Source organism: Melospiza georgiana, chromosome 6, assembly GCF_028018845.1.
Source record: "Melospiza georgiana isolate bMelGeo1 chromosome 6, bMelGeo1.pri, whole genome shotgun sequence".
Classification (NCBI taxonomy): Eukaryota; Metazoa; Chordata; class Aves; order Passeriformes; family Passerellidae; genus Melospiza; species Melospiza georgiana.
Window position 1 is genome coordinate 42208733 of NC_080435.1, and position 62788 is coordinate 42271520.

The window sequence follows — 62788 nt, forward strand, 5'->3', positions numbered from 1 at the left end:
TCCCTAAATACTGGCAATGAAACAAAGCTGATCTCTGTCGGGGTTGTTTTTAATCAGTTGTGCTTTCTGAGTGCCATGTATGGATGTATATGCATCCTCCCAGTACAGTCTCACATCTTACTAGGACAGTTTTGCTTTTGTCAGGATCTGGTTAAGCAGAGCGTTAGTTACACTTGATGCTATGAGGCCTTGGTTTAGTTTGTAACTGCCAAACTGGTCATTTGAACTTAAATTTTCTGTGCCTTTGCACCTCAGGCTGATACATTTTACAATGTCAGCACAGATATCTCTGTCTTTTCTGATTAATAACTTATAGACAATGATATTGTTTTGTCAATGCAAAAAAACCAATTACACTTATTTGCAGAAGGCTCAGTACCCTGACCCTTCAGAACTGCACACCAAAGTTTGACTCCATAATTTCTTTGATGTTTTCATCTTACTATTGAACAGACTAGCTGTTCAGATTATCACAGTAAATTTTCCAAAATCAAAACCTGGGTTCTTCTTCTGATAAAATAATGAAATATTTGAAATAACCCACTCTTTGAAATAACCCACTGTCTTCCAACAACAAAAAAAGGTACATATTGAAATAACTCATTTTATTTGCCTGACCCTCAAGGATTAGGTACTTTAGCTTTCTGTACTGTGCCAACAGAAAATTAAATGCCCCAATCAGAATCTCAAAAAGGGTTAGTGGTGAGCAGCACAACAATGCATAATGGGAGTGAAATGTGAAATGCTCTTGAACCCAGGGCTTGCATCTTAAAGGTGAGAACTCAGAGTACCAGGTTAGTGAGTCCTGCCCCTTCTTGTCTGCCATTTCCCTGGAACCATAAATCTTGTGCTCCTTTCAGCACAAAGGCTTAGGGCCAACAGGAAGAAAAGCACTGTTCCTACCTCAACCAGTTAGTTAACTGTTAGGGTAGGTTCTCAGGGAGGAAGAAGATGGCATAATTGAATTTTCTTAAGCAAACCACTGGCTTAGAGAGTAAGACAAGAGCTCTAGCACAAGGTAAAGTAACTACCATAAAAAAGGTGGTTACACCATACAATCTCATTTGAAGAAGAAATTAGTTATGATGCTTTTTGTAGTTTTCAGTCCTGAAACTGTTGTATAGTATAAACTGTTGTATAGGAGTATAGCTGCAATACTCCTACCCAGAAGTGGCAGTATTTTAACCATGAATAAGTAGCCACCTGGGATATATGTAACTGGAAAAAGGGGACAGGATCTGATTATTTATGAAATATTTTTCTATCACCAGAATGAATGACAACAGCCAAAGGTAGTATTTTTTTCCCATAGTTTCCTATGCAGCCTAAAAAAACCCAGGTAAATCATAATATTACCTTCCCATAACTTCTTTGTTCTTTCCCCTATGAGCAAATGCAGACATTTACAATGGGCTTAGCTTTGCTATATTGACAGAAAGCCATCTCCCCAACAAGAAAACACAAAAATTATCAAGAGTGGATTTTTACTTGGTGCTACAATGCTTTTCATATTAGAGTCATAAGCTCTCCCTTAGAAGGGTCCATAATAAACTCAACAGGTAATTTATGTCTGAAGTTTGGCTTCTTCCCTTGTGATCGCCATTAACAGACACTTGCTCTTAAATTAAGCAGAGGAATGACTGGCAGCTAATATAAAACCAGGTACATTCTCTTACTCGATATTACCAGATACTTTATACCATTTTTTAATATCTGAAAATGCAGTGATTTTTTTTCTTTCACTTTTTTTTGCCATTTCACTTGCATTCTCTTTTCTATGAGCCACAGTAATGAGAGGAGTGGATTGAGAGCTGTCGCATAGAGACAGCCTCCCTCAGTACCTGCCCTGCATACCAATGAAGTGCTTCCAGTCTGCAGCCTGGGACATGGATTCAGTCTTACAAGTCAGGCAAGGCTGAAAATGAAAATGAAAAGCTATAAACCTCACTCAGCAGAATGGGAAGCATAAGGTTGCTGGGATGTTGTATTGTGCAAGTTACATTCATGAATACAGTGAAAAGGACTAAAAGAATCTGCTGTGATAAAAAATGCAATGGATCAGGGAGATTTCTTAGGAGAGCTGGGTATGAATTCCAGATACTGATATGCTTTCATTTAATCTGCAGTATCTGCCATCTCATTGTTCACTCCCCCTTTTATAAGTAACTGTTCAATATATTACATGCAATAGCAGTAGTTAGTATCGTACCTTGTGGCTCCCCACTATTAACCTTTTGTCATGTGGAAAATCTAACAGTTCTGCATTTTAATCTGCATCTAATTCATAAAAGTATTACCTCATATCTGTGATTTTAATAGCCTTAATAACTTAGTCTGAAGCTTTGCCTGTGAGATTCATGATTAGTGAAGGTATAACTCCTGTGCTCTATAGTATCCCTTCCTACTCTAAACCAGCAGACATCCAATGGGAAGACTGGAAACATCAGGCAGCCAGTAGTTTCCCGTGCAATTTCTGTGCAAAGAAGCTCAGGCTAAGCAAAGTTAAAGCTGATTGTTGAGCTGAGTGGAGAACACCACCAGGGAGAGGTAAGGCACTGTTGTCAAATCCTGGTTCTTCTCATAGCTTGGTTATGGAAGACTGAGTTTGCTTCCTTGTTCAGAATCTTAGAAGGAGTGAGAGATTTTGGTTATTTACATTTTGTTTCAGTTGTGTCTGTCTCTTGAACCTGGAAAATAAGATTCTCTATTTTGCAAGCAGAAGCAGCTTGGGGTTCAAGTATTCTCTTGAAGTAAAAGAAGATGACATTTTCTCCTTCCAGCAATAAATGTGGAAGAGCTCTGCTAATGTGCATGTTTACCACACATCCAGATGACATAAATCTCATTTGATGAGCTGTTGGCAAACCAGAGCTATGGTAGAAACATCCTCCCACCTTTGCAGTGGAAAGATGCTGTGGATGTCACAATTTCTAGGGGCTCTTCTGGGCACCAATCTGGTAAGTGAACTGCCCTGGAATGAGAGATACGATCTGGATAAGCCTATTCTGATGATGTTTGATTCCTAAAGCTCAGGATTGGATGTCCTCAATTTTTTTTCCCTTAAAGAGAAAAGCTCTGTGAGAATGAACACATTTTACCATGAAACTTATGCTGTGAGATCTTTCTGGTGCACAAAGGAGCACGGTAGCCTGGCTGACAGAAATGGGAGCTGGTTAATGTAAATGGTAGGCCATAGAGTACTGATTGCAAAGTTTTCTCTACGTTGGCATTTTTCTCCTGAGAAACATGGAAGTTTAAAAACAGTTCATTACCCTTTAAAGTAGGGGAAGTAGGGAGAGCAATACCTTCCTTGGCTTATCTGAGAGCTTCTCGGTCTGTTCAAAACCAAAAGAGAAGCATATCAAGAGAAGGAAAATACCCATTGAGAACTACAAAAGCATTTCCAGCATGTGCAGAGGTGCTGTTAGAAAAGCAAAACATTAGCTCAAATTGAAATTGCCCAGAAATGTCAAAAAACACAAGACAGTGTTCTTCAGGTATGTAAACAACAAGCAGAAACAGATGGAAGATACTGGCCCATTGTTAAACAGGAGAGGTGAATCTGTCAGCAACAACACTGAAAAGGAAGAGGTTCCTCAATGCTTTATTCACATCTGTCTTTACCAGCACCATTGGGGTGCATGTCTTAGGAACAAAAATCCAGGTTGATGCAAACACAAACTTACCATGAGTAAAGAAAGAGTTGGCATGTCAGCTATCACAGGTGCTTGATCCCCACAAATTAATAGACCCTGCCAATAATCACCCCAGGGTAAGAGAGCTGGCTGATATCATTGCAAGGCTGTTCTCCAAATCTTTGAGAAGTCATGGAGACCATGGGACATGCCAGAAGACTGGAAGAAGTCTAATGTCACCCTCATCTACAGGAAGGGCTTAAAGGAGGATTCAGGAAGTTATAGGCCCATCAGTCTTACTTCAGTCCCTGGGAAAGTTATGAAAGAAATTATCATGGGGGATATCAGAAGTCAGATGAAACATGTGCTTGGGAAAAGCCAGCACGGATTCACCAAGGGCAAGTCATACTTGACAACCCTGATCACCTTCAATGACAAAGTAACCTGTTTGGCTGTTGTGGGGTGAGCAGTGGACATTGTCTACCTGGATATTTCTAAGGCTTCTGAAATGGTTTCCCACAGCCTCCTCGTAGAGAAACCGGTGTGATCCTGTGTGGCAGGTGGGGAACTGGCCAACAGGTGACACCCAGAGGCTGGTGGTGATTCTCAAACCAGCAACCTGTCACACGTGGGATCCCCTGGCATTGATATTAGACTAAACACTGTTTAATATCTCCATAAGGCATCTGAAAGATGGGATCAAGAGTACTCTGCCAAAGTTTGCCAATGATACCAAACTGATGGGGGAAGTGGAGAACCAACCCTGCAGGAAGATCTGGATGGGCTGGAAAAGTGGGTTAACAAGAACCTTAGAAAATTCAGCAAGGACAAGTGCAAGGTCTTGCACTTGGAAAACATAATCCAGGAGTGCAGCACAGGCTGGTATCTACTGGACTGGGGAACAGCTCTGTCAAAGGGGTCTGGGAGTCCTGGTGGACGAGAAGCTCAGTCTGAAAGAAGAGTGTGCTGCTACAGCAAAGAAAGCCAACAGGATGCTGGGTTGCATCAAAAAGGGCATCAGCAGCAGAGATAAAGAAGTCATTCATTATCCCACTCCACTCAGTGTTTGTCAGGACACACCTGGAACACTGGGTTTAGTTTTGGTCCCTGCTATTCAAAATAAAGATGTGGACAGGCTGGAGAAGGTCCAGAGAAGGGCTACAAAGTTGAACAAAGGGCTGGGAAGCCTTCTGTGTGAGGAAACTCTAAAAGAGCTGGGTTTGTTCAGCATGAGAAAAGAAGGCTGAGAGGAGAGTTTATCATCATGTGCCAGTATTTACAGGGCAAAGAAGGTGGAGACTCCTTTTTTTTTCAAGGGGTTCCATGGAAAAGATGAGGGTTAATGGGTACAAGTTAATCCTGGGGAGATTTCTGTACAATACAAGAGGAAAGTTTTCACAATTGAACAATCAACCATTGGAATAGTCTCCCCAGGGAAGTTGTGGATTTGCCAGTGTTGGACAGTTTAGGATTTAGCTAAACAGAGTGCTGGGCCATTTGTCTAGACCGTCCTTTTGGAAAAAAAGGTTGGGCCAGATGATCCTCAAGGTGCCCTTCCAACTTGGTGTTCTATGATTCTATTATTTAAGAGTTGCTTGGGTTTTTTTGATTGGAAACCAATCATGACTTTTGGAACAGGCTAAAAGAAGAACACATTCATCAAAGTATATTTGGTCAGTACTGGATCCAATCTTTGATGTATTGATGGAAAATGCATCAAGTCTAAACTTCAAATGCTTATTTTGTACTTCAAACTCTCTTTCTCTCATATAGATCATATCCAAAGGGCATATGATTCTTCAGTATAAAATTAACAAAATAATGTGACCTGTGTATTCTGTTGCAGACATAGCTTGATCTTCTGTCTACACTAAATTTTAGAAGCTGTCTAAGCACATGTAAACTAGAGCCCTTTTGAGACTCCAAGTGGCGTCTGTCAAAGAAAGAATCTGAAAGGGGGCAAAAGAAAGCCCCCTTTTTTGACAGAGATTCTGAAAGTAATGTTTCCCAGAAGGCATGAACTGCCCTACTGTAAAAATGATTTCTAATAAGCAAGTCCTCTAGATTTCTACCTGCAGACATTAACAACAAAGACAAGATAAAACCATTGCCAAGCATTTAATGATAGTCTAAGGAGTAATGAAGATCTGAAGGATTGCAACTCAAAAGGCAATGGTCACAGCCCACTGAGAACATGATGTACTTTCTCATCTTACTGAGAAATAGGTGGAGATGATTCAGAAGCCTAGAGACACAAATTCATGCTCAATATTGAAAGGATGCATTACTGTTCTCTAGTAAAGCATGCAGAATTTCCCTCTACTGAGGTATTTGTCCTAATTGCAGAAATTTAAACCCAGTGTGTGTATATATATATATATATTTATTTATTTATTTATTCATTTATTTATTTATTCATTTATTCATTTATTTATTTATTTATAGTGTGTGTGCAGGTTTAGGAAAAGAATACAGGAATTCTTGAAACTCTTTCTCCTGGCAATGTCTTCTATGATTGACATTTTCACAATGGTCGTGTCTAACTCTTCATGTTTTTTTTTTCACAGATAAAGGCATCATCACAGAATATTCTGAATTGGAAAGGATAAGGATAATTGAATGCAACTTTTACAGGAAAGGCCCATACAGGGCTCAAACCCACAACCCTGGCATTATTAGTACCATGTTCTAATCAACTGAGCTAATCTCACAGGTATCATGAAAAAGATACCAGAAGCAGAAGGGGACAAGACTTTAGTTCTGTTTCTAGTCAGAACCCTTACTCTTTTGAACCTTTCAAAACAAATGACTTAAAGAAAAGGCAAGAAAAAGAATCATTAGGAGAGAAATAAAACCATCTCCTCTCTGGCTTTAGATCTCTCACTCATAATCATAAATACAAATAATATCTAAATTCAACTTTGTCTTTAACTTTGGATATCAGGAGCAATTTTGATTTATTTTAGAAGGGGCAAGAAGAGAGAGAATGGCAAAAGGGGTTTGTATTTTGCATTCTCTCTTGATTTGGTCTGACAGATTCTTGCTGTCTTTGAAAGTAGCCAGTTTCTAAAAGAGGACTGCTAACTGCTGTTAATCCCAGAACTGGAAAGATTTCCTGCAACAGCCAAGTCTCATTCAAGCCCTGAAAACAGGCTGTGAACTCAATGGCTTTCAACTCTTCCTAAAAGTTGCCTGCCTTGGGCTGAAGAGATCTCAGTGAACCCAGTTTCTCACATGAACAGAAAAGGAATTCTCATTTCTCTATTTTAAGTTGTTATACTAGCCCAGTCTCTGAGATATGAGTCAGAAACGTCTTCTGAAAGAAACCATCATGTCTAAAGGCCATCAGCAGCACAAAATATCAAAGAAACATTGAGGAAATGTTTGGACACTTCCCTGGATTTCATTGAAAAATTCCAGATACTTCTGAACCCGAGAGCCAGCCATGAACCACAGTGAGTCTGTCTGGCCATAACTACTCAATAATTGGCAGCTACAAGTATGAGTGAGCCAAAGAATAAACCTTGCCTCCAAACATGTTCAATTGTTTGGACACTGTCTCTAGGGGCTGATGACACTTCACTCAGTTTTAGACTTGCAATCTTGCAGCCAAAACCACAACAAGACAGGATAGGATACAGGAAATAAATCAGATGCCACCCTTCTCTGGAAATTATTTTTCTGCAGCTATTTGGCAACATTTTTAGGTTTGTAGACCGGAAGGTTGTTAGACTGAACAACTCAGGAGACAGGGAAAGGAACAAATTTCATCACTGGAATTGCTATGCATTCCTGCCCATCTTCTCCCAACCAGTTTAATATCTATTATCTCTCCTTTAAGGCTTTTTAAAATTTGTCTTTGAAAAAGCTACACAAATGGTTGAGTGAAGAGACAGTACTGGATATCTGTGCCACCACAATTACATGAATCTTTTATGAACGAGATTTTCAATGATTCTTTGTTTAGAATATGAACTAAGATTCCTGTTAACATTTTCTTCCCCAAAGTAGTGTGCCTTGTTCTCTCACAAATTCTTTTCTGGTCTTTCCTATCTTCCTTATGTTTTGCTTTGTCTAAAGAAGGTTTGATGCAGGCAGCCACAACAATCCTCAATTTGCACAATGCTCCATGAACCCGTGACCAGAAAGTGGTGCCTTAAACAAATCAAAACTAGGAAAAGTCTGTCTAAGAAGAATGCTGAACCAGACACTTTCCAAAAATTACTCTGTGTGCTGTGACGCAAATGAAAGTCACACTCACCCGCTCTGCTATTTTTTTCCCACGGATCCACATTTTTTAAATTGATAAAGTAAACCAATGAACAAACCAAAACAAGGCATCTGATGCCAGCATGTCAATTCCACCTATATAATTCTTTCTACTTGTCCACTTTTTTGTTTTCTAAAGTGCAAACTTAATACCACCTTTTAAAGCTTTAAACAGAATGATTAAACTGAACAGTACACACCTGGTGGACAAAATAAAGACCTTGCTTTGGTTCTTTTTTTCCCCATGTCAAAACTCTTTCCCCCATTTTCTGCATCTAAGGAAAAATGAAAAGGTTTTAATTGATCACTTGCTGTGAAGTATACCTGACTATAAATATACTTGCAAGGATTTCTATGCACTGACAGGTATGCACTGACAAGGTTTCCTGCCAGAGGAATGGGTGATAGATGAGTAGAATCCTAGCCCCAATAGCCCATGCTGCAGAATGCCTGGAAGAAAATTGAAGTCAGAAAGTGAACTCCAGAGCTACCTGAATGATCCACAATGGCTTCAAAGGTTTTCTCTTGCTTAAACATGATTTTTATTAAGTGGAGTTTCAAAAGCTAGGCCCTCAACTCTGAGGGGTTTACAACAGCAAGATGGGATCTATCCATTTCAGAAACTTGGTGACCTAAAGTTGTCTTTGAACTTTGACTTCCCTTACACAAAGCAGTAATTTTCCTGGACTCTTATTTAGTCCAAAGAAAATGCTTCCTAGAGATGATAAGGTAGCAGTAACTGATTATTTGGCATTTCCTTCATCAGTACCTCAAAAGACACCAGCTGATGGTATCTTGGCCAGGCCAGGTTAAGTGGCACATTGCTATAGATGAATGATCCAGTCAGTCTAGATGCAAGAAGCTTTGTCCCTGAGATTGTTGACTAAACAGATCAACAGATCCAAAAGACTTGCAGCACCTTCTCTTCCTTTCTTTGCTCCTATTACAGGAGTTACTTTCCTTCATTTCTTCTGACAAAATCAAAACTTCTGCCACTGGAAACCCCTTAACAGTTCAGTGTCAGGGATAACACACATAAACCCCTTCCTGGTTCACTTTGCATTTAAATTCTCCCACTGTGTGAGAACAGGAAAGCAGCTCCTTCGTGCTGCTTGAACTAACAGCTGTGACTTGTTAGGCTACTAGAAAGAAGAGCTCTTTCTCTTCTTAGTAGGGGAGTCTATAAAATAGCAAATCGTGGGTAGAGGGCAGAAGGAGTCCATTCCTCTCAGGGAAGGGAGCAAGAAACTAAAAATTAAACCTATAAGCCAAGGAGGTGGCCATGGCCTCCCTATGGCTTATTCTAGTCTTACTTCATAAGAGAATTTCTCCTTTGAAAGATTCCATGAAAAACACTGTATTGGACACGCATCCTACCTTTTTTAGAATCCTATCTTTTTAGGTTTAAGTGGAGAGGCTTGAAAGATAAAGTTCTTAAGCTAAGAACTGCATCCCTGAATACAACATATTCTGGATCCCTTAGGGAAAGGTTTTCAACACCATATCCCATTAACAGTTTTTAATGGCATGAAGGCAATATCTGTGTCCTGGAACAACAAACACCAGGAATGCATCTGCCACCTGAGAAAGGTCAGAATGTCAAGAACCTACCCTCAAGAATTTTTTTAAAAATAACTTTTAATTTCACAAATTTCTTTCTTCCATAAGAAAGGTTTCTTCTGAATACCAATGTCTAGTGTGGCTATCTGAAAATAAAGTCTCTGATAAATAAATTGGTTTAATTGCATCTAGATTGCAAATTCTGTATCCTTCACAGCAGCATTTATAAATAGGTACAATATTTACCTCTATGCAAATGTTTGGAATATTGTGGTAACTTATTTCAGATTTTTAAAAATAGACTGAATATCATATTAGTAGCTCAGTTACTTCAAGAACTCTGTAAAATCTAGACAGTGGTAGAAGGTAATATTTTTGTCCCATTAGAATTGCTCATCTATCCTTTAAATTCTTCCTTACACCTGGTACTTGGGCTGCATTTTTCTTTTCTGGAGATAAAAATACTCTTCTGTCTTAAATTACCATGTGAACTACTTCACTTATTGTTTTCCTTTACTATTTGTCTGGTTTGGATTTTAATCATTACAACCCCTTCTAAGTCAGGATATGTTTTTATACGTGATAACATATTTAATAGTAAAGTCATAATAATTTAATAAAAATCTAAGATGATAAATGTTAATGTCTCATCACAATGTGTCTTAGAAACTGCTCTCTGCAAGACAGCATGATAAGGATTATAAATTTATCTGTCCCATAATTTAAATGCATCCAAACTCTCAAATGCAGAAAAGCATCCAGCAGTACCAAACAGCAGTTCAGGGAGTGATGAAGTATATCATGCCTAGTTCAAACTTTAGAGGGAATGCAGTCAGTCAGCTGGTAACTCATCAAAAAGCTGTAGTTAGAAATTCAATTCTTGAGAAAGATGTGACCAAACTGTAATAAAATCAAACAAGAACTTGGTTTTATACTTCATCAATAAAACAGTATTTTGAATCATATCAATATCATGTGTCAGTTCAATCCTGGAACACCAAATGGAGAAGTACACTACAGGCACAAGAATGGGCACAGTTTCCATCTTCCAGAAGTCACTTCTGAGGCCCCTATAATGACAGGAGTTTTGTTAGGTTGAACTCAAATGACACTAAAGTGAAACACTCTTCAGGAAAGGCACCCTCCACTCCATTCTGCTCTCTTAAGAAGATCCTTGCCAGCTTGACCACTAAAACAAATTTCATTCTGACTTGAAATCAGTGCAGCAAAACTAGAATCCAATCAAAGCTCATTTCATGGCCAATCTCATCAGAGAAAACTGGGAGAGGAAAAAATATTTCAAAAATGAAATTACACTACCAGAAAGAAGTGAAGAAAACAATACATTTTTCTCCTCTTCCTCAGGCAATGAGTGGAAACTCAGAAGCATGTGACACATTAATTAAATACAATAATTAAATACAATTACTACTGAAAGCTCACGATCCAGCAAGAGATAAAGAACCTTATCTATAAGTGGGTATGGGTGGGCTCAATCCTCTGTCCCTGCACATATGAGCCATAGAAGCCCTTGGAGCCCATACTGAAACCTGGGCTTGAACAGACAGTTGCTTTGCTTTCCTGGATATGCCTGATATCCACAGGACAGAAACCATGCCAGTACTTAGCTTTTCCTTTTGCCTCTGCCTTTGTATCTCATTGCCAGCTTTTCTGGCTTTATTCTCTTTTACTTAAAAATTTTACAGCAAAGCTTGTGGCACTAAACACTTCCTGACACAGCTGTACACAGAGAGCAAACCTTCCTTTAGTGCTCTCACAAGAATGACAGAAAACCAAATGCACAAAGCCTCATTTCATAAGCTTTGCTTTTGAACTTCATGACCATCTCTAGCCTGCTCTAAATTTACAAAGCTTCACCTTGTAAGCCATTAAGGCTCCTTGCACCCATTACTGTGTCCAGGAGACAGTTCCAGAAGTTCATTTTTCTGATGGCTTGAGAACTTCTTTCAACTTCCTATCTAAATGCATTATTGATTAATTCATATCCATCTGATCTTATATTTTAACTTTAATTGTTCTTCTCCCTACTTGCCATTTACCCCCAAATGTATTTCTAGAAAGTAATCATATCCTCTTTGAATCTTCCTCTTGGTCAGCCAAACCAAGCCATGTTCTTGTAATCTCCTCTCAACAGACTTTTTTACCATTCCATTAAAGGTCCTTAAAGACTTTTCCTGGGTTAGTTCCAGTTAAAATTCACTTTTTTTTCCAGTACAGAAAATCAGTCTGATACCAGTAATCCAGATGAGATGTAACAGTATTTTTTTCTTAATTGTATCACTATTTTCCAACATCCAAGGAGAAATCTAGGCTTGACATTTACAAGGCCTTCTTCATGGCTGAAGAATACTATCAGCATTTATCTTATTAAACACAGAGGTTTAACTTCTTGCATGCCTGCTGACCAATGAGCCTCCAGCTCACAGCAGAAGGTCCAAAATGCGTGACTTTGCAGTATTAACTTTTTTTCTCTCTGTGATGATTCCTGCTGACTGTCATCTCATTTTTCCTATCTCATAGGCAGATTCGCCTCAATATTATTAATACCTGCTAACTTCCCACTATCTGCAAATTTCATGAGCATAAACTGGGTTTTAAATTAGGATCATTAATTGAAATGAGTAAAGAGAATCAGCCGCAAGATGAATTTTGAAAAATACCATAAATCAATCCTCTGTATTTTTGCAACCTCTCTTTCAATAAACCTCACTGTAAATCTTCAGATAGATTTTTATTCGAAATTGTGTCCTCTTCTGCTTAAATAAAGATTTCCATTAACACAGTTTCAAGTGTTTTGCTTAAAGCCAAATATATTGTGTCCACTACATCCCAGTTTTTGAAGAAAACTCTTATCCTGTCAGAGGAAGATGAGGTTTGTCTGACATGATCTACTTTTGCTAAAACCACGTCATATTTTATCCCATTCTCTATTTACCTCTACTTCCATGATCTTGATTGCTCCTTCCTTTCAAACATTTTCTAAGACCTTGCACACCATGAAGGTTAAAATAACAATCTGTAGGTTTTTCCTCTCTTTTTAAAAACAAACAGATTTTGATATATGCCAATCCCATTGTACCACCCTAGAATTGAAAGATTAATTAAAAATCTGTGCCAGTGGAGTTGCAATTTCAAGTGCCAGTTCTTTCTGGCACATAATACAGGTTTCCTGCTTTCTCAGGTAAGAAGTCTAAATTTTCTATATTCTTACACACTGGCAATAGTAATTTCTATTACCCCATCATTATTCCCATTGAATATACTATCCTTATCCTCTGAATGTAATTACCTTTGTTCTCCATTTAATTCTCAAATCATGAAGACCACAATTGCACCTTATAAAACCTCTTTTCATATTTAAATACAGTAGGTCACCAAAACAACAGAAGTACATGTCTTATATTAGCACTATGGTTAATGTGATATAAGAAATGTATCAACATAGTATAAAAGAATATAAAGGAAACTCCATGAACCTAATTTGGCTCAGTGATATTACAAGAGTTTCACTGAAATCAGGAAAACATTCACAAGAAGATATAATTCCCACCACTGCTTCCTACTAGAGGCACCAAGATTTTGCAATTTTTTCATGTAGTGTGAATAAAAAGTTATTACATTGGTTTCATTTCTTATTTCATGAAAGGAGGATGAGGAGAAAGATGTTGCAAAGGGAAATGAACATCAAAGTTTTATGCCATGAAATCTTACCAAAACATGTATATCACATATAAAATGCAAGTTTATAGACTGTAAACAGAAGACCACATGAATTCACTGGTTTGTTACATTTGCTTCTTATTTTGTATCACTTTCTTTTTACTATCACTATTCTATGAGAAAAAACCATTTAAATTCTTCCTGAGGAATCATATGTCAGAATAAAGCCATCCCTATGCATCTAGATTATATGCATCTAAGAACAGGGAAAAAATCACTAAAATTAAGTTCTTATTCCCTTTTTATTCAGAGAGTTATGACATTTCTTCTATCTGCATTTTCAGCGTTCAAAAATAAAATGTAGAAATGTAGAACTCTCACAGCTCTTCAGTCACAGTTTTCCATCATCCTTGAGACTGGAGAACCATGTACAAAATTCAGAGAAATGGCATCTCTTTTCTTTCATTCCAGCATCTCCAGACTCCCATCAAGCTCTGCTCAGCCAACTTAGTATGCTTAGACAAACAAGGTAACCATCAATCTGACAATTAGTTAAACAAAATACCCTTTAAGATTTCTCCCAAGTTAATCTAAAAGAGAACAAATAAAAAGAGGAACTGGGTCTAAATAATTCTTTTGAATGCAGAAACAGACCCTAAAGGAGGGATTTTTCTTCCACAATACTTTTAAAGCACTCTCTAGCCATCTCAGAGAGACCTGCCTTCAGGATACTTTCTTCCTGTTTAACTGCCCTGGCCTCTTTCTCATTGCCTTCGATCTCACTGTTCCATTAAAGGGTCACAGATGTTACAGATACAAGCTTGTAAATAACAGCAGTAGTTTTGTTCATGTACATTCCTTAGAATAGGTTTATAATTGCATGACCACACAGTATTTCCACGGTTCTATTCCACTGCTCTATCCAGGCAGTGCCTTTTTACACATTATCAGTTTTCCACATGACTTTGAACATCTAAGAACATGTAATGGAACTATTTCATAACAGTTTGGAGAAAATTTGTTCAGGAAGCCTACATTCTGTTTTGCCTCTTCTGAATGCATGACTAAGAACTTTAAAATTCTTTTGACATATTTTTAGTTAGTAAAATGCTTTTTTTTCTCTAAAGTCATAGGTCAGAAAAGGCTTTTAAAATCCTTTAGTGAGATCTCTAGCATATCATAGTCTATTAAATTTTATCTCATACTAAGGCTACTCACTTATTTATCACAAACGCAAGAAAATAACCCCCAGTCCTGTTTTGATCTGAAGGTTGTTCATATTTTTTTAGAGAAACTTTCATGTCTTCGTCTTAGAGGTTGAAGAATCTCCATCTTCCTCTGTAGTTCAGTCCATCTCTGTTAAAAAATCTTTGAGTTTTCTTCCAAATGTGGATTTATTTGGATCCAGGTCCAAAACCAAAGAGTGCTACTGTACTATGCCTTTCTTCCCTGAAATGAATAGCTCTAGAATGTCAGATTTTCTCTACAGGCAAGTATTTATACATTGTAATCAAATCACTTCTGAACAATTTCTCTCTCCCTTCTCTTAAAAAAATGAAATAGGCAGACTGGGCTCTTCAGTTTTCAAACTACAAAGTAATTCTCCACAATTACTTCTGTGGCTGTCTATCTGCTCAAAATGCTCACCATTCTCTTTAAAATGCAAGTCTCATATTTAGTCAGGATTCCAGCACCAATTTCATATGCAAAATTTAAATGACTTCTCAAGTGGTTCATTTCCAATTCAATTCACCTATTTTTGCCAAATTGTTACAATGGGAACTCATGTTGACTCATTTGTCCACTGTGACCTTGAAATCTTTTTCAGAATCTCTTTTCTAGGAATCAACTCCTCTTCCTATAGATGAACAGACAGCATGTTTTCTGCTCATAAAGACATGATCTTGCTTTTGTCAGGGTTACAATGTAACTTCCTTTGAATGGCCATAACTTACTCAACCAGTCCAAGTGGTCCTGTAAGACTTCCCTGGCATCATTCACTATCCACTATTTCTCCTATTTTTATATTATCTGCAAATGTTAGTACCATTTATTTGTTAAAATAATGGGGAAAATAGGGATTATCATTAGCCATGCACCAACCTACTAATAACACGTGTCAATCCTTGTGCAAGGTAAACTCTGCTCATGATTAACATTAACAACTCTCAATTAACTTTAACAACTCTCAATTAACAACTGCTTTTTTGTCTTCCAAGTCCTTCAACCAGAGCTGCATGTGCTTTGTTAACACTGTATAAGGTTCATTCTTGAATTAGGTTTTTTGTTAGTCACAGTTCAGCTGCCTTATAAGAGTCTATATATATTTTCTTTTTAAATTAGTAAACATATAAATGTCAAACAGACTGACTAGACTGATATTCTGTACATCAACTTTGACTGGCATTCATTATATTTCTATTATTTAATTCTTTTTAAAAAAAAATTGTAATAACTTTCTATTGTATTGGCATCGATTGATGCCAGGGTAACAGATCTATAATTACTTGGGACAGTCTGCTTACCTCCTAGAATGCAAGCATAACCTTATTGCTCTCCCAGTGTCATGGAATAAATAATTAATTAGGGGGGAATGCAAATTCCATCATGTGGACCTATGTTGATATCCTGTAATAATAGGGTTCTAATCTTTAAATTCTTAGTACATGTTGCTGTCAGAGTCAGACTGCACTAATAAAATCCCCAGTATAATTGCAATATAGGTCAGAGCTTTAGAAGCGAGTGAGATGCACTTTGCCAGTAGATATCTGATATATTTTATGATAGCAAAAGAACACCAAGACTCAGGTTTAATTACATGTTCTGCTCATTAACGAACTTCCTTCCCTCCTCTTCTGTTTACCAAGCCCAGCTGGTGCTGTGCTTCTTATGTCCTGACAAATATTGTACCTCTACCTGACCCATGACTATGCTTTCTACCTCATTCTGTTTTAAGTCAGGCAGCTTGTCTTACCTACTCTATTCCCACTCTCAGCAAGTGGAAGCAGCTTTAAAATGCAAGGAAAAGGGTTTTACCAGTTTTCCATCTGGTACCCCAGAATAACAGTGTCTGGAAAAGTCATGGTCCATGTTAATCTGTTCAGAGAGTTTTTGGAAATGGACCATTTCTTCTCCCTGTACAAAGGCAATTCAGCAGGAGGAAGGAAGATGAGTAGAGGCAGAGAATGCTCAGGGTATTTGGCAGCTGGATTTTGACAAGCCATTCCAGAATCCTGAAAAACTGTTTTTCAGATATTAACTGTTCAACCAAATAAATCTGAATCACCAGACACATACTGAGCTTGCTGAACAGAACTGTATATATTTTGCAAAACTGACATCTGTCAGATTATGAGTATCTATTCACTGTGATTCATCTCCCAAATTTCAGTCTTTTGACATAAATTGTGGCATCACTTCTTCCCATACATGTCATGTACAAGCCTGTTAGTCTTAAAAGAAGGAAGAAAAGTAGGCTTAGAGTCTACATTCCACATTTCTGCAACTTTTTCCTAATTTAGACAAAAAAACAGGCAACTGTATGAATAATCAATGATGCTGACTAAATAACATTTCTAGTAACAAAAAATCTAGAAATAATCAAAGAATATTTTTTTTCTCCCTGTGTGGTTCCAGCTGTTAATTAGATGTGCCATTTTTCTTCCCTGTGACCATGGTTGTAGACTTGCATGTCCATTTTCTATCTGCCACACTCACATTGTAATAGCTTTTGTAAATGTAACATGTCGATAAAAAAAAAAACAAACAACATAACAGTAAAGTCTGTTGTGTTTTGACCTCACTTTGGGCTCAACACAAATTTGAAAGGCTGTGTTATTTCTTATCAAAGTATAGAGAGCTTTTAGAGCTGATCTCCTTTGACCAAAACATTACATAGTAATGCTTGGATGCTGCAAAATGGACTTAGAGGTGTTTTTAGGTCACTCTGTGCTATGCAAGTCATCTTTCTGTGAATTAAAATCAGGTCTAAAATTTTGCACAGAGTTTCTCTGAATGTTGTCGAGAAGGTACAGCATCAATCCTCTTTTTTTAATCAAACAAATATGAGATAGATGGTTGCAGGAAAATCTTTGAACTCCCAAAATACGCCATATGATGGTGTGAAATGTTCCATTATTTCACAACTGTACTATCAATGTATACTGAACACCTACCATAGAAATATTTAAAGTGATTTTTAATGTAAATAGCTTTATTCTCCTGATTTCCATCATTAGAACAAATGAAAAAATCCCTCCTCTGGTTTTCCTTTGAACTAGTAGGCAACATCTATACCAGCCTGGACACAGTACTCTTTGCTTTCCATTTCAGACACAAAATCAATAGCATTAAGTAGGAACCCCTTTTTCTCTATGGATACTTGTATCCGTTATTGGATCATTTCTCATGTGCAATGAACCATCTGCCTTAATGTCAAAGTTGATTCTTTTAGTTGTTCCTTTAATTTTTCTCCTCTGTCTCTTCACTTGTAGTATCTAATATGAAACCATAAATTTAAATCTGTCTGAATGAGAGTATTCAGGGCAAAGTGCTTCAATCACTTTCAAATTGCTCATTTTGTGCTATGCTGAAGATGATGTTTTTAGAAGAAAAGAAGATTGCAACTTTCTAACAAGTTCAAGACTTTGACTTAATTCTTTCTTTTCTTCTTTTTTTCTTTTTTAAGATGCAGTCACCAATTGATCTGTCATATTGTGGTTTTTCAAAGATGAACTGAGAATGCTCTGAAAGGAATTTGCAGCTGAAGAGCTGCAGGAAGACCTAGGGTAGGGAATTACATTTTCATTGTGGCTAACTTTCAATGACACTGAAGATGTCTCACTTGGAAGATCATCAAACCCATGTTTTCTCTTCCACTTCAACAGACGCTTCATTCATTTGATGCAGAAACTCTGAAGAAACTAATTTTCATTTTGAAATAAGTGTGAATTCTTTTTATCTTGAGATTTAACAACTCTTGACAATGCTTACATTTTACTTCAGAAAAATGAGCTGTTTTCATAACTTCAGTCTTTCCAATCAGTTTTTCCCACCAAATCTTTTAGTATTCCCTTTCTCAAACCAGGTTAAAAGAAATGGAATTTTAGTTATAATTAAAATAAAATAAAAATAACACTCCAAAGAATGGAAACAAGATTTGCTAATCATGATCTTCATTGATTTATCTTCCATTCGTTTCTAGCAGATCCAATCCATCCTTGATTACGTGGTCCTCTTGCCAATTTTCTCCTTCACTATACCTAACATTTAGCTCTATCTCTGTTCTCCTGTGGCTAAGAATATAATAAATTCCACTCATAAGTCTTCCAGCTCCATAACTATCTTTACTACAAATAATTTTTTTTGCTTTATAATATGTATTTCACAAAGATTTAATGAGCAAAAATGGAGACAATAATAAAAGTAAAACAAGGCCTAACTTCTGAAAAAGTATATTATTTGGTTCTTTCTTTTTTAAGAAAGCTGATGTTTTTCAAGTCACTGTAGATCTGAAAGTTGTTTTTTATTAAACAGTTCATACAATGTTCTGTGACTTACCATGTTACTGGCAATAACAATAAGGCTCTAAGTTCTTCTTCTGTAAATAGGGCAGTGCTAAGGCCTTGTGACATCCTTTGGTGAGATGATACTTTATCACAATTTTTACCTGAACTACAGGTATGACTTTCAGAATTTTGTTAGGTGAAGCCAAAAATTTCTAACTAAATTACAAGCCAATTTGAAGCTCCTAATACAGTTTTTTAAAATGTTTGTGCAGAAAAAATATTGGAAAAGGAAAAATGAAGATGGCTTATAGTTGGTGGGTGACTTTTCACTGAAAATGTGTAAGCTATTTTTGGTTTAATATCAACTCATGGATACAGAGAAGCCCTTTCTGACAGTTGTATTACAAAAATCAGAATACCTCTTTCCTTTTCACAAAATGTTATTGAAGTTAATGCTGAAAGTGAATGCTGAAAAGTGCTTGGTTGCCATCACTGTTGTCTAAAAAGTGTTTGACACAGGCACAAGATTGAGACAGCAAAAGTTGGAGAATGGCAAATTTCTGACATAAGATGCTACTGCTGGAAAATACCTTGAAAGCTCATCTCATCTATTTACTGTCCTGATGCAGGGCAAAAGTATCAGTAACATTTCTGAGCACAGGTAATGTGAATATAACAAACCCCAACAACAGAAATTTGACATCCTCTCTTCACAAAATATGCCTGTGCTTCATTATTTCTACTTATTCCTCCCAATATCTAACCTGAATTTCTCTGGCTGCATTTTAAAACTCTTATTTCTTGTCCTGTCTATGCTGAACATGGAGAAAAATTATTCTCCTTTCTGGGGTAGCTTAGAAGTCCTATCTAAAGACATGTTTCACCTCAGACTTTCCTCATAGAATAAACACCATCAGTTCTTCAAATTTCCTCATAAATCAAGTTTTCCTGCTTTGCTCAGGAAAATGTGGCATATATATGCTATGTAAAGATGGTCAGAAAACCTGCTGGGGTCAAGATACAAAACATTTATTACTGCCCTTCTGTTCACAGATCTATTGGCCCAGAGCACAAGGAAAACAGATTGGTTTGATGAGGGCTGCTCTCAACAGATCCATTCTGTATGTCAGCCATTTCTTTGCTATCTTCCAGATGTTTACATATAATTCATTTTATTATTTGTCCATTTTATTTGTTCTAGCATTTTTTAGGAATTGCAGTCAAAGTGGCTGATGAAAAATTCCATGGCTTCTTTTTTATCCTTTAAGAACTACATTTTTCCTTTTCAATCTCTTTGAGCTTTAGCAAGCATCTCCTATGTTATCAGAGATGCCTGCTGACAGCTTTAAATAGTTCTGGCCAGTGCTCTAAATAACAGAGTGAATTTTATTAGTCTGTAAGATCATGGTTCTTAGTTTTTCATAATAATTATGTTAGCCACATGATTACAGCAGACTTCTGTAGTGAATATGGAAACAAAAAAGGCATTTAATTGATCTGAGATATTACTAGTTTTCTCTCTCAGTTTAGTATGGAATGGTTTCTCCATCTTTCTCTTATTCCTCACAGAATTCAAATAGAAACTCCACAGTCATAAACTGTGATGTCCTTAATAAAAACAGATTTTTTTCAGTGGGGCATCTGTAAAAGGTTTCTTGCTCCTCCTAATTATAATTTCTTCAGTGCCTTTTTCTTTTTTATTTATGTCCCCACATACTTATGCATTCCTTTATATTAATCCTAGTAATCTCACATAATTTTCATTTCCTGTATGACTCACATGTTTGAGGTCAATGTATATGATTCAACCAGATGACTTCTTGCTATATACTTGCTATTCTTTCCTTGCATCGGGATCATTAAATTCCAAAGAGTATGCTTTCTGTCAGGAAGTGCTTAATTCCTATATTCCTTTACATTTCTCTTCCATGACATGTGATCTCCCAGTATCCCGAGTTTGCTGAAGTCTGCTTTCTTGAAATCCTTTTTCTTCTACTTTGCTGTTCTCCCTCCTTTCCTTCAAAAGGATCATGGATACTTTCATTTCATGTTCACACAAGTTCTCTTTCACTCTCATGTTCTCATCCACATCCTATTTAGCACAAAGTTGCTATTCTAACATCTCTAGTTGTTTCTTCTACTTTTCTGCTTTTTGTATCAGGGCTGACACTATATACAAATACGTATTTATTTATTTATTAATTTACTTGCTCTCTTACTGTAAACTGTTATATTCCTTTCCAGTTGAAGTCTACATACACTTTTTCCCCCTGTTTTTGTGAAGTTTCACGCCCTACATCATTTGGCTAGTTTCTCAAAGAAAGCAAAAAACACCCCAAAAAAGTGCTATGCCACAAAATCCAAAACTGAATTCAAGCCTTATACAACAGGTATTTCTAGCTTGGGATGGCAATGGAAATCTCCCTGCTTTTTCCTCAGGTGTATGCTTCCTCTTTCTGGACAAGCCACCATGTGTGCCCTCGTATTTCCATCAAATGAGCCATTTTAACAATCCATTACTATGTTAGTTGAGTAGGAGTTTCACATTAAGAATCCCAGCCTTTCTATTTCACTATTTTCTGTTCCCAATTTCTATGTGTGAAGAAACATTTCCAGATTTGAAAGGTGAACAGATCACTCAGGTTTCAGACTGACTGTGTAGTCAGTCATCAAAGGAAAAACACCCATTCTCATGGAACTGTTTATATTAGTTGTTTTCAATGAAAACCCCAAACTTTTCCCAATGCTCATTCACCATTTGGGATTTTTTCTGCTCACTCTTAGTCTGACTTGTGGAGTTTGCTTCTATATACTATAAGAAAAAGAGAATGGCACCTATACTCCAGATTTAGGAGCATTTATATACAGAAGAAAAATAGGAAGAATATTTGGTCTTAAAACTGGAAAACAGATTAGAAATCTCAAGTTATTTTCTCAGTCTCCTACTTATGCAGACATTGTGTTTATGAAGAAGAACATGTACTTTAAATAAAGTACAGGTACCATCCTAGTGAAGACAAGAGAGCTATAGCATGAATCCACATTAATTGAAGTAAACTCTAAGATTAAAAACTTTTTCTGATGGTGACAGCGCCCTGGTGTGTGAACTTTGGCAACTCATTTATCTGTCCTTTAATTTTTAGTTCCCCAAGTGCAAAATGACTATGTCAAAAATTAACAAGTTCATACAGTGTTTGTCTTAGAGTATATTTATAAGCCCAAAAAGGTCCCTATATGATAAATGCTACAGAAAGCAAAGGATTTTCATTAATGATGCCCACTCAGAATGACACTTGTATCTTAGTGACACCTTCATCCCTAAAATCACTAAAAGAAGATTTAAAAGCTTACAGAAAATGTTGAAATGAGGCAAATTTTCTCTCATCTCCGTAGAGCAGCAGCATTGAGAGCTCCAGCACACATCTGTCATCTGGAGGCCAAGTAGGCATTCCACAGTTCCAGGAAATCAATTCCAAAGACTGTAGATTGTCAGTTGCTTGTACACTGGAGGCCATCCAGGCAGCAGATTAAATTGTATGAGAAAATTGTAGCAGGCTCTAGACTGCATGTAATGGAGACCCTCAATGACCTTTCTGAGGACTTGGGAAATATGCATTGAAATTGCCAGAGGGCCCTTTTGTAGCACCAAAACTGCATACTGAATTTCTCTTACTTATCACACAGGGTCATTCACAACTGAGCTGTTTCTGAAGAGGAAAAACAAATGCAAAACGGAACAAACAGAAAATGTAATCACCATCTTTTCTTCTTTCAGAAAATGTACAATGTTACCAGAGATGCATTATCTGTATAATCACAAAAAGAAAGAAAAGTTGGTATTTGTGAAAGCCAGTCTTCACCAGCATTTAATGGGGCTACTGCTCCTGAATCACCCCTGAGAGATATTGGTAGAATACACAAAACATTGGCCAGGATGATTGCTGATTGTAGAAGGTTGATTTAGACAAGTAATATTTTAGATTTTTGTTTTATTCAGACTGTTAACCACCTCCTGGTTTTTAGGTTTTGTTTTGTCTAGAGTAGACCTCGACCATTCAAACTGCAAATGCGCTGCTGACCTGGGGGTTCAGGCTACAGTATGCAACTCCCCTTGTCATGAACAGAAAAGATGAACATACACAAAGAATGTAAACCCCTTAAAAATACAGATGAGCCACATGAAATCCTGTTTCCTACTTCTGACCAGCCTGTGGTTTCAAAAACTGGGGAGTTAACACCCCTGACTTCTACTTTCCCATTTATGAGTGGCAAGGTGGGCTGCTCATTTTATCTCACTCCCTAATAGTAGTTCTACTCTTTAGAAAAACTGCATGGTTTAACATATATTTGTATTTTTTTTAATCAATTAAAATAGATTTTCAGGGCATTTTAAGCAGATGGAATAAGTAGATTTATTGGTGTGGAGAGCAGTTGTGCTTCTCTAAATAGCTGCTTTACATTCACTATGACATATAAACATGTCCTTTTGCTTTGCTAAAAGATCATATGGAATCATATCCCAAGCTGCCCATAACTTAAGAGCTTTGTGTTTAGCTTCAAAGCAGCTTTTAGGGCATCACACTAAGCAAGTTTCTGGTCTGACAGCAAGGCTCTACAATCTCTGTAAGGCACATGATCAGAGAGGGAAGCGGTGAACAGGAACTGCCCTTACCACTCTCATGTTTTGTTGACTCTGCCACAGATTTCCTATACGACCTTGACCAAGTTTTTAAAACTATTTCCTAATTCCCTGTGCAGTATTCTGGGGTAATAATTCTCCATGTCAGAAGTATCTGAATATAATTTTTTTACTAAATGTCTTCCATGCTAAGACTTCTAAGTAATATACTCTTTCAAAGAAAATTACCTTTCTGCTAAAGAAGCAGTTGCTCTACTGATTATAAACAAACATTGTTTATATTTTAACCTTGCTTTACCAGAGATCTTGCTCTGATATATCTGTATGTTGTACCCTATGCTTTCACTTACACATCAGTACTTTTCTGCCCCTTATATTAGATATTTTTACAAACATTTTGATCAGCTATAGCACGTTTGGTGCTAGCTACTGTAGAATTACACCTCCTATGTTCTGGGAAGAAAAGATGGGGAGAAAGGAATGGAGCAGCAATCCTTGTACACACACAAAAAGGAAATCTATGGGCTACATAACTGAAGAATGGAATGAAAGGCATATGAATATAAAGAGCAGACTTTCAAAGACTGTTTTAGCCACAGGCCTTTTCATGTCAAATATCTGGTGTATCCAGGCTGTAAAAAGCAAAGCAGAAATTTCTAGGATTGATTTTCATCCCTTTGACTCATCCCTTTCCTTTGCCCATTTGCTCTCGTAAGACAGGTCCAGAGTGTGCAACAGGAAACCAAGCAAAAACAATACAAGAAAAACGCATTTTAATTTTAGCCACACAGCTGCTTCTGGGTTCTTTAAATACACTCCTCCCTAAGTGCTTCCATACACCAAGATACCCAAGTGCTCTAGACAGGCTGAGTCTCAACTGCAAACTCATTCCACAACTAATCTCTGTCTGGCAGTGTTACAGCAATCAAACCAAGTTGGTCAAATGCCCAGTTGGGGTAAACTGGGTGCTTATCCAAGGGCTCTCTGCTATGTGACTTGAAATGATGAGCTACAGACTCCAAGTTCTTTGGGCAGAGACAGGTTTGTGGACAGGAATTAAAGACAATCTCGTTTTTTCCTTATCCTCTCCCTCTGCACATTTATATACAGCATAAGAAACCAAAAATATCTTTTGAAGGAATGCCTGTGAGTGACACTGTGCCCTAGTATAATGTGACAGGTGACCTATTCTCCTTGTTCCAGTCTGCATGTAGCCTTGCTGTCTGGAAAACTATCTGGGGAATTTAAGGTCTACCAAGAGAAAAATGGCAAATCTAAAAGCTCAGTCACATACTCAGTTCTTCATCTTGGGTTGTTTTTTTCCCTATGGCTTTTGAAGGTGAAACAAGCCACCTCTGAATTCCAGAGGTTTTTTACTGCCATCATGTGGAGAATTTCCTTTTAAAAAGAGAAAAACTGTCTTCCCTGACAAGATATGATTTTTCCTGCCCTTGGCAAAACTGAAAGAATCTAATTCAGTCTTACATCTACACAGAGCTAGTCCTGGAGTCTCAAATGCCATAAGATCTGGTAAATATTCAACTGTCCTTAGTACATTTTGCTTTTGCCCTATTGAAACAGTTTATTTGTTGGCACAGCAGAGCTGGACAAGATTGTGACAGCCAGGGTATGCCTGTCATTTCTGATATTCCATTACAGGTTTCTTTCTCTGGTCTGCAGAAACATACAAGCACTTAATATCAATGCTGTGTCTCTCCATGTAGCAATGCTACAAAGAAAAACAATATTAGAGCAGGGTATCACAGATCCAATTACATAAATTATCCTGGGATCAGAAATACACATTTTTCAGGCATTCCTATTCCCACTATGCAATCCTCCATTTTATCTGACCACTATAACAATCACACTTGAGAAATCTAATAAACAAAAAAACTGTTCCAGGAGGTTGGAAATTTAGAGGGCTATATTAATTTTAATAAAAGAAGAGTATTCCTACATTCCAGGAAAGTCCAAGATTTCAAAATTTTCAACAAAAACCAATTACTGTATTTCCATTAGGAATGTCACCACATTTTATACCTATTTTATTACTTTTTAATTCTGTACTGTACTGATTAATATTATATTCACGAGGAAACTATGTAATTTTTCAGTGAGCTTTTCAGAGATATTGGCAGATATTCCTTAAAGGTTCTCCCTGTGTTAAGTCAATACAATCTGAAAGACAATTGCTGTCAGAACATTTCATAGAAACTCTGTTATTTTCCCAAAGACATACAAAAAGTGGTCCCATTCTCAAGACTGGTGAACCCCCAGTAGCTCCTCATAAATTCAGCACAACAGAAATCAGCCTTGCACATAGATTAGAAATCAAATTTATATCTTCTGTCCATTCTGCTATATCACTTTAAATAAAAACTGGGGTTTAGTTTCTCCCTGACCATAAGTTGCAAACAATAATTAGGGACCTCAGCAGCGTCCATAAATGACTCCAGAACAAAAGCACATTTTAATTGAACTGACATTCCCCTAACAAGACTTCTTCAGAAGATCTTCCACACCTACCAAGTTTAAAAAGTTAAAAGACCTTTTTAAAAGGTCTGATGATCTGTGAAGTACTACCACCATGGCATTGCCTTTTTCTAGTGTCATAAAAATCTGTTCAGATTTGGCTACATTATAACAGTCACTGTAGAAATCAGCACTTAGCAGATTTTTCTTGATCTGCTCCCATAAGCCCTCACAATTCCAGTGGCACTGGACTCAAACTGTTCAGAGTTTTGCTGTGCTAGTCAGTGCAGTGCAGGTTGCTAAGTTAAAGGTAAAATATATCCCACTACTGTTCCCTATAACAGGGGAACATACTTTGCCCTGCAAAACAAGAGGCAGTTCTATATTTGGCTTTCAGATGGTTCTAGTAATTCTGAATGTTTCACAATCATACTGTTAGGCAAAGTTTCAACCACTACTAAGAGAACCCCCAGACACCAGATTAGCTCAGGCATTTAACATAACAAGCCCACAGGGAAAGCAACTGAGTCACAGTGGCATCTGAGCTTCTCAGAAAGCCTCCATCCAGTCCATATGCCGGGCTCATGTGTCCATAGTGTGAGGCACAGCACAGGGCTGGATCAGTGTTACCACATCATATGATCTCCTACTGACTGGCTGGAGGAAATGTAATCCTTCTATGTGCAATCAATATGGTTGGTCTTTAATCCTCTGCAGCACAGGTCTGTACCAAAGGTTCAACATTCAAGTCTTCTTCTGCATGAAGTCCATTTTTTATCCTTGTATATAAAGTTACAAATTCATCCCTTTTCATTTGCTTGCAAAAATGAAAATAACGGGCCAAAATCTTTACCAAAACCATAATCTCAAACACAGCCATGTCAAATATAGTTCCCAAAAATTAGGAAAATACCGATTTGAGATCACCAATTCATCCTTGGTTCTGCTATGTTATACATTTATGATACCAGGATTTCTTTAATTACCTACTAAAACACTGCTTAGTGTTTTTCTGCAAACAAAGTGTCATTCAGTTGAATGAATAAATGGTAATGGGAATAAAACATGTAGAGAATTAGGCTGTTGTTTGTAGTACTCCTATCTCATATTAGTGGCCCTTGGCACATAAATAAAGAATCACAGACTCACAGAATATTTTGAGTTGGAAGGAGTCTATGAGGATCATCAAAGTCCAGCTAATGTCCCTGCACAGAACAGCCCCGAGAATCACACATTTACCTAAACAAATTACATTATTTTAAAGTGAGATTTGAGACTCCTTATTGTAATCCTATGTAAATTAGACAAAGGCCTTTTCACCCGAAAAAAGAGCCCATAGGCAGTCCTTGATTGGACTAAATTTGCCCTTCTCGAGGTCCCGTAATCCAAAGAGACTCACGACACCCAGTGGTCATTACAAGAAACGCAGGCATACAGAAGCCATGCAGAATGTGAAGATGCTTAGCTCAGCTGCACAAAATTAAGATGCAACTAGAAAAATGAAGACACTGGACAAGTTACAATCCATACTAAAGAGTCTGTAGAGATGGTCTTAGAAAACTCAACACTTACCAAAAAAAAAAACTCCCAAAGCCACCATCAACATCTGAGGTATAGACCCAAAAATTTTTTTGAACACCAGGAAAACATGACATCTAGCCTGCTTTGGAACAAATAGTAGCTCTTCCACGGCAACAGTTTAAATCCTGTAGATCCTTCCCCCGGAAAAAAACCTGCTATAATGAGGAGATCTCCCTGAGAGCACTGCACTAAGTGAAGGTATCCTTCTACACCCCAGAGCTTTCCACACACTGTAGTGAAGAGCAGTCAGAGAGGATGACTGTGCTGGGGAGGGAACACAGAAGGCCTTGCTGCTCCCCAGAGCCCTCTGCACTGCTGCAGCGCTCTGATGCTGCAAGGGTGACAAGCAGCCACTGGGGCTGCTCTTTTGCACTGCTTCCCCAAACCCTCAGCTGGCCCAAAGTCTACAAGTTGTAAAGGGAATATTAAATCCACCCTTGTTCTCCTCCAACATAAAACAGTGTAGAAGAGTGTAAGAGCATCAAAAGTGCTTTATTCTTGATATGCCAACTTTGTTAATTGTTATTTTTAAATTTAAATGTAAATTTTTAAATCTTCATTCTGCCTTGTCTTTAATTGGATATATTTATGGATATATTTATGATTTGCAGATGGATATAATATATGAAAGATTTGTACTTTGAAAAGAATACATATCTAAAGTTGAAATTTAGAAGAAAAGGAGCCATTACTAAAGTACTTTCATTACAGAAAAATCTTATTAAGTCAACTTCTGGGTGAAATTCTATGATCTGTGACAGACTGCAGGTGACAGCACATGATCACACAATGTTTCCTGCTTTGATATTTATTAAAAGATATTAATTATTAACAAAATACAAAATACATGGAATGTCCTTTCAAAAAGATTTTGGGCTTTAATATTGTTTTAATGTCCAACAACACACTTTATCTGGATGAATTAATTCTTTTGTTGAGACCATGGAAACTTATGAGGCATCAGTTAAACAATATTCTTCTATGTATGTATTAAAATTACAGAAGGAACAAAGATACATGTATTAAAATATCATCAAAATTAGACTGGTTCAATGAAGTGAGGTGAATAAAGCTATTTATTTGTAAACTGAATACAATATAGCACTTGTTAAATTGTATTTTGTCTGTGATAGCAAGACAAAGCAGAGAGTATATGAGGAAAAAAGATTGAGTACATGGTGTTTTCAGACCTAACCTTTCCAGTTCAGACAGTGTAATATGAAACTACATTCTCCTGACCTGGCTATGCTTTACTTCCAAAGTTTGCCAAACATTTCTTTCTTCTACTGTGTTAGGACAAAAGATTCTTTGTCCCACATGCATTTATGAAGTCTATGCATCAACACCTTTATTAATTGTTCAGTAAGCACACATTATTTAACCACCTAATTAGATAAAAACTTGCCTTTGTCACTCCTAAGCCATGAAAGATGATTTCTGCATCTTCTCCTGAAAGAAGATATTCAACACCTTTTTTTAATAAGTGTTGAAACACCTACACTGAATCAACATGCAGTCATACTTCACTCACATTCTTTTCACTCTTTTCCTGTTGTATGACCAGAATAAACAGGGAAGTGAACAAAAAGTTAATTCTTATTTGTCAAAACACTCACCTTTAGCATAAACAAATCAACCACTGTATAACACAAGGAAAAAGGAAAGCATCCTGTTGCCACTGACTGTAATCACTGAACTCACACAGTAAATGAGACCTTGGATCAGTGAAGAAAAATAAAATGAAAAGGGAGAGAAGGGGCAACGACAGAAATATTATTTAAACTACAAAAACTGTATTTGAAGGAGGAAGAATTTAGATGATGTTCAAGATAAACCTAAGGTTTAAGTCAACTTAATTCAGGGACAATTTGGGTGAAAACATTTCACTTCTTTAGAACAGAGGTTTACCTTGACTATCCAAGAAAACTCTATTAAACAGTAATAACAGTATTTCAGTTATCCTACCTGCTGCCCCTTGGAGGAAGGCCTGGTATCACACATTCCAAATCTGTTCTGAATCACCTGAACTGAACAGCAGGCTGTCTGTCCCAAACACAGGCCACTTGCTCTCTGGTGAGCTGTTTTCACTGAGCACCCACATATACTCCATGTCCTGAGAAATCCAGCCTCTGGAGAGGACAGTAAGGGTTGTTTCTGGGTACAAGGCAACCCAGGACCATGCCTGTACAAATAAGATGATACAACAGCATTCTTAGCATGCTTTTCCTCAGAACTCAAAACTCCAGAACAGCAAGGGATCCAAATCCAGACTCTAGAGATAACACATCTCACACTCCAGCTCAGATGCAATCAGCATTAAGTGCTCAAAAATACATCCTAAGAGTCACTAGTGTTCTCTCACAGCATTTCAGATTGGTAGGACTGGAACCCAGCAGTGCCATATTTTTTTAAATGGCAGTGTCATTTCACACATCAGACATTTTTGTGTTGCATTTGGCAAGTTGTTTATGAGACTATGCTGAGATTAAAGGTCTTTCTCCTTTGCATTCAGGAATTTCTTAGATCTTGTTGACCTCTTTAATCAGCATATTTCAGGTTCTTTAACAAGACCATCAAAACAATGAAAGTGTTTCTTTCCATTTCTATTTAAGGAATTAATTTTGTATTTGCTCAGGTCTTCCACACAGCCTTTTCAGTTTTCTCTAATGAAATGGCTTTCATGTCCAAATGCAAAATATTCTGACAGATTTCTGGGTGCTGGTAGCATTTATGGAGTTCTCAGAACAAGAATAGCTACTCTAGTTTTTCCATTGAACCAGGGACTCACTTCTTCCTATTTATTTGCCCTTGGTTTATATGCAGTCCATGTAAACAAAATCCACGTATTTTATACTTCCCAGCCAAGTAAAAGTTGGTTGGTTTTTTTGTTTTCACTCATAACAGGAAAAAGTGATTCTTCCCCTGTATTTGGCACTGATGAAACCATACCTTGAATTCTGTGTCCAATTTTATGTCCCTCCTTTCAGGAAAAGACACTGAGGTGCTAGAGTGAGTCAGGAGAAGGGTGATGAAGGTGGTGAAGGATCTAGAGCACAAGTTCTGTGAGGAGCAGAAGGGGGTGTTCAGCCCAGAAAAAAGGAGACTCGGGGGTGACCCTATCACTGTCACAAGGAGGCTGACAGGAGGCTGTGGCCACACAGGGCTTGGCCTCCTCTCCCAGCAACCAGAGACAGGACAAGAGGACAGTCTCAAGCTGTGCCAGAGGTTCAGGTTGGAGATGAGAAGGAATTCCTTCACAAAAACGATTATTAGACATTGGAACAGGATGCCCAAGAAGGTGATGGAGTCACCGTACCTGAAAGAATCTAGGATTGGATGTAGCACTTGGGTCTAGTTGACATGGTGGTGTTAGGTCATAGGGTGGACTCCATGACCCAAGGTCTTTTCCAAACTAATTGATTCTGTGATTCCTTTTTTTGCCCTGTTTTCCCTCACTGAGACAAGTTTGAGACTTCTTTGATGCTGTTTTCTTCATATTTCCTCTCTCATTCATGGACTGAGAGAGGCTGCACAAACACCTAACCTTCTGTGTGGGGAAGAATTGTACTTTTTTGTACAGCATTCGGGAGGCGTAGCGCCGTCCCGAACTCCGGGCTCCGTTCAGCCTGCCCGGCTCCCTCACGGCCACGGCACGGAGCCGCCTCACGGCACGGAGCCCCCTCACGGCCGCGGCACGGAGCCGCCTCACGGCCACGGCACGGAGCCGCCTCACGGCCACGGCACGGAGCCGCCTCACGGCACGGAGCCGCCTCACGGCCGCGGCACGGAGCCGCCTCACGGCACGGAGCCGCCTCACGGCCGCGGCACGGAGCCGCCTCACGGCACGGAGCCCCCTCACGGCCGCGGCACGGAGCCGCCTCACCACCCACACTCCGGCCGGCTGCTCTGCGCATGCGCGCTCGGGGCGCGGCGGCCCCGTTCCCCCTCGGTGGCCGTGAGGGCGGGGCGTGCCCAGAGTGGGTGCGGCGCATGCGCGGCGCGGCTGAGCTGTGGCGGCCCCGCGCCCAGGTGAGGGGCGGCCCGGCCCGGCCCGGCCCGGCGGGAGGCGGTCGTGGCCGTGGCCGTGAGCGAGCGGTGGCTCGGGCCCTGGGGCCCTGGGACTGTGCTGTACCTGGTGCGCCTCGCCGTGTGGCGGGGCGGTGGCTCGGGACCGGCAGCCGAGTGGCTCGGCCCGACTGCGCGGGCTCTCCTCGTGCCGCAGGAGTGCGGCGTGCGGGCCCGGGAGGCGGGGTGGGTTGGGTGGGAGCAGCGGCACGGACAGCCCCGGACGGCGGGGTGGGCGCCCGGTTCTAAAGGGGGTGCGCGGGGAGGTCCTGCCCGCCGGGCCCGGGTGGCTGCTCGGCCCGGACATGAGCATGAGGTTTCTCACGCCCGTGCCTCGGGGGAGTGGCACTTCTGGTTTGTTTATTTTCGGTTGTGGTTGTGGTGTTTTGCCTTTTTCTGTGAGAGAAGGTGGTGTGTCAGCCCTTCCCAAAGCTTCACTTAATGCAAAGCTGGCAGATGAGGTGTTCTTACTCTATTTTTAGTTCCCTTTCTTGTTTTGGTTTGAGGTGGTCTTGGTTTTTTTGGGTTTTATTTTAGATTAGCATTTCTGCTTATCACTTTCTTAAAAAATACATTTGTTTTGGAAAGGGTTAAGTGATGAAAGCGTGGATCAGGTCTTAAACCACTTCTTCCATTGCAAGGATAGCATCTAGGTTGTGCTTGTGTAACCATGTTTGTTCATCCGTGTTAGCAGGCAGGCAGGTGTGACTGAAGATGGAAAGTAAAAGTGATGCAAGTGGCTACTTGAGGAACTTTTCTTCTGCTGACCATAATTCCATCATTCTTGCAATAGACAGTCATATTCCCATTTCAGAACTCAGTACTGGTGCTAAGACTCGGTATTTTGGAGCACGCTTCTAGCAAAGTTGGCAGGGCCTGAAGAAGAAACTTGGATTTTGGTGTAGATTTTTTCAGAATGTCTGTTACAATGTCATTTGAAGCAGCTTGTACTGCATACTGCTGCTGATGGACTGCTGGCCTGACTATGATGCAGACTCTTGAGTTCCTGTTTTTGTAATTTAAATATAAAACTTAACATTGAGTCATAACTTCAGTGGGTTACTTTATAGGAAAATAATTTCTACAAATAATAGTAGAAATTATTTCTGCACTTAATTCTGTCAGTTTTCTGTTAGCCAGTTTCTCAATTACCTTCTTTAAGAGAAGCAGAAACTTAGTCTTACTGGATGATGCCTACCTTCAGAAAGCAGCTGAAGGTTGTAAGAAGTATGTAGTGTGGGAGGCCATAATGTTACTACATTTTTCTGATTTTCATAGCTTTTAGTTTCAGCCTTTCAGTGTTTTCATTCTGGGTGTGGGCATTTCTAAGGCTCTGCCTCCCCTAGGAGTGTATTGCAGTATGTGTTGCTCTTTTAGCAGCAGATTTCTTTAGCCCCCAGTGTGTTCACTGGTCACTCATTCTTTTCTCTGATGACTTACTCTACTCTTGAGAATGAAACAAACTGTGTTAGCAAAACCACAGCTTTGCAGGTTCAGCTGTGTTTATTGTAACAGCTTCACCCAGCACAACTGTCTTGTTTTGCAATTCAGCCCTTGGGACAACAAAGCTTTCGTAAGATAAATAATGCCCTGAGTAATTCCTGTTCTTGTAATAAATGTTGTTTATGAATAGCCTTTAATTTTTAGTTTGTTTTACCTTTTTGGGGTGGAAAGATATGTGCAGTACATTAGCTTTTGATCTGAATTTCATTCTTTCAGCATTTTGAGATATTTCTTAAAGTCTGCAGTTAAATCACTGGCAGTATAAAGGGAGATATGCAGCTATCCTCCATTGTTATCTTATAGTGATGGAGCTTTCTTTAGATTCAGATAAAGACCTTTCTTTGTCCTTAACTGTTTTTGTAGTTCCTCAATGGAAAAGGTGTTGAAAACTGCCCACGGCACCATGGAAACACTCAGACAAAGCAGTCATCTACTGACACTGGTGAGGAATTGCTGGGCAGAGTGAGGGAAATGAAGAGCTCCAACCATCACTCCAAAATGGCAGCAGCAGAATCTGACAAAGACTCCGGATATTCAGGTTTAGAAGAACACTGTGTTACCTTTTATGTGTGTTACCATGCTGAGGCTGTGCTTTAATTGGTGATGTTTAACAAATCTGAGTAACCCCTTCCAGTTTGTGTCTATTACCTTGGAGGGCCTTTCTATGCAAGATAGGTTTCACCTGCAATCATCTTACCACCAAAGTTTTATGAAGTGGAACATTGCCAATTTACAAAGTTCATCTCGTGAATTTGAATGGCATGGGAATTTAGAATTAATGGAATAATTTTAGACTCTAGAGTCTAGAAGTGAAGATGTCAAAATTACTTTTTCTTTGCAGTGATGAATGAATTGTTGGATTATGCTGGCCAGTGTTTCTTATGATCTGACCATATTGTCAGTAGAGCCTGATAAACCAGAGGGTAATGGTTATAACATCAGTAAGGTAATAGACATGATGTGCCATTTTAGTACTCAACAAAACTGTGCAAAAATGACCCTTAAACAAGATAAAAAAGTACTTCTATGAAAGTTCCCTTAAACAAAAAAAAAAAAAAAGTACTTTCTATGAAAGTTACCTGCTTCACTGGGTTTTAGATAAAATTTCAAGACACCAATGCCTGCATTGCAAACTGTGGATGTGGCAATGCTGGAGTCTGGAGTGCTTTCCTGTATCAGTTTTTAGACTAGTGCAACCTTCATGATACTATGCAGTCCCTTGGAGACTAGGTTCAAAAGAGCAGAAAGTAATAGATTTTTGGGGTAGAAAATGTCTGTGTAAGAACTGACCTGAAATACAAAGCCTTTAATTAGAGGCTGTCTGACAGCTGTCATAGCAACCTTAATTCTGTTGATATTACAGAACTAAACTTTATTGTTCTTTATGGCAACTTGATTGAAGGAGGCAGAATATTAGAACTGAAAGGCATGTAAGCATGTTGCATGTGGAACAACTAACAGCTGAATTGTGCATCTGGCAGATGGAAGTTCAGAATGCCCAAGTGCCATGGAGCACACGGACTCGGAGGATGTGCTGAATGCGCTGTGTTGGAATGCAGAGGATGGACCTTGGCAATGCCCGAGGACCACAAGCAGCTCCTTTCCTGCCCTATCTCCTATGGTTGTTATGAAAAATGTGTTGGTTAAGCAGGTAGGGAAGACATGTCTTGAAAAATATTGCATGTTCTTAATTTTTTCCTTTCAAAAAAGATTTTGTAATATTGTTGCAGTCCAGGAAAAAAATTGGTAATTTAAGAAGTTCTAGTATGATTGTCTGTTCTTTTGAGAGGCAGCTGGAATCACTGAAATGAAATGTGAAATAGAGAAACTCTGCTCAGTCTCCTAAACCTCTTTGTTTCAAAGGAATCCCACCAAAACACATTTTCAAGAACGTTATGTGACTAGCACCAAAGATTGAACAGAAAAGGGTGATTTGCTTTTGAAAGCTGCTGTTGTTTATTATTCAAAAAAAGATTATGAAGTAGGATGATAGGTTTGTTTCCTCATTCTTAGATTCTAGAAGTCCTTCAATGGAAAACAAAAACCTAGATGTTACAAATGAAAAAGTTAAATCCTTATCTGAAGTTAGCTGTGGTACTTCTGCTTTAATAGTTGTTTCACTTAATTGCATATGATGGCTCACATTGCACCAATTACAGCCCCTATTTATGTTCTTCAGTATTCTTGTGATGTTTAGTTCCTCCAGCACATCTGTGAGACCCCCTGGGTAACTTTAACATTTTAACAGAAGGTATGAGAGGTACAGTCATATTATTAGACTTTGTGCTCTGTGCTCACTCGTTTTTGGAGCGGAGCAAAAGTTCTTCAGTGCTTTTTACTGGAGTACTTCTGAGAATACAGTGGGAAGGGGGAAAAAAATATAAATCCTGATTCTTTTTCTGCTGAACCTGTTATGACAACAAGCAAGACCTAATATTCCCTGTTAGTATTTAACAGATTATGCAGTTGTGGGGGAGGTGATTCTACTTTCTGAGCATCGTGCTTTATCTTGACAAGAAACAATTTTATTTTATAGTCACATTCCTACATGTGTGGACAAATTACTGTGTAAACAAATGCTGAAGTTTTTGTATGTAAAGTCAGGAATAGCCAAGCTTCACCAAAGGCTGATAGCCTTTGGCCCAGAGCACAAAAATTAAGGCATTACCTGCACTGATTCCAGTGTTAAACTCCAAGTTGTGTTGCAAATAAGAAAAAGCAGCTGCTAATAATAAGTAGCGTATATGGAGAGAGATATAAAAAAAATACAACCACATATATATAAAAAACCCTGGTAGTATAGGAGAAAGGAAATTTGGCAAGGAAGACTTGGAGATGGATAAAATGTCCACACTTGTTTCTCTTGAGCATGCATCGTAATATCTAACTACATATGATTAAAGACAATAATATCAAATTGAAAAACGTTAACTACAATAAAGGAAAGCACCAAGTCTAGGTCAGAATAATAATGAAATATCTTTCTGCCTTTTTTCATTAGGCCTAGTTAGTTCAGATGGTCATCTTTTTAAAATGGTCTTTTCAACACAGTGCTCAGTTGGGCTTGCTGGACCAAAAAAAAAAAAAAAAAGCAGCATCCAGTTAGTGCTGTTTATTTCTTCCAGTTTCAGTTTCCATCAGCATCATCCTTCTATCTTGGAACCACTGTGATCCTCTACAGTGATTGTTACCTGCTGGCCCAATTTCACAATGTAAACAGCTAACAGTAATGATGCTAAAAAAAAAAAGTCAGGTGGTGATTAATGCCAGTGCTGATTGTGGTAAGGTTTCTGTAAGTCTTGTAAAAGTCTTTAATAAGTGGGAAGGCTTTTTAGGCAAGTGACAGTGATACATCAAGAAGTTAGCTTTCATTAAAAAATGCAACAACACACACAATTTGCAGAGTTAGTAAAATCAAAGTGGCCTTCTCTACTGAAAATGAGAATTTGAGTAGGAGAACTAGAGCAGAGTGCTATGTGAGAAGGAAAAGAAAAAAGAACAGAGATAGGAAGAAACCCAAGAGCAAGATAAGCAGTTACCACAGCTCTTTTGGCCTCAAGGAATATGGGGCTCTGCCGTGCTAGGTGCTGTTCAGCAGTGCAGTTAATGGCAACTTCTGGCTCCAGACCCTTGCTTCTTAAGGCTACCTGTTCTGTCCTGTGTTTGTATAGCTACAGTATTTATATGCTTCCTCACTCCTTACATCTCCAGATATTTTTCTTTTGAATGTTCTTTCTTCTGTGTTAAGGTAGTAATATTTATTTTTACAGGTAGCTGTTCTGTACCCCTATTCCATAAGCATCTTGCCCACTGAACCAAAGAAACATTGTGTCAGAGTAGGTAATTGAATCTTATCTCCAAGTCTCAGTGTCCTAATCAGTGGGTAATACCTGCTTTTGGTAAGTTCCAAGTCCTTTACTGGGGGAATGGACTTTAGCAAAGCATGTTAGCGTTTGCCAGTTTAAAACTTATGAGACTGGTGGAAAGGATATGGATTTTAGATGACTTAATATAGACTAAAAATAATAATATATATTTGTGGTAGCTAAAAACTGTGCCTTCAGAGCAGGCCTACCAGTTGTGTTCCAAGTTGTAAGGAATTGGAAAAGCAGCTGACAATATATTAGTATAATTATAGCAGTGATGGCTTAAATAGATTAAGAAGTGAGATTTTGCTTTAGACAGAAATAGTGTCTCTTGCTGGACCATTTGATGTCTTTGGAGAAAAGCAGACATGTTTTTGGCCAGAAGATCTCATGAAGATCTGTAGTAAGGTGTTGGAGGAAAAAGAGGTAATGTCTTGTAAAAATTGATGTTTTCCCCTATATTCCAGAGTATGGCTCGTGGGAGGGAATAAAGCCTTGGGCATTGTTCTTGAAATAAAATGCTTTTAAGATTTATCAGTGCACACTGTTTCCCCAGAGGTATATGAAGTTAAACTCCTCTGGGCTTACTGCAGGCTTTTCTCCTTGCATTGGTTGAAATTCAGCCTTTTTTTTTTTCTGTTATATAGTTTTAAATTTACTGAAACTGTGTATTGTCCTTCCAATTACAAGGCTTCCTGAACAGCTGTTGTGTATCTTAAATAACCATTTCAAAATCTTGCTATAAGAATAGATTTGAAAAGATTTGAGTTGCTACCTTTCAAGAAAGAGGGAGCCTGATTTGTTTCTAAAATGTCTATGCAATCTTTCCTTGACTCTTAAGATATTTCATAACAGAAAGCTTAATTATTTTTCAGTTTTTCCTGTGCAGTTGTAGTTTGACCCTAAGTCTGGGTCGAACTTTTAATGAACATTTTACAATATAAGCTTGCACTGTAATCCTCACTTAGGAAAGCATATATAAATTCAGATTGAATTGTTTTTAAATACATCTGCTGTTGCATAGTAAAAGGATTATGGGTTGCAGCTTTATTTCCAGCATTACACTCCACTGTCAGAAAAAGACAAGGATGAGTTTGATAGAAAACTCTTCACACATTAATTGGACAGTATATATCAAATGTAGAAAAATGGCACAGTCCACCTGTTTTGTTTAAATTTGTTTTTATCATCTTCTACAACACTTCTGTAAGACTTGTGGTTTTTTCCCTGTTTGTGCTTCTCAGGGGAGTTCATCACAGCTCCAGTCTTGGACTGTGCAGCCATCCTTTGAAGTGATTCCAGCTCAGCCACAGCTAGTGTTTCTTCGTCCATCAATCCCACCTCCCATTAGTCCTCACCCTGTTGGGAAAAAGAGAAATGACTCCACTAATTACCTGCCCATCCTGAATTCTTATCCCAAAATAGCACCACAGCCCTGCAAAAGGGATCACTCCTTTGATCTGGAAGAATGTCAGGAAACCACTTGCCATAAACGACTCTGCACAGAAGCACCCAAGATGGAGACTTCTCCTGGACTGATGAGCACAGGCTTGCCTACTAGTTCTTTTTCCCACCTACCAGTTAGCTTTAAGACCCCTCAGGATTCTAACCAGCAAAGTTCTTCAGCACTGGTGACAAGTGGAAAACTGTCAGCTCTTCCTGGCTTTCATCGTGTTTCCAGCGATGCTCAGAAGGTGCCAGGTTTGACTCCCCTTTTGCCTTTTGGAGCTCTGCAGGCAGCAAAGTGCACCCTTCACGAGGGCGAGAGTGCGTCACAGACTGCGGTGCCTCCTGCGGTGTGGAGCCCTCCGCTGATACCAGAGGAGATTTGCAGCACCCCTGAGCTGCTCTTGCAGCAGCAAAGCAAGTGCAGGCGCTTTCAGAACACGCTGGTGGTGCTGCGCAGGTCGGGACTGCTGGAGATCACCTTAAAAACCAAGGAGCTCATTCATCAGAACCAGGTGACGCAGGCTGAGCTGGACCAGCTGAAGCACCAAACACAGCTTTTCATAGAGGCAATAAAGAACAATGCTCCACAGTCATGGGCAGAGCTAGAAGCATCCCTAACAGGATCTGATAAGGCTGATAGCAACCTCGAAGACCCCACTTATCCCAACATGTAGTAAAAATGTGCGTAGCTGTTGGTCAAGTTATTTCTGTGCCTCCTTTTTCCTGTCTCAGACTTCTACTTGAGCATTTTTTGAGTCCAAGATTTGTAAAGTTGCATTGCCATTAACAATTTGTCTTCAGAGCCAGCTGTGGGACTGGAATAGCATGGTGGGTTCCAGGCAGAATGGGTACTTAGTACTGTAATGTGACCTTGAATTTCACACTAACTCTAATTCGTTGGTCTGAAGAAGTTTCTATGTGTTCTGCTGGCATGTTCCCATTCTTGAAGTGAAGACAGTCGTTTGCAGTATTCTGCAAGCATCTTCTTATTCCCTTCTTCAGATAGTTGTTTCTGAGAGTGCAGCAGCAGAACAGGCCCCACTGTTGGGCCATCATCAGTTCCAAGTAGGTGAAGGGAGTTGGTGTGAGGTGAAAGAAGTCCTTCTCCCATCCCCTTCCTTATTTTTCTTATTTAGAGAAATGGAATGGAGAGGAGAATTTGAAGTTCAGAATATGTATTTTTAGGAAGCGGTTGCCCTAGAAAACAAGATGATGGGCTCAGGGTACGTAGAGATGAAAGGGAGGCAGAAAAAATGAAGTCCTATCGTAGCTGTTTGAGACAAGGAAAAATGAGTCTACCAGTGACCTTCTCCATTCTATATCCACTGCTCTAATAGAGTATAAAGGAATGAAAAACTTGCTTTGCAGGGCAGTACCCTTTGACTTAGGGAGACTTAGCTGGTGGAAATCTCTCATAGTCCTTATAGTACCACATGGACTTTTTCTCTGACAGTATGGAGGGTGGGCTGAAGTGGGTGTGCTTACAGCTAATGGGCCTTTCTGCTGGTGTAATTTGTATAAATATATGTTCAATAAATCTGTGAATAAAGTTCAGCAGCTGGTTAGAAGTCTCCTACTGGGCATCAGTCCAGACTTAAATAGTATTTACTGAACTAGAAAAATCCACTCTGGAACTCATACTTAAATCTGGGGCTCCTTAGGAAGCATATCCCTGGATATGGGAAACCTTAACTCAACATCTATAAAAAAAAATAAGGATGTTGAAGGTTTCTGGTGGTAAATGTGTCATCAGGTACCATTCTGTTCCGTTTTCTTAGCTGCCTTTATTCCTGGGAGCCCTGATAAAGCTTTAAAACAATAAGGGCTTTCCTTTCTTGGGTGCAGTGTAATAAAGTAGGTTAGCTTGGAAATGCATTTGGAAAATTAGTTGACAACATCAGGACCGGGATAAGTCCAGATTCTGGGCAGGATCTGAAAGTGGTCCAGTAAATTTGAAAAGTGTTAGCCTCTGAATGGAAACTGTAAGCAGTGAACTCACAGTTTCTTTTGATCCTCAAAGCAGCAAGATTTGTTATTAAGAAGTTAGCTGAAGACAGTCTTGGTCTAATCAATCAGATGGCCTGCTGCAGCTTCAGCTGTTGCTGACAACTTACAAGTGGGGTAGTTTGATGTGTCAGACAGACTGGTTTTTGTATTAAGTTTTAATAAATGTTGGTATTTTTGATTACTTTTACTATATCTTTTTGAAATTCTACTGTTCTAGTTGGAATGCAGGTATTTTCTGTACTTTCAAAGCCCGTTGCTGCTCTGAATACAGTAGCCTAACACCTCTGTTATAGAACATGACCTTTTTGCTAAAACTTTACAGAAATTGACTGTGAAATATGAATTAAATAAAGTATGTACTTGAAAAAGTTTATGGATTATTTAGTGCTGTTGAACTGCAAAGTCCCTGGTCCCAAAGCATGCTTTAAATACAGCTCCACAGCAGCATGTTGCCCATGTGGGGAAGTGCAGATACAAAAGTGATACTATGATGTATCTCTTTGAAGTGAGTCATGTGAGTTTTAACAGTATCTATGAATTAAAGGGTCTCTGGGAGGAGCATGCATAGAAATGGGCTGTACAGAACTCTAAAAATACATTGTCGTGGGTGACCACTGCCATAGATCTGTCATGAACAACCTGGAAGGATTTTTCCATCTCTGAGCTGTTGTCTCCATGATGACTGTACATTATGCTCACCGTCTGTGCAGGGTGAACTCCTACGCTGTGTCTTAATCCTGTCAGCTGGGTATGCAGAACTTTGAAATTGTGAAGTAAGAATCTTGGCTACTGGAAGAATTACTGGAGTAAAAAATATTACATTCTTCTCTTGAAGAACATTTTCCAAGTAAATCTGTGTACCACCAAAACATATTTCTTCAAAATGTGGCCATCTTTATGTGGTTTTTGGTTTTTTTTGTTCAAACGTGACTTGCAGGGAGAACTAGGTAGTCATGCTCAAAACATCCAGCAGCCTTATGGCATGAGATGTTCTCCTAAGATACAAGAGGTTCTGTTCAAAGGTCTTTCTTGACACCAGACAAGACAACGTGAATCTCATGGCCTTATATCCAAAAAGGAGTGCCATCTATTGGAATAATTTTATTTCCTGAGACTAGAAACTCAGTGTTTGCAAATTTTATGTTCACAAAAGTATGGATACAATTCAAGCAGGAAATTCTCAGGTTTCTGCCTCTTCGGACTACCTTTTCCTTTACATGATTTAAGTTTATCTGCAGCGTGTCAGGCATCTTTACCTTTATTTCACCTAGGCCAAAAAGGTGAATTCTTTCAGGTGCATTGCATCTGTCTAATTTTTCTTTCTCATGACAAAAACAGTCTGAAAGACACAGTACCCCCCTGTAGGCTTGGGCTGAGCAATCTCCTGGCATGCAAAATTTCTGGCATCCCCTAGATTGAACATAGCATGCTGTTCCTGCTTTCATTTTCATAACTTCTAGTACAAAAATGTAGGGTCCCTCCCTACCCACACAATTTTACACCCTTGCTGTACCTAGGTGATGCTGCTTTCAGGTTGTGGTGTAATGCAGCCATATAGTCCCAACTGTATTGCCTGGTCTTATGTGTCCAAAATGCTCATGCCTGCTTCTCTTCCCTTTTTAAATCTACCTCCTTTGAGGTATTTGCATGAGAAAAATTTAACAGTTCCAGTGTAATCTGATTCCGAAGGCAGAAGGAAACACCATGTGTTCAGTCTGCTCTGTTGCTGAGCAGTTTCCAAGACTTCCTCAAATTCTTGTTTGAGCTAAAGCTGTTCTTAGAAGAAGTATCCTACATTGATTTGAAAGCTCCTACAATTAAGAATCCACCCAAATTGGTTAAAGTATAATTACTTACTATTAAACACATGCCTCTTACATTGAGCCTGCATTTGTCATCTTTGCATATCCAGCTGTCAGATCTTTTGTCTTTTGTCTGCCAAGCTGAAGTGCATGGAGTGACATTGCTGTTTTCACTAGGCATTTTCAAACTGAACAAGTCACTCTTCAGCTTTCTTTTTAAAAGTAAGTAAATAGACTCAAGTCTTCTGGATCCTGTGTTGGTGGCACTCTCCTTTGGATCCTTTACAATAATTTAAATGCATTTTTAATTGGGGCACTAATAGCAAAGCAGGACTGCTAAAAGAATTGTATAGTATCAACTCTATCTACTGCTCCTCTACCTCATTTTTATAACAGTCTTGGCTGTGACATCAGATTTGACATATAAATAGTCCCTGTGCCTGTTGCTTCTGTGGTTGGTGAACCCCTGTGTGTTTCTACATTCCTTTGAATGCAGTTTGCAGCCAGGAAACAAAGCAAGCTGGTTGTAGGAAGTGGCCAGTTGTATTCATTAGTTTTCTCTGCTTCTCTCCTTTGAAACTTTTACATCTTTAGATGAGATTTGAAAGGTAATTTTATCTTGTATTTCAATTATTGAAAACAATGTTAAATAATGTTATAGTAAAGAAGGAATTTTTAAAGTAAGAACAGACAATTCTGCTTAATGGATGTCTGTATACAATTCAGAAACCATGGTTGCAACGCATTTCATACCAGACAGTTAATTTTGTATAAATCTGGCTTCAGTCTGTCATGTGGCACACTTTTAAATGCCCATCAGTAATAGAAATACTGTGTGTGTTGGCTTTGTTTTCAACCAATTTTGAATTTTAGCTGATCAATATAAGGAGTCAGTTTTATCTGACCAGCCCTATTTCTTGTAAGTTTTGTTAATTTCAATTAGTTTTGCTTTCTATGTTCTGGAATGATCGAAAATTATGGGTTATTCCATTATTTTCTTTGTTTCCTGCTATGTCAATTTAAATTAGTCTACCTACTTACTGAAAAGCTAATGCTGTATTAGTTCTTTCCTCACCTCAGTCTGCTGAAATCTTTCCTAGAAGTGGGAAATCCATTTAAATACTATTGGTGGTCCAGACAGCTTCTTAATCAGCTCTGTCAAATTTTCAGTCACAACTTATTCAGACTTGCTTAATTTAAAATGCGTAATAACTGTTTGAAATGTTCTGAATTACTTTTTGAAGTTAAAATCAAGCTACTCTTATGATCTGAGGGGAATAATACATCTTTTTTCTAATTGCTCAACAGGAATTTTTGTGAAATGCTTTTGCCATTGTGCACTGCAGCATTATAATTTTTATCTTGAATTGAAGCCCTGCCAGCAAAGATTTCTTCTGCATCTCATACATATTAAGAAATGGAGGAAATGGACTTTCCAGGGCCAAAAGGGGAGTTTCATCAAATTCTTAATTGTTTTCTTCATGTTCTTATTGTGATTAAATTAGTTTAGTTAAAGGGAACTGAAATGCTTCTTTACCATGCTCACTTAACACAATCTTACTGTTTTTCCATACAGTAGTGTGGATTTTTTTAGGCCACATACTTAGGCCAGGACTAAGAAATCCAGTAACAGACAGAAAACCAATCATTAGTGGTTTTTAACAAATAGGACTGCTTGAAAAATCTGTATGTTTTCAGTGAAAAACTCAGGTGGTTTTTTTTTTTTATGAAAAAGTCTTTTGGCTTAAAGCCCAATTGTTTTTCAGTGTTAGCATTCATTTTTCAGTGAATCTCAAGCACTATGGAAGTAAGTCTGGACTGTGGGAAAGGGGGAAGATGTTATTTCTCTAAAGAAATGAGGTAAACCTTCATTTCCTTCACCTTCATTGTTTTGGGTTGTACAAGAAACAGGATCCCAACTTTGATGAGTGGTTCCACCACCTCAGGCTGATGATGCAGAAGCCCACATAGCCAATCAAAACTGCTCAGGTGTTTGCAATGGCAGAGGAGACTAATAGATCCCAAGTAAGTGGGGATAAAACAGCATCCCCTGAGAAGATTGCTGGCTTAGTCAGTGCAAATATCATTTTTTCACCTTAAAAAATCTAGCTTAAAAAAAAAAATCAATGATTTTGTTTGGCATAGGACATTATGGTTCTGGATAGGTCCTGTTCTACATTTGCCAGAGGCAGAGTTCAGTGCAGTGAAATGAGCAGCGTTTAGTGTGCAAAGTGTGAAATACGACTGGACAGTGGCAAAGCTGTTTTACCCGGGGTGAATGTTAGCAATGCCTATTGTTTTGTGTTCTTGCTAAATATTATCTCCCATGCAAATGATAATGTTGTACCTATCCAAACATGCTCAGAAGTCAGAAGAGGATAGTCTGTATCAAAGTGAAAATGGTTTTCACTCTTCAACATCCTATCACTAACCATGCCTGTAGAACACTTACACATTAATGCTTTTTTACAACATTGTGAAAGGGGGTTGCTGAGATTAGTTGCGTGACAAATGGCCAGAAAGCATTCCAAAACATTTAATTGCAAACTGATCCTTATTGTGCAAGGATGAAAGTCTGAGCTTGATGGTAATCAAGTAAATAGTGAAACGCCTCCAGATGCATAGTGGGAGCTGCAGCCAACCCAAACTGGGACAGAGGAAAGCAAGTAACTGCACTGAGGTCTATTGCTGTAGTGCTCCTGGTCCTGTGCAGTAGCAGCGTTTGGGTAGAGAATCTTGAGAGACTGTAGTTAAGACAGGTGTTGACATTGAGAGTGAGATGTTGGTGCACAAATAAACTAATGGTCCTGACTACCTTCTAGCAGTTCAGAAACAAGCTGGGCAGTCTGAACATGCACCTCATGGCCAAAGCCTCTATTTCTTTGAAAGACTGGGATGCAAAGTTCAAACGTGCCTGCATGTTAAAATTGTTACTCCGTTCAATTTTTTCCACAGCCAAACTTAAAGCAGTGGTGTTAGGAGAAGCAGAGTGATGAACTGCCTCTGCCTGATCCTGGAGCCACTGGAGTTATGGGAAAAATAATTGCAGTTTCTAAGGCTTGTTGTTTTTCAAACTCCACTGCTTCTTCAGCATCTAAACACCTACCAGCCTGAGATACTCGAGCCATCTGATGTGGCATGTGTATCAGTGAGCTTTGTTGGGTGAGTGGAAGAAGATGGATGCCTTCCATTCCAGGGGGCCAGGCATGCCTTGATACCACTTCTCTGTTTCCACATTATGATATCTGTTCATCTGCAGATGAATGCCTCAGAGGAGTGCCACATTCTTGCTTCATCTCACTGCTCTGGCAGTCAGCTCAGTAACAACCAAGCACTCAGTAGCCACGCAGACATTCATTATCTCTTAAAATATAATGACAACAACAAGTCACTGCCTACCTCTCACATTAGTATGGGGAAGGGAGGAAAACACTCCATTGTCCTCCACAGCTTAGATTATCTTTGGACATGCTTTTGTAATTCCTTTATCACACCCTGTTCTGATGTAAGATCAGTCCTTAACACATCATTTTTCAGTAAATGGGCTATTGCATCCATCTTAGGCCCCTTCAAAATATAAATATAATTAAAAATAAGCCTCAATTGGCCTGAGATTGTTTTCTCTTTGAGATGAGAACAAGTATAGCAGCACTCAATTCTTCTTGGATCTTCATACATTTCCATGGCACTCAAGCTCCAGGTGAGAACTTCTCTAACTTAGGCAGACACAACAGCATGAAATTGATACTGGCAATTGTGTTCACACTTAATGTTCTACAAGTGCCAAGAGCATTGACTGTCTAACATATGCTTTTCAACTTCTTCCTTATTTTGAGATTTGCCCCAGTCTCTTTCTAGTTAACTCAAAAAAGATCTTGATGAAAATGCAATATTTACAATGTGTAGCATCAGCTCTCAGTCTTGCTTTAGAGATTACTATTAATGTTCCGTATTTCCTTGGCATGAGAAAGTACTTGTTTTAAATCACACACTGTTGTCAATGCACTGTAATTTTCCATTGCTTTTCTACAGTCTAAATTGTCACATCAGGTAGAAGATAAAATAAGAGAACTTTGAGTGAAGGACTGGTTGCCATATGGCTGATACCTAAAATCTCGGTAATTTGGCAAGAGGAAAGTGGAAAAAGATGAAGTAAATTCCACAAAATTAATGCCATAAGTAGGTGGCAGCTGTTAGTAAAGGAGAAAGAACAAAGGCAAGGGAAAGGAAAAGAATACTGAACACCAATGCTACCAAAGATTTTTCTCACAGATGTGTAAAAATAGATTTCAATGTAACTGTCCACACAGTAGGCCAATTTTCCAGGTTTCCTTTTAAAAATCTATTTTTAAGCACAAAGATTTTTTCCCCATTTGATTTAGATATATAAGTTGAAATGTATCTTGGTGATGAAGAGGAACTAACTTGATGCTTTCATTGAGTGCTCCTTCCTCTCTTCCAGCCAAAAAATATGCTGTAGTCTTAAATTTGTCGCTTTAATCCCACAAATCACACCCACCTCAGAAGCACTTGGCACTGGCATTGGTACTGCTGCATTAAATAATTCAAACAATAACATATGGCTAGAATTGACATGGCCCCAGGCTCAGTCTCTTGTTTCCCCTTGTAGAAGGCACTTTTATCTTCTCAGCTGTAAAATGAGAAAAGCAAAACTTATTCCCTATTCAAAAGTGCTTCAAGCTCCTTGAATAAGAAATGGAACAACAAGTCATGGCTGTGGGCTACCATGGTTCTGGTGCTAGATTTTCTAAAGGCTGAGCATTTGTGTAGTTATACTAACCTACATTTTGTTTAATGTTAATAGATTAAACTACATACTCACTGGGTTAATTTCCCTAATGTATTTCCACAAGTGAGTATAGAGACTGTTTTCTTATGGTTTGGAAAACTGAAAGGAAAAAATATAGATGACTAAAATCTCTACTTCTATGCCTATGCAGGGAAACATTTATAAATATCTCAAGGTTGATAAGGTTAGAGGAAAGGATAGGGTGATAGCTGGCTGTGTGTGACACTAAAAAAACCTTTCATGGTTTAAACAGATGTCTGTTTGCCCCTCCATCATGTATTAATTTATGCCCATGCATGCAATTTTCCTTTCCAGCATGTAAACCTCTTCATGTAAATGTAATTATGCAACATATGAAACTGGAGTCAAAAGCCTGGAGACTTATCAGATGTCACATTATTCTATCTAAAAAGATACAATATTTGAAGTCAGAAAAATGGCCTCAATGCAGTGCTGGAAGTCATTGATTACTGCAGTCTAACCAGCGTACGTGGAAAACACATTAATAAAATGAAGGGTGTGAGTAGTGCAGCTGCAGTTATAGGATTATGTCTATGCTAGAAGCTAAGAATATGTTCAAATCTTTTCTCCTGGTCTGAGATACAAATCTCTGCTACCTGCAGGACTGAGTGTTTTCATTATTGTCTTCATCTATGCAGCTTCTGTCCTGGTTGCTTTCATGTGTTTACAGAGTTTGCACAATTTTATTGGAGAGATGCTGGGATTTGTCAGAGCCTAAGGTAAAAAGGACCAGGACTTCTAAGTACTGACTTTTGAGACAGTATAAATTTTTAAAATAATTTCAGATGGCTTCTAATCTCTCGCAGTTCATTAATGAATGGAATTTTTGCATGCCTTGAAGAATCTTTAAGGGCTCAGCCTTGCCTCTATTGCCCCTGCCTTGCCTCTTGTGAAGTAAACTGATCAGCATACTCCATTTATTTTTAATTGATAGGAACTCTGGAACAATTATTAAGGTGACTGGTAACATGTTAAATGAGGCACTGTGCAAACAGTGTATGACACTGTATATTGAGTCTGCAGGACCAGGTTTTGGTAGTGGAGAGGCTACAGAGTGGTTTCTGTGAGACACTGCCAGAAGCTTCCTCCATGTCCAGCAGAGTCAATGCCAGCTAGCTCCAAGGTGTATGTGCTGCTGACTAAGGCTGAGCCAATCAGGAATTATAGTAACATCTCTGGGATAACATATTTGAAAAGAAAAAAAAAGGTGTTGAGCAGATGTAATTGCAGTCAGAGAAGTGTGGGGTGAAAATACATGACAAGAATGACTCTGCAGGACACCAAGGGGAGCAGAGGGAGGAAGTGTTGCAGGTGCCAGAGCCAAGATTGCCCTGTAGCCCATGTGAAGACCATGGTGAGGCAGCTGTCACACTGCAGCCCACAGAGGGCCATAGGGCTATAGGGATCCACCTGCAGCCTGTGGCAGAGACCCACAGCAGAGCAGGTGGATGCCTGATTGGAGGCTGTGAACCTGTGGGAGGCCTGTGCTGGGACAGGCTCCTGGCAGGGACCTGCAGACACATGGAGAGAGGAGCCCATGCTGGAGCAGGTTTGCTGGTAGGACTTGAGACCTCGTGGGGACCCACGCTGTAGCAGGCTGTGCCTAAAGGACTATATCCTGTGGAAAGAGGGACCCATGTTGCAGCAGTCCATGGAAAACTGTTGCCCATGGTATGGACTTATGCTGGAGAATTTTGTGGGGGATTGTCTCCCCTGAGAGGGACCTCACATTGCAGCAGGGAAGGGACTCCTGTCCCTGGTTTGCAGCAGAAATAATGAGTGATGAATTGACCATAACCCACATTCCCCATCTCCCTGCACTGCTTTGGGGGAGAGGAGGTAGATCTCAGGAAGGAGGGAAAAGAGGGGTGAGGAGAAGGTGTTAAAATTTATTTTACTTCTTATCATCCTGCTCTGATTTTGTTAGTAATAAATTCAATTAATATCCCCAGTTTGAATCTCTTTTACCCAAGACAGTAATTGGTGAGTGATCTCTCCAAGTCCTTATATCAACCCATGAACCCTTTCTTAGTTATATTTTCTCTCCCCTGTCCAGATGCAGAGGGAAGTAATAGAGGGGCTTTGGTGGGTGCCTGGTGTCCAGCCAAAATCAACCCACTACACACTTGAGAACTTAAAATTTTTATTTGTAAACATCTAAGGAGACTAGAAAAATCTGGCCCCAAAAAACTTAAGAGACATGGGACTGGCATGCTGGAGCTCTGACATCACTCGCCAGTTAGATTCAGCAGGACAACAAATGCTAAAAGTTCTTTGGTGTAATGAAGACAAGGCTGCTGCCAGGACGGCTCCATAAGAGGACTGAAGCACTCTTTGGTCCATGTTTGCTGACTTTTGGTATAATCTGCAAGGATTCTTTATTCCCCTGGCTTTCCATAAAAGAGCTGGAAAATCAAAAAACCCACATCTGGATATGTCATTATTAAAGACCATCTTGCTGTTTGTGGTCTAACACGTTCCCATAGGTTTAAGTATCAGGCAGGACACAGAGACTCCACATAGGTTTAAATTTTCTTCTCCTTTCATTTGTATTGCACAAGTAGGTCATTGCTTTACTCCAACTATGATAGCTCTGTCTTGTCTTTAAATAACTCAAAGAGAACTATATGGGCTCTGCTGTTGCTGCTTATGGTTTTTATCCATGCATGTCCTCCTTGTAACACAACCTGCTGTTCAAGAAAGAAAAACCCTTTTGGCTTTGCTGGGGCTTTGGGGTTTTTTGAGCAGAAAGGGATTAGCAATGAGTTTTCTTAACTTTCTTTGTGTCCATTCAGCCAACAATCAATGAACTTGAAATTATTGTCATACCTCATACTGCCTGATGGCTCTCATCATCCCTACACATACCAAATCACTTCTGCTCTCACTGGGGCCACTTTCTCTGATTGCTTTCGACCTCAGCTTTTCTCTCAGTCCAGGACTGCGTGTCCTCCTCCAGCTATATCCCTTCAGTTAATGAGTCTTCTCATTCATTCAGTCTGTCTCCTTGGAAGTATTTTTAGACTGTGATCAGCTCCCTTGAGCTGGCTATTTCTTAAGATAAATGCTATTTCACGTCATCTTTCCTCCTATGTTCCCTGTGCCTTATTACTTTTACATTTTAACTCTACATCCTCTGAGGATATCTAATGCAGACCTTGTGGCATGCAGGCCTTCAGGGCTGCCCAGCAGTGCAGTATGGAGAGGAACACCATGCACTACTTACTTTTTATGAGATTCTTACTGTGCATAAGAACTGATTTCTGGTTTACTTCAGAGTTGCATCCCCTCATTTCCTCTATACTGCCATTGCAAAGACTTCTGAGACCTTAGAGGCGACACCATTTTTTCAGTTAATCCCACTTAAAATAGACAAGCCACTAAGAAAATGTCTGTGGTTTCTGTGCAAGGTCTTTAGCAACAGGGAGCTTTTACTCCAGCCACTGGCATTACCAGAGAAGAAATCTGGTGGTCATCTGATTTTCCAAAGCCAGAGAAGCCTAAGTGCTTTATTTTTAAAACCTTTGCAAGTATTTAGACATTGTCACAAGAAATCATGTTCCAAAATATATTTGCTATTGCAGCTGCTATGTTATGAAATGCAAATAGTAAGTAATGACTCTTTAAGTACAGAAGATGAGAAGCTTTTATTATTTATCCTTAGAAAACTTTAGAGTCATTGAACAGATTTAGAATTTGTGACATTGCCATTGAGCTTAGCCTTCATTTAATAAATCATGGCTAGGAGCAAAGGTTCTATTCACAGTTGTTGAGCCCTGTTACATTCTCTTACCAAGGATTTATGTAGGTATAGAGAAGTATGACAAGGAAGGGATGTCAGGGCAGCTGACTTATTTTAAAGAATACTCTTAACTGTTCCTGCAGGACCACTACCCCAAGCAGGGCAGTTTGCACACTTTGGAATAAGCAGAATAATAAGCCAATATACAGGGTCGATCTAGTGTTACATTTTTATAGCTCTTTCCATCCCAGAGGATGTTAACTGTAAAGGATGTGGCCATCTGAAAGTCCCACCACAACTGCTGAAATCCAGTATTTTGCTGCAAATGAACCATTTAGCTGCATAAAATGGTGATGCAGCAATTTCCAGCCAGTAACACAGGTGTCTGACACGAAGCATAGCTGTGCATGACTGTGCTGCAGTGACTCAAACTGGGATCTGTCTGTGCTTCTGCAAGGACTGAAATTCTGTGGCAAGGGCAGACAGCTGTAACCCTGACACGGGCCAGGTATGATCCAGCCCTGATGTGAAGAGGCAGCAGGCTTCATGGGCAACTAATGTTGTAGGGGATGGAATCTGTCCTTGCAGAGTGGCCAACTGAAACCTGAGTTGTTTTGCCCTTCTCAGTGTGCCTCCCTAAGGAGCTTTACAGCCCAGGCACTGTGGCAGCAGGTGCCAAGTGCCATAAGCTGCCCAAGACTGCAGTGTCCCTCAAAAGCCAAAAGCAGAGGGCAGAGATGTCAAAACATAATTTCTGATGGTGGAAGGTGGCTTCTAGCTGAAATGTTGAAAGCCTATTGTCATTAAGTCTACAAAAGGGGAGAAGTTGGATCAGCAAGTCTGTGGAACAAGAATAATCCTTCCAAGACAAAGTGTATGGCATGAGACTCTGGCTCTGGTTCCAGTGTCTAGGTGCCTGTCTGCTCACCTTGACACCAATTGACAGGAAGGAAAAATTTATGCTGAGATGTTGTTTGTGGGTGATGATAATAGCTTAATTTTCCCATAGCTTTGAGTTGACAAGGCATGATTTTGGTAGTGTAATTTTTAAATAGAAATTAGAATGGATCTGCAAATTGGTTATTAGATGCGTTTTTAGATTGGTCATTACATTAAAATAGGGAGGATGAAAGGACTTGTCAAAAATCACATGATGAATTACTGGCAAAGCCAATAAACAAATCCTAATTTCTTCCTTTGACACATCTGTGTGTATGCTGTAACAAATGTATAGAGACAGCTAATGACAGCTAACTGTCAAAGAGCACAATACAGCTCATGTAAAAAATCAGAATACCTTTTATTTTTCACTGTTAGAGAAAATACATCATATTACCCACAGAAACGATTGTGTGTTCATGCGAACACACACAGTGTGGAAGGATGTATATCCTCCATGTTTTAGTTATCTAGCTAAGGGTTTTTCCAGTATATTTTCAAGGTTATTCTGCTCATCACAATATACTTTGTTTGTTATTGATTCAAACGTGTATTCAAGTGTAAAGTAGTCAAAGATGGTTACAAAGCCTATAGAAATGAGTGACTCCATTCTGGCCTGTGAGAAACTCAAGGATAAAAGCAAGGGGCATTCCGCTACCAGGAACGCACCAAGAGCCTTTCTGAGGAAGAAATAACATTTTTCATGGCTTGTCAGCATACTCCCATTCAGCCTATTAAAGAGAAGCAATGGATTCCTACCCAGCCCACATAAGCTGATGCAGTTTGCCAAAGCAGAGGCTTCTCTCTTGCAGCTGCTGGGGAATCCAGTGCTCTGACCCTGGTAGAGATGTTGTGGTATCCTTTGTTAAGACATCTGTAAGCACAGGATCTCAGCACTGATCTAATGGGCTGCTGCTGCGGCTAAAAAGCAGCAGACACATGAAGTTGATTAATCCCTGTAGTAATTCTATTAACACCCTTAATGGAGTTATAATATGGATAATTTTACCCCTCTGCAGCAATGCGAGAGGGAATTGCCCTGGAGAGCCTGTAACTAAAGTGTGGCAGGGATGTCTGAGAAAAGCATTTTCCTGTTTGTTTTAGTGCAAAATGAAGTGCCCTGATGGGTTGGAAAACTGCCTTGTTTTCTGGAATTTTGAACACTTCACAGCCCTAATGGTGCAGGTGTTCCCTGTGAGAGGGTGATGCATCAGGGCTCTGACACAGCAGCCACGCTCCTGGCACCCTCCCAAGTGCTTGCTGTGTGGCCACACTTCCTCTGTCTCTCTCACAGGTATGCATAGCCTGTCTCATCACACAGCTTCTCAAACACCGCATTTTCATTCATCTTTGTGGTTTCCTCTCCTTGTCTCTCCATCTGACCATGATTTATCTGCTTGCTGCTCCCTGTCAGAAGGGCAGCTTTGCCCGGACTCTGTCATTGGACAAAGAATTGCTAAAAATAAGCAGCACAGCTACAGTCTTGACCTATCATTGTATAGGGAAGAGATCAATAACAGAAATGAGAAATTCTCCATTTCTTTTTGTTTTTCTCCTTATTTTCTAGCCTGTGGAGAGCAGGTTTATCTGATGCATTAACCATGTTCATAGCCTGTTCCTAGGACAACTTGATTGCATTGCAGTTCTGTCATTAAGGGCTTGTCAGTATTGTGAATCAAGAATCATATCTTGAGATGGAAGGGACCCACAAGGATCATTGAAATCCAACTCTTTGCCCTGAATAGGACAATCTTGAGAATGGCACCATGTACCTGAGATCACTGTCCAAACAATTCTGCAGTGATGCTCTCATGTGAAGTTACCTAATGTATATAAGTGCCAAAGAGCCACTCCACAAAAACCTCCCTAAGACTAGACACCATTTTTACAGTCTTCCACAACAACCCAGGCTCCTGATGCAGTTTCTTAAGACTATATAGGGTAACTAATAGGGCTGGGGACTGAGGGATTCTGACAGGAAGCCACAGGAGGGTCTGACTAAGTTTTCTGCTAGTTCAAAGGCTGTTGCCACCTATGCAGGTGCAGTGATGTGACTACTAAGCTGGAGCATCTCATCTACATGGTTTGTGATTTCCATGTAAATATGCTTAATTTATTCTGTTTGATAGCCCATCCTTTCCTCCCACAGCGACTGCAATCCCAAAAGATGGAGTAGCCCAGCTCTGTAGTGATCCAGGAGACAGTGGGAGAGAGCAGGGAAGGTGTTGTGTGCGTGGGATGCACACACACACACACACGGGGATTTTATTTCTCTTTCTGCCTACGGTAGCCACTCTCCACATTCTGCACAGGGATGAGAAGTCCAAGCAGCCACTTCTTGCCAAAGACTTCTTGCAGGTTGTCCCTCCAGGGCCGGGCTCTCACCAGCATTCCCTTCCGCACCTGGTACCGCGTCTGCCCGCGCAGGATCAGCAGCAGCTGGTGGCAGCAGAAGCCGGCGCACGCCAGTCCAATCCCAAGCCAGAGGTAGAGCATGAGGATCACAAACATCTCAGAGCTAAGGAGAGCTCCTGAAAACCAGGAGGGAGGGAGGAAAAGAAAAGAAACTGCTTAGACACACCCCACAAGCAGTTAACACAGCCCCAGGAACCAACAAACCAGCTGTTTCCTCTGGCCACAAGTGGGGAGGTAGGAACAAGACAGGCTGGTGGCTGTAACTGTATTAAATTATTTCCTTCATAGTGTCTGATGAATGGACCTGCCCCAGAAATACTCAAATGACAGTGGTCTCTTGTACACTTCTTCTTTTGCTGTTTATGTGTGGATCTAGATTACAGGGACAAATTCAGCCAGAAGTAAAGCATATCTGTAAGACTTCAGCACTATTCTGAACAATAATTAATTTATTTAAGGACTTACCTACTCATCAGAGATTTATAGGATTTTGAAAAGACAAGTGGACCCTACAGCATGTTGATCCTTCTAAGAAGCCTTAGTGTTTGTATTAACACAAGGCAGAAATATTCTGGATTTCTCTTTTTCTCTCTCTCTATAAAATGTTAAAATAGAAAAATAAATCAATAATGGCTTTCCTACCTTTGGAACAAGGCAGTTTTCATGTGAATACAAGAAAGAAACAGAAACCTTTCTAAAATACATTCCAAATTCCTTTCATTAGCTGCTGCTAGAATACTCAAAATACTTTGAATATCTGAAGCTCCTAATCCAACTGGGGGGTTTTAGTATATGTTGGTGATGAATATATTTGAATAAAAATATTCTGTAGGCCCTTTCCTCTACAATGATTTTAGAACTCCTTCTGGAAAATATTAGTATAACAGCAGGTGTCACTGAGTGACCTTTCAGTGTGTAAGCAGAGCTAAACCCATTAATATAAAATTCTCTGTGTGCCCATATGATGTTTATGCAAGTATTTTGTGCATATTGGTATATTATTAAACACCCATATTTACACACAGGCCTATTTACACAAAGGAAATGAAATGTGTATCAATACTGGTATAAATAGCTGATATCTTTTCACTGGTTCCTATAAGGTTTAGAAATAAAAAAACTCTCACATGCTTCTGTTCCTCTGGAAGACCATGAGCCTCATAAGACCAGGTGTGATAGAGTAGGGATTGCCTGGACAATAGAGGTGTGCTGCCCAAAAGAGGTACATGGGTGCTTCAGGTTTTAAGTTCAACAGAAGGGTCACTGGATATGCAGAAGGCTGGATTATGTGGTATCACCTAGTTTTGCAATCTGTGAGTCCCATCTTTTCCACCTGGCAGTGCTGTAAGTGAGAGATCGGGGCAGGCTCCTCTGAGGATAATTTGTAAGGACACTGACTACAGCCTCAAGCTTTCAGAGACTGTCTTCACTTGAAAAAGGTGCAGGAATCATTCCATTTTCTCCCTAAATGCAATGTCATCTTTCCCTTCTTATTAGATCCCATTCAGCTCAGTGGGCTCCGTATGCAACACAGCGAGAGAAGAACAAGCCCCTTAGGATAATGACAAATCCTCATACCAATTCTGTCAGAATAACTTAATCTACCAGGTAAGAAGCCCAGAGCCAAATACTGGATTCTTTGTTCATCTTTTACTGGACCAGAGTGTGACAGATATTTATTTTTTCCTACAGCTGATACCCAAATGGGATATGGGGAGAGACCTTTTCTTTAGATCCTTTGCAAAGCACCTGTAGGCTTTATTTATCTGACTTGATGAAATTCAACATTCAGGAAGTAATTACCCTTGTTTCCCTTTGAAAATATTAAGCATCTCTGAGCCATCCTTTCCAGAGACAGCATTTTTTAAACCATTTCTTCAGGCTACCTACATAAAGCATCTTCTATAATTTATTTTGTGTGGTCCAATACAATGTGTTTACAATAGTGCTCTCCATTTGCCCCTGATCCCCACAGTCTCTTTTAGCCTTGGATTCTTTTTTTTCTCTAAGTGATCCAGTCTGATCTCAAGGTTATATTGCCTTATACTATCCATGCCAGAAAAGCTGTATTGTAGGCTGTAGTTATCGACTTTGGGTCCGATTCTGAAATCCACGCCTGAGTACAGTCTGGGCAGAATGAGCCAGCTGAAAACTTTCCCAGCATGAAAGCAGGAACACTTAGTTGACATAAAACCAGCAGATTAACCCTTCATCCTCCTTTACTACTTCTGCAGTACAGTGGGCATGATGGAGAAGAAGAAAGATAAAGTTTTTTCCCTGCTATCGCAGTTCTCTGTTTGGATGATACAACAACCCTTAAGTAACAATAACATTAGCTGAAAAATACTGTGTGAGCCACCCTTCCAGGTAACCGTTCAAGACTGTGATTTTCTCTCCTGAAATGGAGGTTAAATGTGCTGGTAGAAACCCAGTGGGCCCTTCCTCCCAAGCAATCAAGACACCACATGCCTGTATCTTGCTGTGTGAGGCAGCAGTTCTCAGCAGAACTAGGGGTTTGGTGGGAGCTGCTGGAAGCTGCTGCCTCTCAAGGGTGTTCTGGCTCTTAGCTCTGCATCCAGACCCATTGTGTCCCACTCAAACACTGTTCACGGGCTGTATTGGTGCCACAGCTGCTGCCACCAGAGCTGGGGCGCTTCAGTGTCTGCAAATATGTGCCAGGACCCATCACTGTGCAGACGAGCCCTCAGAGTCAGGGAGAACTAATTCCTTGATAATCTCCTCCCATATCCCTGCTCCCCCTCCCAGAGTGCTGTGCTGAGCAGAGCTTAGGCACACGGGAAAATCATTCCCAGTGTTTTTAATGCTAGTAAAGCTCATGCAATATTATTTACAAAAAATTCTTCTAGTTGGAAAAATTATTCCATAAAAGTGTCATGGCAGGATTTCATGTTTATTGTCTTTCAGTGATTACCATGACAAATCTGCAAATTTGCCAAGCAGAGAGATATTTGTTTGTTTTCAGATGGCATTCCAGCCTGGAATCTGAAAAGCAAGCTAGGGCCTCTCTGGCTCCTGTATTCCCAGCACTGGAGTCTCCACACTCAGATCTTAATCAACACTTCTGGTGACAATGCACAAGCCAAAACAGACTCCCTTCTTACAGAGTTCAGCTGAACCTGCAAAGCTAAAATATACGGGCTACCTATTTTAGTCTAGTAAAAGCTGATGTAAGTGCATGAGGCTGGAGCTCATAGATGGGAGACAGCAATTTTCTGCAGCCGCTCTCAGGGCAGAGTAGCAGTCTAGGCTGTCTGCATAATCCCTTCTCTGAGGTTAGGATCTGTCTAACTCTTGGGTTTGGACAGAGAAAGGGTTGAGGCTGGAGAGTTTGAAGGTGTGTGAAAGGTGAAGAGCCAAGGCTTCTTGCTCTGCAAGAACAGAGGATGAGTTATGGGAGCAAAATCAGGAGAGGGAAGGAGAAGGGTTGTGGAGATTTACAGAAAGGCAGGGAGAGAGGGGGAAGAAGTAGAAAGAAGGGTAAGGAATGGAAGCAAGGAGAAGGATGTATTTGCTTTTGGTGTGGAGCCTTTGCAAAAAGCAGCACAGAGAATTTCCCATGGTTCTCTGTGGACTTGTGTCCCAGACTGGGGTCACAAGACAGGTACCTAATCATGTCACATCAACTGCTCTCTTGGTTTCTGTTGCCTAAACCCCAATTCTCCTGAGCTGGAAGGATGAAAAGATCTCAGTAATTTTGCACTGCCAGGAGGCAGGAGATGGGTGACAGTGGAGGGAGTAGACCTGGATAAGATATACCTGCTGGGATATGGGGAACCCGCAGATTTGTAGGGCACAAAAGTCTACAGGACCACCCCCACCTCTACCTGTAGGACACGCAAAAGATGCCTCATACCTGCAATAAAATCCATCTCCTCTGTCTAATTACAACACATGTCCTGCACAACAGATAGCTCTATTCTATCACCACCAAGCTGGTTATGAGGCATATTCCAGAGCCTAATGCTTTGGGAATGTAGCTATGGATGTAACCTGGAGCAGGTCCCAGCTTCTATTTCAGGTGAAGTCTTTTGGAAAGGCTGGCTGTAGCCTCCTAAGAAGGCCAATTGCCCCTCTGGCCCATTTCCATACCACACCTCCACACAGATGACTATCCAAGGAAGATCAGGTCCCCCCATCCCAGGAGCCCTGGAGGAGGAACATGCTCCTCATCTCTGAGCAAGGAGTCCTTACCTGAGAAGAACTGGCTGATGGAGTGAGGCAGAAGAGTGAGGAAGGCCAGTGGGTCCACAAAGGACATGGAAAGTGTAGCAGAAATGTAAGCCATGCCTGCCACCAGGGAGTCAAGGCAAGCCAGGGAGGTGTAGAGGCAGAACATGATGAAGTTTCGCATGTTCCTGCTCCCGATGCAGTTCCCTGTGAAGAAACAGTGGTGGTCATGCCTCTGGGTGACTCTGGAACACAGTCTACAGAAGTGAGTGCCGGGCAAGGCTGAGCCAGGGGACCTGCTTCCATCCAGCCAGTCTGCCACTTCGGCTCCTTTGCCCAAGTTAAAGTCCTTGCCCAAGTCCTCGGGGGAGTTCTGGATCACAAGGACGTAGTTGCCCAGGGCATTAGCTGAGAGGAAGAGGAAGAGGGCCCCATGCAGCAGAGCAGGCGAGAAAAGTGGGGTGGTGGAAGGGTCTCTGAACATGCTGGGGATGAAGACAAAGATCTGGAGGACGAAGGTCACTAGGGAGATGCACAAGAAGTAGGCTGGAGCGACAACATTGAGCAACCTGAGAACTAGCATTGCGGATTACGTTCCTGCAGGGGAAAGCAAGGAGAGAAGGAACATCACCGCTCCGGCTGCACACTTCATCCTTCCATTTCCTGCCGGGTCCCGGCCCCGCTGCCTTCGGGAAATGCCCTCCGGGGGCCGCTCTCCCTCGCCGCCGCCCCACGGCCCCCGCCGGCCCGGGGCAAAGGGACAGCCCGTGGGCAGCGACCGCTCCCCGGCTCCCGGAGGAGACAGTCCGGCCCCGGCGCCAGCCTCGGGGGAACTTGCGGCAGCGGTGCCCCGGAGGGGCTGCAGCGGCTGCAGGGGAGAGGCGGCTCCCGCGGTGTGCCGGCGATGCGAGCGCCGCTCTGTTCACCTAGCAGTCTCTCTGCCAGGCAGGGTCAGTTTTGGTATTGCATGAGAGGAAAAAAGGTGGTGCTGGAGGAGGGGGGAGTGAATTGGAAAGGAGGGGTGGGAGGAGGAGAAGGGGAGGGGGGAGAGGTTGCTCTAATCCACTGCAATACGGATCAAATCCAGTGCTCTAATTTATCCCTTAAAGCCACGGATCTACAGATTACCTCTACGACCGCTGCCCCGTTCTGCACGAAATTAGAAAATATACAAAACAGCTGGTCAAGTGCTGTCCGGATGCAACCTGCGGCGCTCGGCTTCCGAGCCGGAGCAGCCCCGCAGCAGCAGCCGCAGCTGTGGCCGGGCAGGACGCATCCCCGCCGGGCAGGCGGTCACCCCGGCCGCGGGGCTCAGCCTGCAGGCTCGGGGCGCAGGGCAGCCCGGGGGGCGCAGGCGGCGGGCAGCGAGCTGGGTGGCGGTGCGGGCGCCCCGAGCACCCCCGCGCCGGCAGCCGCAAGGAGTCCCCAGCGCCGGTGTCTGCAGAGCCCCGGCGGCCCGGACCCGCTCGGCCCCGCGGCGCTGCGGGCTGCCCGCTGCCACCTTGCAGTCCCCTTGTCCCCAGGCGCGCCGGGAGCCGCCCGGTACCGGCGTGTGTGGCGCCGGCGGAGCCGCTCCCACAGCCGGCCATGCCGAGTGAGATCCCCGCGGCAGCCGAGCCGGAGAGCGCCCGGAGTCTGCCCTGTTCTTCCTCTCCCTTCCTGCTCTTCTCCTGTCCCTCTTTTCTCTGCCCCTGCCCTCTGTCTGTCTCTCTCTGTCCAGTGCCTTGTGTCCCTCCCTGTTCCTGTCCTTGTCCCTGTGCTTTTCAACCACGGACTTCTCCCTCCCTCCCCATATCTCCCTCCCGCGTCCCGTTCCTGTCCGGGGGTCTCCCGTCCCGACCCTCCCCGTGCTCCTGCCCCCGCCCGGCTCCCCGTAGCTGTCCCTTCAGCACCAGCCGCACCTGCAGCAGCTCCGTCCGCCTCCCGCCGAGCACAGCCCGCCCCAGGAGAAGAGAAAGGTGTTCTTGGGCCTCTCACAACTCCCACGTGGAGAGCAGAAGGGTGGGAAGAGGCATTCTGCCCCTCCAGCCCGCAGAGCACCATTCCTCCCCACAGTGTGGGTGAGGGATGCAAGATGAGTTTTCTGTGTCCCTGTGCCTCCCCAGTTGGAACCAGCACTGGAGGCAAGGGGAAATGTGGGGGGGAGTCGTTGCAGGTTCAAAGCCTCCCGATACACAAGCAGGAAGGGCTTTGATGTGGGCAGGTGGTGCCTGGGCAGTAGCCTGGTGCTGGCAGAAGTTTTGCAGACACGTGTTTGCTCTCTGACAGCTACACACCCTCACCCCCCCTGCCCACCCACGCTCTCCTTGTACTGTCTACACAGGCTCTGTGCACGGCCTCTCCTTCTCCTACACACCTACGTGCTGCACCCTCCCAGCTCTCATGAGCAGCATCCCTGTCTCCCTCCACAGACAAGCCACCTATGACAGGAGAAGGGGGGAGAAGAGAGCTATTGGGCTGCAGCTGTGTCCCTGGAGACAGTCAAACTCTGCACTGGTGAAAAGTCAAAGAAAAATGCATTTTATATAATCTTAGGTCCTAGGTATACTGGCCAGTCCCTCAGCACAGGCTCTGCAACTCCACAAGAGACTCTCCCTTTGCCTGAAGGTTCAGAGCAAAATGAAAGTGTGTTTCACGTCTCAGTTTCTAGGGAGAGAAGACTGGAGAAGAGAGCGGCTGTGCCTGTCTCCTGCACGTGCACCAGCGTGGAAGGTGATGACAGCAACCAAGCGTTCAAGGGCTCTTCATTAGAAATAACTTTTCTCCCAGGTAACCTTAATGGTTCGACATTTCTGAGAAAAGCAGTGGCAATAACACAAGCAAGGGCAAACCAATCCTGTAGGCACTGGATCTGCAGTGATGAGCAGCTAAGAGACACCTCTGGCAGAACTGAAGGGGAAGCTGCTCAGAGCAGATCTAGTTTTCACTCCCACCTCCCTCATTCTCCTGTCACGACTACTGAGAATAAAAATCCTCCAATATTCCCTCAACTCATCAATTTAAAGTAGACTGAGCCTTGCAATAGAGATACATGACCCAGTCTAGTTTTATCTTTAAATAATCAGACAGTGTTTTCTCCATATTTTAACAGCTTACATCAAAATAATAATAAAAAAAGAAAATTACAGAGAAGTCTTTTCATGTCATGAAAGACTCTCAACTGAGAGGACTGCATCTCATGAAAGACATTAAGCCTGCCTGCATAGAGAACATCAAAGCTGTAGCCAAAACGGGGAAGGGAAGGGAAGGGAAGGGAAGGGAAGGGAAGGGAAGGGAAGGGAAGGGAAGGGAAGGGAAGGGAAGGGAAGGGAAGGGAAGGGAAGGGAAGGGAAGGGAAGGGAAGGGAAGGGAAGGGAAGGGAAGGGAAGGGAAGGGAAGGGAAGGGAAGGGAAGGGAAGGGAAGGGAAGGGAAGGGAAGGGAAGGGAAGGGAAGGGAAGGGAAGGGAAGGGAAGGGAAGGGAAGGGAAGGGAAGGGAAGGGAAGGGAAGGGAAGGGAAGGGAAGGGAAGGGAAGGGAAGGGAAGGGAAGGGAAGGGAAGGGAAGGGAAGGGAAGGGGAAATCTGGTTTTTCCACTGGAATGGAAGATGTGAGGCAGATTATTCCCCATACTCTCATTAAAATTCTTCTGCACATTGATGCTTATGATTTGTCAAAATAGTGGATTCATATTTAACAATATAGCAAAATATCCTCTTTCAGTGCTGTTGTGTTGATATTATGAGCTGTTTGCAGAATGGAGGAGAAGTTGACTGGGGATGAATTTGCCTATGCATGTGTATATAAGAGAGAGATGGGTAAACAAGGAGATTAGCACAGGAAGTAGGCAAAATATGGGAACAGTAGTTAATTTGGAGCAGGGATTTAAAAGTAACAACATGTACTGCATGAATTGGGTTTTCTCCTGCTGTAAAACCAACACATGAGACAACTTGGGTGTGTGACACTCAAAAATATTTTCTCCCTTTTTCTTCTCTGGGTCTGGTTGTGATCCAGGAGATGGAGTATTTCCCCATTCTGCTTTTCAACCATAAGTAAAATCACTTCACCCATGTGTCAAGATTTTCTTGTCTTTTGAGTATGGCAAGGGTTATGCTATCTGCCTTTGTCTGGAAGAACTTGGCAGCTGGGCATAAGAAACACATGTGAGAACAGTTTATTGTTCTCATTACCTACTGTGCAGACTTCTCCAGAAATTAGCACAGCATACGACAGCCAGACCCTCTCTCACCCCAGCCTTGGTGATTCTGTGTCACCACTCCACTCTTCCCTGCTGGCCAATTGTGTGCAGGGACTTTCCCTACTGTGGACTCTTTCCCAATATGTCCCTTTAGCAAGCAGGGTAGGAAACCACTGACAGAATCTATCAGTTGTCAGCCAGCTGGTGATTCCATCCTCCCATTCAATCATCTGGGCTACACTTGATAATGACTGGCAGATGACAGTTTTCATAGTTTTGTACCCAGATCTTCTAATTCTTTGTGCTCAGAGATTTCAAACAGAATAAAATACTGTTCCAGTTGATGCCATACTCTGGTACAGTCTGCCCAACATTTTTGAAGGTTTCACTTTAAATTGCATCCCAAATTATGTATCATTTCTTCCATCTCAAAAGGTGCCTTGCCTTAGCCTACATC

General features: G+C 40.6%; 2 protein-coding genes across 5 annotated transcripts; one reads left to right on the top strand and one right to left on the bottom strand.

Annotated features, from left to right (window-relative positions):
* The first annotated feature begins 31305 nt into the window (after window positions 1-31305).
* CIPC (CLOCK interacting pacemaker) lies at window positions 31306-40608 on the top strand. 2 transcript variants are annotated; one of them, XM_058026846.1, is made up of 4 exons: window positions 31306-31376; window positions 33279-33453; window positions 34397-34566; window positions 38026-40608. In XM_058026846.1, the coding sequence occupies exons 1-4, from the start codon at window positions 31338-31340 to the stop codon at window positions 38902-38904; spliced, it is 1263 nt and encodes a 420-aa protein (XP_057882829.1). In that variant the 5' UTR covers window positions 31306-31337; the 3' UTR covers window positions 38905-40608. The 2 variants fall into 2 exon arrangements, with proteins under 2 accessions (XP_057882829.1, XP_057882830.1); XM_058026847.1 differs by lacking the exon at window positions 31306-31376 and adding an exon at window positions 31462-31482.
* Window positions 40609-50498: 9890 nt separating this feature from the next.
* ZDHHC22 (zinc finger DHHC-type palmitoyltransferase 22) lies at window positions 50499-60252 on the bottom strand. Of its 3 annotated transcripts, none has more exons than XM_058026902.1 (3): window positions 60056-60252; window positions 58179-58751; window positions 50499-54082 (listed from the first exon to the last, which is right to left on the bottom strand). In XM_058026902.1, the coding sequence occupies exons 2-3, from the start codon at window positions 58735-58737 to the stop codon at window positions 53817-53819; spliced, it is 825 nt and encodes a 274-aa protein (XP_057882885.1). In that variant the 5' UTR covers window positions 58738-58751; window positions 60056-60252; the 3' UTR covers window positions 50499-53816. The 3 variants fall into 3 exon arrangements, with proteins under 3 accessions (XP_057882885.1, XP_057882886.1, XP_057882883.1); XM_058026903.1 differs by lacking the exon at window positions 60056-60252 and adding an exon at window positions 59283-59330; XM_058026900.1 differs by lacking the exon at window positions 60056-60252 and having other exon boundaries at window positions 58179-59130.
* Window positions 60253-62788: the final 2536 nt, after the last annotated feature.

Bases quoted from the DNA above. Each gene is read 5' to 3' on its own strand.
- CIPC (XM_058026846.1), top strand. From the start codon at position 31,338: ATGCGCGGCGCGGCTGAGCTGTGGCGGCCCCGCGCCCAG. The intron at 33,454-34,396 runs GTTTAGAAGAAC...TGCATCTGGCAG, and splicing joins CAAAGACTCCGGATATTCAG to ATGGAAGTTCAGAATGCCCA. The intron at 34,567-38,025 runs GTAGGGAAGACA...TGTGCTTCTCAG, and splicing joins AAAATGTGTTGGTTAAGCAG to GGGAGTTCATCACAGCTCCA.
- ZDHHC22 (XM_058026902.1), bottom strand. From the start codon at position 58,737: ATGCTAGTTCTCAGGTTGCTCAATGTTGTCGCTCCAGCCTACTTCTTG. The intron at 54,083-58,178 runs GTAAGGACTCCT...CCTGGTTTTCAG, and splicing joins CATCAGCCAGTTCTTCTCAG to GAGCTCTCCTTAGCTCTGAG.